The sequence below is a fragment of the Siniperca chuatsi genome, linkage group LG12 (assembly GCF_020085105.1).
Source record: "Siniperca chuatsi isolate FFG_IHB_CAS linkage group LG12, ASM2008510v1, whole genome shotgun sequence".
Classification (NCBI taxonomy): domain Eukaryota; kingdom Metazoa; phylum Chordata; class Actinopteri; order Centrarchiformes; family Sinipercidae; genus Siniperca; species Siniperca chuatsi.
Genome location: NC_058053.1, coordinates 20553019 through 20616681, shown reverse-complemented (window position 1 = coordinate 20616681; position 63663 = coordinate 20553019). Strand labels below are relative to the sequence as shown.

The window sequence follows — 63663 nt, the reverse complement described above, 5'->3', positions numbered from 1 at the left end:
CTGAGCTGTGATGTGTTATGATGGCTCCGTCACTCTGGGAGGCAGGGCCACAGACACCTGTGGAGGCACTGGGTAAAGTTGATGGAATTGGACAGGACTTAATCTCTGACTGTGCCTAGAGAGGAGTGTTGAGGACTGCAGGTGTTGAAGAATTGTGGCAGTTTCTGAATGTCTGGAGTTTAGTGATTATTAAGTAGTTATTTTGCTGGATTTGATCATTTTAACAATAACAGGAATTCTTTCTGATTATTAGTTAATGATGTAGTGACGTAGGTATGTTTGAAAGATTCTGGTGCCTGCCAGTACAGTACCTGAGCTTCAGTACTGATACCAATTTCATACCTTACTTTGCCAAGTAAAATTTCCACACTCTTTTCCACACTACTCAATGTTACCTTTATTAACAATGAATCAAATGACTACATGTACAGTATGGAATGTAAAAGGGGTCACTCACGGTGTTGAACCCACAGATAATTTATATCCAACTCTGCAGCTCTACTGCTTTTAAGACTCTTTTATCTAATTGCTTTTTTTTTTTTTTTTTTTTTACAGCATATTGGTTCAGGCTCGGGGTGCACGGTGGCAGAGCGGCTAAAGCTCCTGCCTCCCAATAAGGAGATCGTGGGTTCGTGGGATCGATTCCCGGACCAGACCAACATCACACAATCTCTCTGGGTGGAGTCTGCATGTCCTCCCCGTGTTACCGTGGGTTCTCTCCGGGTTCTCCGGCTTCCTCCCACCGTCCAAAGACATGCATGTGTAGGTTAATTGATAACTCTAAATTGCCCGTATTGAATGAATGTGAGAGTGAATGGTTGTCTGTCCTTGTCTGTGTCTGTGTTAGCCCTGCGACGAGTTGGCCACTGTCCAGGGTGTACCCTGCCTAAGGCCCAAAGTCACTGGGATAGGCTCCAGTCACCCGCGACCCCTAACGGGACCAAGCGGTAGAAAATGGATGGATGGATGGATGGTTCAGGCTCACTGCTGACATCAGCCCCATTTTCAGCAACAGCTTTTTGTTTTTTGTCCAAAAAGCTCTGATAAACACTCTGCCCACTGCCTGCACTGAATGTCTGACAGACAGTGAGCAACCAGTATTTTTTTCTTGGGTGTTGATTGAGACCAAGAAAGAGTTTGCCAGACACACGACCCAGTGTAATATTTGCTAATGTTAGAGTTATTCTGTCCAGAAGTGGACAAATCAATTAATGCAGCTTCTCAAACTTCTAAAATTCATTATTGTTTAATTTTGTCACAAGACAAACACATTCACTACCTGACACAACTTTACATCTAGTAGACTCATACATGCCACAAGCTTCTGATAAAAAAAATCTCTATGGTTTCTAAACCAGTGGCATTAAAGTAGCATGCATGATTGACAAACCTGTAAGCCACAAACATTCTTCTGACTGTAGAGATGGGCAGTTCATATATCTCATTTCTCCCATTAAAGATTGCAAACCAGTTTTAATCAAGTAACATTAATGTCCCATCATTGTCCTGCAACATCACTCTGCCATCATGTGTTTTAATGCAATCTATGCATTTTTTGCTTGGTATGTGTTCTCTTTTTAGTGGCTGGCTGGTAAAGGGCTCCACATAAATAAAATGTATCAGTATTAAAATGTTTTATTGTGTGTTTCTGTTCTCCTTGATGAGGATGAAGGATCCATGGCAGTTTTCCCTAAAGTCAAAGTCTTTCCTATACTTGAGAATGGAATAAATGAATCATTGAATGAATTAACAAATTAATTAAATGGCCCCATCAGGAGGGCTGCCAAAAAGTGAAACACTTACCACACAGTGGTAGTGCCCTTGGAGAAGACAAAAGAACAGCCATGCATGCTGTAGTTTTTTTTTTTTTAAACAAGCATCTTTGTTAGTAGAGCCTGATGGAGACAGCATGCGTTGTCCCCAAACAATATGGATGTGACATTTGTGGCATGTATACAGAGATATAGCACACACCACACAAGTAATCTGTGGAGGAGTATAGTCAGCACAAATGTGTGACTATGCCATCATAGCAAAATGTGAAAATGATAAGAACAAATCCCTGCCTGCAGAGGTTCTTCGTGGTGACTCTGTGATGGACGCCGGTCTCCTGGGTGCTCATCTTGATGTGAAAGCCCTTATCATAGAGGATCACCATTCCCACCTGGTTGTCCTTCGGCCTCATGTAGAGAACAAAAGAGTCCTTCACCAGCAGCCATCTACAAAGTGCACAGAACCACACTCACACACACAATGGTTGAATTCAGTGTGTAGAAAGCTGAATCTGTTTTAACCCAGATGTAAGGAATGACAGAGGCAATCATGAACAAGGGAGCTGCATGAGATATGGCTTTTATGCATATTTAGTGAGCTACAGGCTAATGTTAACACAGAATAGTGAAATCATCCTATTTTTTAGACTGGAAGTAACACACACCATTGGAATCAACAATAGTAACACACAGGAATTGTGTTTTTCCCCGTTTGCTTTACCCTTGACTTCATTAAACACACACACACACACACACACACGCACACACACACATGCATGCACACAAAAACTTCTCAGTGGTAAAGTAAGCATAATAATCAAATAAGACATCCACATATTGGCAATTTTCTAACCTTGTGCATTTATAATTCATCACATCCGATATAATCTGTGTCATGCTCAGCATACAGCAAGATGAAATGAAACATGCACGTTCTCACATTTCTTAACATTTCTTTAGATTTGACTGACATCTAAAAAGTCCAGGCAAAACGCAGAGACAGCAATGCTAAGAAGACCTTATGGAATTTATAAAGATTCATCTTATGTTCTTGCTGAAAGGAAACAGTTTAGAATAAAAGAAACTGCAATGACCAATTTCTCCTCCAGTCTTTGAAAAGAATTAAGTTATCTGTGCCATTGGCAGCCTAATGAAGCTGCAAACTTTTCAGAAGAAAACAATACTTCACTTCCAGTTTGTCGCACATATTCTTTAAGAACAAATTTACTTAGTTTTGCTGTAAGATGCTTACTTTGCACTTATGCATCATTATTATAATGTGTCATCTCATCACTTTTTTTCTGTAGGCAATGGATATTAGCAGCCATCTTAGCTCTTTAAGTGATAGTTTCTTTGCTCCTGCCTGCTGTGTTTCGCCTCATTAATGCAAGCTATTCTCCATCACTATCCTGTGTGAAGGGACTCTCCTCATGCAGGCCACAGAACTCTGACAAGGATGAAATTACTGTTAGCTTTCACACCTAATTAAAGTGTAGATGGCTCACCTTCAATGGAGTTGACTGTATTGATGTCATTCTTTTACAAGACAAGGCTTTGACTGTAAGTTGCTGTACTTGTGGTCGCTGGATGGATCTCATACATGGTGCTTTTGAGGATGTTTCTCAGGTTGTCCTCCAGCTGCATCTGTCAGACAGATTCCAGCTGTTTTCCACTCAGCTGTAGAGTGCATACATAGCCTAATGACAGTTCCCAGACACAACCGGAATTACAGCACTAATATTATTATTACTACTGTATATGGTGGTTGTAATCAGGATTGTGATTCTATATTACATTCATTACATGATTTCTTCAGAAGCATTTAAGAAAAAAGACATAATAAGATTATACTTATGTTTGATACCAGCTCTCAATTTTCAACATCATGTTGGCTTTATAAGATTTTTGGGTTGAAACATTGAAACGTTGCATCATTAAACTTTGGGGAGCTTGCATTATTCAATGTGCGGACTACCTCTCCTTTTCCTTTGTAGACTGGGGTTGGATGTGCACACAACCTTCTTGAACATAAATAAACAGATAACAGCAACAGTGGTAGAATTAAGACTGAGAGTAGCAACTGATTATTTAAAATACAGAATGAGTCATTCTCTCCAAATCCCAATATCCCAATGTATGCTTAACTGGACTCTGCAAGCTTTCATTTGGCTGGTTGTTTTTGGAAATCCTTCAGTGGGCTTGTTATATAAATTAATTTTCACTGTTTGTGAGAACATGCGGTATTTTTACAAGCTGCCGAACAGAAGGAAATGAGAGTGAGCTGAGGAGAAACGGAGTACTCTCAGCTGAGAAATGAACACTCGGCGGGTATAAATAGGCTTATTGCTTAAAGTCAGTTTTGTGCATGTATCTGTGTCTATGTCTTGTGTGATTCTGCACATGCTTATGTGTGCATGGGTTTTGTGTGCTGCATATGTAAGTGAGTGAGAAAAGGTGAGCAAATTAGCAGTTCTTACATGCAGGTTGGCAGGGGGAGATTTAGAAGAGCCTTGAACATCAGCAGCTCCTGATGAAGAGCTTGGAAGTGCTTGAAACAGCGTTTGATTTTCCACGTGAAGTCCCCGTGGCTCAGCTCAATCGTGTAGAGATTTGGATTCAGCACCTTTGAGGTGAACATTTCAAAAGGAGACGGTTCAGTTTCACCGCATCAATAGTCGCTTACAAGAACTTTAGAGGAGATGAAACACGTATAACGATACAATACTGTCTTTAAGGATAAGTTTGGGGATTGTGATATAAAGAAACTTTTTATCAGAAAAGGTGAGGTTTACAGCTTTATCAAAATAATGAGTGAAGAGCGCCCTTTAAAGAGGTTCAGACTGGGTGTGTGACAAGCGATGACTCAGTACCTGGTTTACAGTCAATTATATCTCACTCACCTTTGTTGTAGATGTCTGTTCCACCTCTGTTACCCAGACAAAAATAGGAATGTTTTCCAAGAACACTTCTGAGTCCAGTGACTTTAATGGGGGGAAGTTTTAGATAGTCAGAAAAGAAATGGTTCTTGCTTCTAGAAAAAAAAAAAAGACAACTAAGGTTTTAGCAAACAGAATAAGGAATACGTTTTACCTTCTTTACTGGGTTGTGACAGACTTATGCCCATTGCAAATATGCACCACCATCACCACTTTAAAATAAAAGAAGGAAGCCTTTGAGAAACACTGGTCCTTGCTATCTTTGTTCTCTGTATTTAAGGTCTGGTCCAGGACTGACTATGTTTGTTTGACCTTGTGGTTTGCCATCACAGCAATTTCCATGGCAGCAGAGCACCGCGTCCGAGCATCGGGTACATCGCACAAGTCCAGATTGCTAGAGAAAGGGCTCATGGCAGAGTTTGTGTGCTGCAGGGCACGGGTACTCTGCTTGACTCTCACATATATCATATCCATGTTCCAACACACCATGCCTGGGAAACATCATAGATCTACATACAAGAGATATCGTGAACAGCTCCCATTAAAGGCAATAGTTGACACCACAAAACATGACACCTTTACACCTGAATTTTACCACTCACAAGATTTTTTGACAAGTTTATTTACTGCCCTTCTCTCATGTGTGAATGAGGCTAAATATTCTTTTTAATGCCAAATAATTTCTTTATTACGTCCACCAACTAATGTTTTGTATTACAGTTTGATCCACTTGTACTCAATTTTTGGAAGTTTTGTCATTTATTACAAGCTCAAGAACCTCTGCAGCTGTCTTAAAGTAAAATATTATGGAATTGACTTGATAACTTCAATACTGACGTGATGAGATCTAAAATTTCTATTTAATGTAAAAGAAACGCTTTATAATTTAAATGATTGTCCTAACCTCATTTACCATGAGAATAACAATGTTATAAGCCTCCTGAATATGTTATTCTAGACCTGATGTCCATTGGGACATCCTGTGTTCTTCACATTGAAAGAAATCTTCAAAGTAATTGGATAGTGTAAGTGTGTCAATATTACACCTAGTTCAAGAAAGTGAGGTTTGCATACAAATTGGTATGTAAAACTTTCTCGCTCCACTCCATCTGCCATGCTGGTCTTGTGTCATTCCATTCTCCCTGCTACTTATTCTTTAGATATAGTTTGACTCTACTTAATAATGAGGCAGAAGTCGAATTTTAAATCAGTTCATTTTCATGGACTGAAACCAAAACACATTTGATGTTTGAGGTCTGATGGGGATAAACACACATTAGCCCAAGAGATTTTTTTTTTCCCAGGTGCAAAAGTAGTTCTAGTGCATCTATTTTTTGCCAGATAAGTAATCTTTAAAAAATGTAAAATATTTCACCACCAAGCATGTTTTACAAATATAAACTTTGCCTGTCATTAGTAAACATTTTCTTTAATAAACAAGGCTTTGGAGAATATCACTGCATATCACCCACTGTGATCAGAGAAAAGAAAACTGTGCCAACGGTGATTAACGGCTAATGATGAAAAACGCATGCCGGCTGCATCGTTCATCTCAGGACATTGCGTGATGTTTAGCCATTTCTTCACTTTCACGCCATTTGACCCTGACCTTTCCTTTCTTCTGTGATTCTATGTCAGACTGCACACAATCAATGTCTGTCACCTTCTGCGTGATCACAAAAACAGTGGACCCTCCTTGACAGGGTCTCCACTGGCTGCCCTGTCTCCCTGCATTTGAGCCACTAGATCTTCTATTGGTGGTACTGGGACATCCTTCCTCATTATGTCCTCCACCCCACCCTGGCCAGCCCACTGGAAGTGATGCTAATAACATGAATTCCAACTGACTGACATGGGTGAAGAACCAGGAGATGAAATCCATACTTCATGCATTTTGCATGGGGTGGTAATTAGGCAATTTTGGGGGTACTAAATGCTTCTGCCGAAATATCCATATTCCTGGTGAGACAGGAAAAAATCTGCTGAAAGCTTGTAATATCAAGCCCAGATTTAAAAACTGAGTAAATTAAGAATTGTGTGTGCTCTGAAGCGATTTGACCATTTTTAGTAGAGAACCAGCGGCACCAATTCTGGTGTATTCTTCAAACCTTGAAGCTTCACCAAACTGGTAGCACCCATAAAAATTGGATTTGACTGTGCAGATACCAAGGGTGATGTTGTGAAGCATGGCCTTAATTATGTGTGCTTTCTTGCTGAATAAGTGTCTGCTTCTCTAACCGACCCTGAGACTCATTTTAAAGGTCTGAGAATGTGCCCTTGACAATCTTTCCCCCCTCTCGTCGCCCTGGGCCCCTGGCTCTGGCCATTAAGGAGATTCCTTGTCTTCCCTATGCAATGACAGGTGAAGTGGAGCACAAAATCCCAAAGCATGCCATGGGCCTCTCCACAGCCTCAGTACCTCTAATTCTTACAGACACTCATCTTTCTATTAACACTTCTTTCTACCAACATATCTTATGACAGACAACAGATTACCAGTGTTTGAGACGACAGCTGCACAGTCTATGACAGACAAATATATGCACCATGCTATTACTCCATGCACTGACAAAGGCAAGACACCGCCCTACCAGATAGAAACACTTTGAGTTCAGGCCTTGCCAGTCCAAGATGAAAGATGGTGAATGCACATCAAGGTTTTAAATATTCTGACATTAAAGGAAAAGCTTGATCATCAGTTTCCTTATTTAATGGATAATTACGAAACTGAGATTGAGCTTCAAAAAGATCTCTCTGCTCTGGCCACAAAATACTTCTGATGTGTTTGGTACCTCACAATATAAGGTGGTTACATTTAAGATGAGAGGATGGAGAAACAAATTAAATGAGAAAGACAGATTGTAACTTAACTTTGTTTCATGCAATACTAGAATGCTGCACTCACCCAATGTTTGTGTGTCTGTGTGTGTGTGTGTGTGTGTGTGTGTGTGTGTGTGTGTGCGTTTATGTGTGTTCACATACTGTAGGCTGGCTGGCCTGATTGGCAGTGTTTTGCACTGGTCTCTGATCTGATGCATCAGCAGTACTACAAAAGGGAAACAAGGATGGACAATCAATGACAGGATAAGAACATTATATCAGAAGCTGAGCCAGAAATAAGTAGATAAATACGGAGAGAAGAAGAGAGTAAAAAGGGGTGGAGGAAGAGATATATTTTAAAGCAAACAGTTGTATTGCAAAACTACACTATTCAACCTTTACAAAATTAGAAAGTATCAATAAATAGCATTATCAGCAAAAACTTCTCAGAAACTATACAGAGTTATCAGAGTATGAGGCTTCAAAATCAGGTGTAAATTATTCCAGGGGAAAGGAGTAGTATAAAACAGAGTTTCTGAGCTATGCATTAACTATAGGAACCTATTGCTAAACCCAGTCTGCAGAATGAGTTTAATAATCTCCAGTTTTCCCTTAGAGAAGAAGGGATTGGAGAGCTTTTAACTGCTTTTCACCTTTACTCAATAACTGTCAGTCAGTATCATGTGTGTTTCTCTTAACCTTCCTCTTGTGTTCGCTTTCTGTTACCATCTCTTATGTTAACGGGTCGGTTTTGACCCGTGTCTTAAATCAGCTGTAAAATACACTAAAAACAATTAGCTATCATCCAATTTGTTTCTCATCTCTTGGTTACCTTGTTAGGCTTCCATATCCATGAAAATATTGGTTTTAATATTTTTGGTGTGGGCCTCTGGGCCTTTTTTTTTTTTTGTCAGTATACCCCTCGATTTCAATTAAAAAAATGGTAAAATGAACCTCAACAGAATCATATAAATAAATAAAAGGTTGTTGTGTTACCTGACTATTACTAAGCACTATTAGAACACATCTCTTAAATAAATTTGTTTTATTTATTTTTAATTTTAATATTATTAACTATAGTAACATCTATGGTGTTACGGGTCAGTTTCGACCCATATATATTTACTTCAAGAAAAAGGCAAAAAAGTATTTTTTTCAGCAATAGAACTTTAATATAAACACAAAATGAAAAGCAGAACAGGTCATAACACAAAATATAGATTTGCAAGGTCAAACAAACAACAACCAATCCAGCAAATCAAACCAAAATACCAAATCAGAGTAAAAGTCTCTGTGTGCAAGAACATGCATGTGTATGTGTGTGTGTTTAGATGCATGTGTGGCAAAAAGTGACACTTTTAGTGTGTTCTTTGCAGAGATATTTCTTGCACTTGAAGCACAATACATTTGTCTTTCTGTCCTTACTGCTTGGGCAGACTTGACACCTCTTTCTTTTAGAATCAGGTGGCCTGAGTGGGGTTGTGGCTGTGGCTGTTCTGGTTGGTGTTGAGGCAGGGCTGACTGAGGAAGAAGCTGTTGTGGATGCTCTTTGTGTTGCTGAGGGCGTGGACGGAGTGCAAGGTGAGCTCTGCAGCTGTCTGACCAAGGCGGCAGCGTCTGGGTCTCTGGGCAACTGTTCCCTTCGCTCAATGTGTGGCTTGACAAGTGAATTTCCCAGCTCCTCAAGAAACATTCTCCGCTTGGCTTTTTTGGTTGAGTTCCACCCTTGGTGGATGTGGGTCCACAACACAAATGCGTTACATGCAGACACATCAAGGATGTTGTAAAACACAACCATTGGCCATCTCCTGGTCATTCGCTGGCAAGTGTAGGTGGCAGTCAGCTTGTCCAGGTTGTCCACTCCTCCTTTGTTTTTGTTATAGTCGAGGATGATTGTGGGCTTTTTGTCACTTCCTGATGACACAGCTGCATCTTTGTGAAGAGTCGACATAAGTATCACATTCCGTTTTCTTTTTGGACAATATGAGACAACAGTGGTGGTGTCTGTAAAAGCAAACTTTGAGGAAAGTGGAGCCCTGTCCTTCACCTGCAAGATTTCAGCAGGTAGCTCAGGTTTCCAGGGGTCATTTTGATGACATTTGCAGCAGCTGCCCTGCCATGTTCATCATGAGGTACTGAGCTCCAAAAGATCTTACCATTTTTGGACTTGAATCTTTCAGCAGGAGCAGCTTCACCACCGGTGACCTCCTCATCAGATGTGTCTGTGTCTTCTGGATGATACTCCACATTGTCTTCCTCCTCAGAAACGCTATGCTGCTCTGTGTCCTCTCCCTCATTTTCACCAAAAAGGCTATCCAGAACTTGGGTCACTGTAAATCCTCATTTTCGCATGCTGCAAATTGGAGATGTGCACTCTGCAAGTCAAATGACCACTCAAATGAGTGGAATTGACGTAACATGTCTGGACATGCCTGTCTTTGTTTGTTTTGTTTTTGTGCAGGAATACTGGAAAACAAGGCAAAATGACCATCCCCTAAAGCTCACATGATTGGGAGAGGAGCTGTCTGTCAGTGTTTTGGCTGACAGTTCACTTATGATTTAAGTTTTGGTTCTAATTATTGCTTTATAATCTGACTTTTATAACCGGGTCGAAACTGACCCGAACAACACAAAGGTCATAATTTCAACCAGAGCATTTTATAATTTAGTGAAAAAAAATGTTTTTGTTTTATTTTGTTGATATAGAGGTTCTTGACAAAGTCAAAAAGCCTTGACGCAATAAACTAATTTACGTGTTTTTTAATGCATTTAAAACTTGGAAACGGGTCGGTGCCGACCCGAACACCAGAGGAAGGTTAACATGTGAGCGCTTTCATAATATGCTTTATGTGTGAATGTGAAACTTTGAATGAGAGCATATTGTAACCAACTTGCCATTAACTCCACTTTAGCAATATCGCTGTACACCATTTCAACGATTGGCTGAAAATGAACACGTGACAGTAACGCTGAACAGGAAGTGTTGGAGGCTGAGCGTGTATATTTGTTTACAGCCGCGAGTTTTCCGCCTGCATGTCGCTGGGGCTGTCTTATGTGACTGAAAATCTTCACAGTTTTCGGCTAAATATTTAAAGTAGATAGCGTCTAATACCGATATAGCAACTACCGTGCGTCTGTCATATTTCTGCAGTATAAATGGGAATAGTACCCGCTAACAAGACATGCTAAAATTACGCTTTATTAGCCTGCTAACTTCCAAGGTACCCTTCACGTTACACCGTCATGTGTCAGTGATAGCGTAGTTATTTCACCTCTCTCTTACGAAGTGCAAAGCTAATGACCACATTTGTGTGCAGATGCGATAGTTTGTGCCTTCAGCGAGCTAACGTTTCCGTTTGCAAGTTAGCTAGCTGGCAAAGAAGCTAACATGGGAGTTACACAAGACAGGGTGACCTCTGACAACACGCCTCTCAAAAGATAAGGTATGAATCAGTTTATAAAGAATGTTGTCAGTTTTCACAACCCATGATTTGGATAGCATTTGTAGCAGCTGACACAGTATTACGCTGTCTGCCTGCACTCATCCTCTTCCCCTCAGGGACCAGATGATGATACAGAATGACCAAAGACCCGATGCATCATGGCATTATCTGAAGTTTATTGGGATCACCAAATACCCCTGCCGAAGCTTGCTCCAGTCCAGGCCAAGGTCACTGTCGCCTTGGTGGCACTCCTGTGCTTCATTAACAGTTACGACGGGGAGTTTGTATTTGATGATTCTGAAGCAATTGTCAACAACAAGGTATTTGTCTCTTTGCAGTAGTATAATACCCACATATACATATTTGCAAAACCATTAATGTACCTCTTGTATTGTAGATATCGATTTTATGACATTGCCTCTACAGCATCAACAGAGTGATGTATCAGTTTTATGTTTCTATTCCAGGACTTGAAACCAACAACACCCCTGAACAACATCTGGAGCAATGACTTCTGGGGAAGCAACCTGAGTAGCAACTCTAGTCACAAATCCTACCGACCTCTTACTGTCCTTACATTTAGGTAAGGGCACATATCTATGATGTTATACCATGGTTACAAAAAAGTGTTGTTTCTGATTGGCTGGCAGGTGTTAACATCTTTAACAGGACACCACAACATAGTTTCTGTCAAGTATTAAACATTAGGGTGCATGGTATATTAAAGGAAAATTCCGGTTTATTTCAACCTGCGTATTTCCCATAAATGCGGCTATTGTGGCTCTATGGGTTGGTCTAACTTTGCACTCGCCACCTCCGTTGTAGAGATTCAGGGGAAAAGAGGACTCATGCAGAAAAACGTATATCGGGGTAAGTTGCGCAAGCCTCCTACAGCTTTCCAAATGAACATGATTTTTACATGAATCATTTCAAATGCTTTTCTCTGAGTTTGACTGAAAGTAGAAAGTAGCCACCTGGAACAGCCATTATGGCTAACTGCATAGGGATCTACATAAGACACTTACAAATGGTCCCCAACATCTTGTCACAGCGTTGTCCTATTTTGATTTGGAAAGGCCCAAAGCCGTCCATGCAGGTGCTATAGAAAGGAGGTTTTGTAGAGCCTCAGGCAGGCGGTGGGCTGGTCTGCCATTTTTGAGCTTTCCATTTATGGCAGTCTGAGCAGCTGTACTTGTGCTTGCGTCGTGGTGATGCCACAGAAGAAACCCTTCTGTCTCTCGGCCTTGTCATCCAGGGCACTGGCTGGGACCATAACAGGCCATTCTGTCTCTGGCTGGAGGAGAAATAATGGGCCTTGGCTCCACTGGTGCGGCTAGGTCAGTTCTGCTCATTTTCTGCCCAGGTGAAGTTGTATGCACAGTGGTTGAGTCACACCATAGGACGACACTGTTGATGCCAATTGAGCACCATTTAGGGCGGCATTTAACTCAAGGCATTGTGAATGGTGTGTCGCTGTTTAGGGGCTACTCGTGACCTTGCCACTATAAAGGAGACTTGGATGCAGCCCTCCTAATCCTCTGTGTGTAGGTATGAGACAGACCCGTACGCTTGCTCAGAGGCATCACAGAAAATGTGGATCTGTCGAACACTGCGCTGGTCTGAGTCTAGTGCTGCATAGCACCGTGGCAGGGTGACACTTGGCAAGGTCGTGAGTTCTCCTTCCCATTCACTCCAGGCTCTTACTGCTGGAGCTTGATGCAGTCTTACCGTGGTGCAGACTTCAATGAAGCGCAGTTAAGAGTACTTTCTAATCTGCTGCCACCGCCTCAAACAACAAAGTCACTCACTGGCGTTGCCTTCCTAAGTTACTATCTTACACAATGACTGATACACTTTTTTTCATACTGCCCTAATGTTATCAGGTCACATTAAGCTTTACAATAGCTTGTACCTCCCCCCACACACACACACACACACACACACACACACACACACACACACACACACACACACACACATATCTGTACTTTCCTACATCTGCCATATGTTTAGCATTAGTTATTTTCCCCCTCTTGTTCCCCCTATTGCAGGCTGAACTACCTCTTGGCGGGAGGCTTGCACCCTGTTGGCTTCCACGTGCTGAACATCATCCTCCATGCTGTCATATCTGCCCTTATGATTGACGTGTTTGCTATACTGATTGGTGGACTGGCCTATGATGAAAAGGGTAGGACGCTGAACCACGCTCCCAAGACCTCTCTGCTTGCTGCCCTCTTCTTTGCTGCACACCCAGTTCACACAGAAAGTGTAAGTAGAGTTCAAGTTCAAAAGTGTTTTATTTTTAATTTCTATTAAGTACATTGGAATTCTTACATGCTTGGCTTTCATAGTAGCATTAAATAAAGCAAGCAGTGCAGTCAGATGCACTATATTGTTAGTACACAGAACAGTAGATGCAATGCTGACAATAAACATTAATGTCAGTAAAGCATAACATACTGTATATATCCTATAAGTGCTGAACAGTGTATTAACCATACACAGAGCTGGGGACTATGATAGTTATTTGTGTGGTACATACTGATTCACATTATTCCAGATTTGAGAGTGCACAAACACCAAAACTGTTTTGCGGTTTGCACAACAGCAAATGCATGCTCCAAATTGTGTTGTGTTCTCAAAACTTTTCAAACAACTAATAAAATTACATAATGGTGTCTAAAAAGAAAATGCTGCAAGAGAACACTAATCACCAAATACTGCAAAAATAAAAACAACCTTCTTTTTTAAACACAGTACATCAGATCATAAGTTCACACCAGCAATTTTTAGTGGTGATAACAGAAACCTTTGGATAAAAAAGTGACAAATCTAAACTTGGCCTGACTGCATTGAGTGTGACCTTGCTGAAAATGAATCCCTTCATTGTGTAATGACAAGTATGGTGGAAGATAGAACTTGGATAGTTTTAGATGGGCTGGGAAGCTGTATTGAAACCCTTCCTTTCCATGTAGTACAGTAAGACAAAACCTCACATTGTCAAATATGACACTGTAACAAAAGTGCTGCCCCTCAATAGATTTTTCCTCCATCTGCTCACACATTCCTTTTTCTCAGAGTTGCATTTCCTACTCTCACTGCTTCCATTTTTTTGACACAGTAAGTGACCAACCTGAAGTGTTTACATGTAACTTCATACAGATTATGAAATCAAACGTTTTGTACCTTTGCATATTCACACACTGAATGAGACAACACAGCAGAAACAAATTTGTCTTCTTTGGTAAAACACTTAAGCATATTATAAGCACAAGTTTTAGGTGCAGTATGCACTCAGTACCTATTACCAGTGATACCAGCTTATGTGATATTTTTGTGAAAAGTAAGAAGAGAACAGAAAATTATTTAGTGAATGCATTTGAAGTTGTGATCCCTGCATTTGTAGTCTTAGACCACAGTTGACTGCAATGCATCTGAACAATGAAGAAAAACTAATTACTCTGACAATTTTCATCCAACTCTTGGTACGGCAAAATTATTTGTTGAAATATAATTAATACTCACAGTGTTTAACTCATGACATATGATGTCATTTACATATTTAGATCTGCTTTTTTTCCAGTTGTGCCCAGTTATCCTGTTCTTGCTTTGAACTTGGGCTGGATCAGGAACAGTTGCTGTTGTGGGCCTGTACAGCCCCTTGAGACATTGTACTGGTTGTGATTTTGGGCTTCAAATAAACTTTTATTAACAACATGGATTCCCTACAGCGCATCAAGGCATCTTGACATACTAGTCCAGCGGTTTGAATGCTAAGCATGCAGTGGTTCCATGCCAAGAACAAAAGCCCCGTCTCAGCTGTGAGTGCAGGGCCAAGGTGCGTGTGGTAGCACGGCCAGACTATTAGCTGTGTTGGGATGTTTATTGACCAGCCAGGATATCTATGTATGCTGTAAAGCCTGGCTAGAAGGCAGCAATTCCCCCTTTCCATTCTCTTTTAATCATGCAGGTCAAGGACTGGGTTAGACCTGAGGGGGTGGTTGGCAGGCAGACTATTGGCTTAGGTCTGCTGTATGTATTAAAGCAGGCAACCCCGGGATGCCAACCATACTGTACCCACACATTGTATATGCTGTAAGACACACACCAACAAACTGATAATGAGAGATTTTTCCTACCTCTGTTAATAAGTCTCCTTCGTAACTGGATGCACCATGCAGAACAGAATGTAATATGGAAGGGTGTAATACAAAATGCAATAATTTATGAAAGGATACACATGATAATGCTTTTTCTTAATGTATACTGTAGTAATTCTTTCTGCCTTGCATATCACATCTTTCATTCTCTTGCTCTTTCTCTCCCTTTTCCCTCTCAATAAGGTGGCTGGTATAGTGGGTCGAGCAGATCTTTTGTGCGCTCTGTTCTTCCAGCTGTCTTTCCTCACCTACTGCAAAGCTTTCAACATAGGTACGTATCTAACATGAGTATTATTCTTACTCCTTATGTGCAGATTAAATATAGTGCCAGCAACGTTCTGGAGCAGCTTGTTTTGAACTGCATCTGTTTGAGCACCTACATTTTAATGCTTAACTGTCCATAACTGGCTTGGTCTTGGCTTTGTGTTCCCAGGGAGTGACAGAGATGACAGGTTTTCTGTCCAGTGGGTTGTGGTCAGCCTCTTGCTGTGTGCTGCAGCGATGCTCTGTAAAGAACAAGGCATCACAGTCTTGGTACAAAGTCTTTTTTGTAAAACCATTTTGTTGCGAGTTGATGTTTTCATCACATTCAGTAAGAACAGTGTTAAAAGAGAGACCTCATCAGTGATACACAATAAATACTCATATGTTAACACTTTATGAAGACATACCAATTGATGTGATCTCTTCTTGTTCTTGCTTACTTGAAAAACCTGAACGTCTCTTGTTTTTCAAATGTATGATAGGCGCTAAAGATCCATTTTGTTGCTGACCTATATACATTTTAAATGCCATTTCTCCTTCCTTCACTATGTATTTTCCTTCAGGGTGTGAATGCAGCCTTTGATGTCCTCCTGATCTGTAATGTTAATGTGTATGAACTCAGCCAGAGGCTACTCCTTAGGAAGAATCCACTCGATGTGAGTTACAGTTTATATACCCTCCCCTCCTTTTCTGTCATAAATTATGCACTCCCTTGTATGATTAATGTCACATCACATACATTGTATATGTAAAGCAATATGAATTTTAGTTCATTGTTCTCATGAAACAGTGCTTGCAAGTAACTAACAAATGTGAATTTTCATTTGTCAGTGACAAGTGGTAATATTTTTCTGACAGGTAAGTGAGATATTGCGCACGGGATTGCTTACACGATTGACTCTCATGGTTCTTGGAGGACTCTCAATGCTCTATGCGCGCTGGAGGATCATGGGAACAGGGCCACCGGCATTCACAGAAGTAGACAACCCTGCCTCTTTTGCAGAGAGTATATTTCTTAGAGTGAGTAAGATTTTTTTGTGGGGGTTATTTAATATGAGATGCTAATCCCACACTAAAGCTAGACACAATTACATCCTGAAATGATTTCTGTTTTCTTGAAACATTAAAAATATATGTTAGGATCTATGCATTGATGAATTGACTCTAATGAAGCATATTTCATGTGGTCATAGTTTTTCCCCAAGTAATCTTAATCATTTTCAAACACAGTGATTGACTTTGATTCTGAATTTGAAATGCTTCTCTTCCTTCATCTTTCCTTACTCTCTCCCATTCTGCACCCCCCCTGTTCCTCTTTGATTGGCAGATAGTGAACTATAATTACTACTACTCTCTGAATGCCTGGCTGCTGCTGTGTCCCTGGTGGTTGTGTTTTGATTGGTCCATGGGCTGTGTGCCTCTCATTAAGTCAGCCACTGATTGGAGGATGGTGTGGCTGCTGCTGCTCTGGTGCATCCTGATAGGCTTGATAAGCCAAGCCTTATGCTCGCAGGACAGCCAGAGAAGGAGGTAAGCGAGCACAGCCATCTCACACTCGCTGTAGATGAAGTTGGCCTCTCTCGACTTACACTTATGAAAATTGTGTCATATCCACTGCGGTGTGACCAGAGCACCACGTCCCGATTGAATTTTAAAATTCTGTGTTGGTTTAGAGAGAGAGACTGTGTATTTCACAGGCAACATTTACTGTATTTAGGATGGATTTTGCAGTGGTTTATTGAGCCTACATTTCTTAGCCTAAATTTCTTCACCATACAGTGCCAGACTTCCGTTTTTGAGTGTCATGTACATGTATATAATCCTTTGGCATTCTGTGGCCTCTTTCTCTCCCTGCCAGGACACTGACCTTGGGTCTGGTGCTGCTGGTGGTCCCTTTTCTGCCGGCCTGTAACATTTTCTTCAGGGTGGGCTTCGTCATTGCTGAGAGAGTGCTCTACCTGTCTTCAGCTGGCTACTGCCTACTGTTGGCCTACTCCCTGGGACACTGCTGCTGCTGGTCCAAATACAGGGTAGGGCTAAATCATACCAAAAAGATCACAAAAAAGTAGAGTATATCACACCCTTTTGAACCCTCAGTTTCCAGCAAAGATTCAACCCAGTGACCTTTCTATTTCTATAAGCCACCAGGTTACACTGTGCTGGTTTTAAACTATTTTATTTAACCACCTGTTTTTGCAGCTTTGATGATTCACTAACTCAGTGATGCAGAGCAGGGACAGACATGAGAAATGACTAATGACTCACCTAAAAAGGGATGATAACTGCATGTGTTGTCCACATGTTACATAGATATATTTGCAGGCCAATAACTCTTGAGTCACAGATAATGTATTTATTAAGCTTAAGGGTTATAATGACTTACAGTACATGGTTGTTAAAAGTCTTCTTTTTCCTTTTTCTGTTTTTTTCCTTCCCCATTCCAGAAGCTACTGTGTGTGTCGGTGCTTGCGCTTTTGTGTGTGTATGTAGCTCGCTGTGCTCTCCGCAGTCACCAGTGGCGGTCAGAGCAAAGCCTCTTTGCCAGTGCCCTGTCTGTCTGTCCGCTCAATGCCAAGGTAAATATCTGTGTTTTGTGTGTTTGCCTGTCTCTTTACAGCATGCATCAATAAATTGTTAGTCCACACGTGGAAATAAATTGCAGCCAAGCAATTGAAGTCACACTCTGATGCCTTTTGTGTTGATGACTGGTTCCTCAGGTCCATTATAATGTAGGTAAGAACCTGGCTGACAGAGGGAACACTACCGCTGCTATCAGATATTACAGAGAGGCAGTCAGGTATGTATTTTATTTGTAATCCAATCAGCTACTTGCTTGTTAAATTATGGTAGTATACGTGCGAGAGGGCTGAGTCTTGTTAACTGCAGTTTTCTGTGACTTTCAGACTACATCCTACTTATGTCCATGCTATGAACAACCTGGGGAATATCCTGAAGGAGAGGAATGAACTGATCGAGGCAGAAAAGCTGTTGTCTAAAGCTGTTTCTATTCAGTACGTCGCCCAACACATACACCAATCATTACACACCGACGACCCTTTCATTTCACTGATCCCAACACACAACATCTTGAAAAAGCTCCCTACTGATAGCTTTGTACTTTTTTTGTCTGTGCAGGTCTGACTTTGCTGCAGCTTGGATGAATCTGGGTATAGTTCAGAACAGCCTGCAGAAGTTTGAGGAAGCAGAGCAGAGCTATTGGAATGCCATCCGCTTCCGGAAAAAATACCCAGACTGCTACTACAACCTAGGGCGCTTGGTGAGACTCTAAGATGTAAACACTATTTAGCAGGTGCTGCTTTTAAAAAACAGAGAGGCAGTATGCTTTAACAAACAGATATAAGTTATAGTTAGTTTTGGATGGTACTCCTCTACAACCTGGATCCTAAAATTTAAACCAAATTAAAAATGGGAAAACGAGTGTAACACTATTTCCCTCTTGTCATGACAGTATGCTGACCAGAACAGACATGTAGATGCCCTGAACGCGTGGAGGAACGCAACTGTGCTAAAACCTGACCACAGTCTGGCTTGGAACAACATGGTCATTCTGCTGGACAACACTGGTATCAACAACATGCGCACGCACGCACGCACGCACGCACACACACACACACACACACACACACACACACACACACACACACACACACACACACACACACACAGGGGACACGCAGATTTTACAATTTTCTTGCACATGGCTTGCTGATTAAAAGTGATGAGTTGATTCTCAGTGAAATTGTCATACTCTTCACAACTTCTTGTGAACATTCTTTCATTGTTTGAGTCATCACATGCAAAATGATCCATTCAATTATCAAAATCTGTCAGACACACATGTATATTTCATAAATATCTATGACATGGAATATTTGTGATGTCTGCTAAATTGACAAATTACCTGCCAGGTGACAGTATCTGACTTTACATGAAAGATCAATTTTTTGAAAGATCAGAATTTTCTGTTTACAGTACATGTAACACATTGCTACACAAATAAATGTACTGTATACATACAAATGTGCATATCCTTTTTCTGTGTACTGCAGTATTGCACAGTATTGACTTTTCCCAGTAAACTATTACCTACTGTTCTGAATCTAAAAATCTCAGTGTGATACACAATAGCATTCAGCTAGACAAAAGTGACATGTTTGTATAGTACAGTAAGCAGTCAGTGGCAACAAAAAAGTAGAACAAAATAGAGATTTGTATATGAGAAACATGTCCAGGGTTGACTGTCATGGTGAAAAAACATCTAAACATTTTGACCAGTATGGCTCACACAATGACAAAACTAACAACTTTTCATTTTGGTGGCTTTGGCCAATTTACTGACACAATAACTAAGCTTTGAAGCATGAATGAAATATTTTGGGTGAGTAAGTAACTTTTTCAGACATGCAATAGAGTTGTGGGGTCCCATGAAACAGTTGTGAGAATTGCACTTACAGTTTAGAGAATGTTAAGACTGCTCAAAAAATGAGATTTGAAATCTGTAATACACAGAGAAAACACTAGACAACAACCTTTTTTTTTTTCATGCTGGATAAAGGTTTGTCAGAAATATTGTAATTTGTGTAATGCCATATAAATAAAATATGTAATGACATGTAGTAGTAGTAATAAAAATAAAAATAATAATAATAATAATAATAATAATAATAATAATAATAAGCTTTACCCATTTGTGAATCTATGTTAATTTATCACTTTATTTTCAAAGAACTCTCTGTTCTGGGTGCAGCTTTTTCCAGCATTAACAGCCAAGAAACACAACGTTGTTATTTTGGAAAGGCAGGAAATCTAAATGGCCAACAAGATTAGACCGGAAGAGCAGGAATCAGTAATGCTTGAAATTTATGTATTAAAGCTTTGTGTTGTGAGTTTTGAAGGCACTCTTCCCTGCCGTGTGGAGAATGCTCTGATTTCCAAACGCTCGAGCCGTTTTGTCAGAAGCTGCTCCCGTGGGGGCGGAGTCTCCCAGGAGGGCACTGGAACTGTCCAATCAGGGCCCAGTATGTTCCTGATCAAACATGGGCAAGCACAGCCAGAACAGCGCCCCCTCAGAGTCCCCCCACCGCATTTGTTCCCCAAATCTGACAGAAATAATTCTACCCCTCTCCCCAGCTCCCCACCAAACAAAAAAAGAGAGAAAAGAAGAACAATAGGTGTCATTTTCAAATAGCAAGGAATTGGGAATATTCTTTTCTCTTTGATGTCCCCCCCCCTTGTTTTGATCACACACAAACAAAAGGCAGAATCAGTGTAGATTCAGGCAGATGCGCTCAGTCACACATGTAGTCACATGTTGGCAAGCTGTGTCTGAAGGGCACAGGCCATGACTCAGGACATGGCGGTCATTGTCTCTCTGTCTGTCTCTCTGACTGACTGTCTGTCTGTCTCTCTTTCTCCTTTTCTGGCCAGACATCAGACGGGTCTGTGACAGAGATCAATAACCCAGTGGGCCTTGTGTTCAACCTTAATTAGGAGACTAAACCGCTCCTCCATGTGTGGAGAGGGAAAAACTCTGCTTTAGACACTGCTGACAAATAAAGCCAGCAGTCAGATCCTCTCTTTACCAGCTGTTATTACAGTTGTATCTCTGGATTTGTGTTGTTAACTGTGTAGGAATGGTAACACACAGTTTTAGTAGCATATATGTTGGCTACCATATTGTGTAGATTACACTAAAAATACATATGAGCATGTATCTGTCGAGCTGTATGTGTGGTGTGTGTATCACTAAAAATGAATGTCTACTTGTCTGTTTTGTCTTCGAGGTAACTTGGGTCAAGCAGAGCTGATCGGCCGAGAGGCTCTGAAGCTCCTCCCTAACGACCACACTATCATGTTTTCATTGGCTAACGTCCTGGGGAAATTACAGAAATACAAGGTCAGCTAGTGTAGTATAAACATTTCAACTCAGAATATTATTTTTCATGCATGTTGATGATTTTATTCCTTTCAGAGTCCTCCATGTCTGCTATAAGTCAGGAGTGGTACATTTCTCTACATAGTAAAGACAACCCAGTTTATTTATTTATTTATTTATTTTTGTCCTCAGGAGTCAGAGGGCTTCTTCCTTCACGCTCTTCGGATCAACCCAAATGCTGCTAGTTGCCATGGCAATTTAGGTAAGCTACTGCAACTTTGGTTATATCACATATTTTACAGAGTTGATAAGAGATTCTAGGCACTCAAAAACCTTAAAGAATAATTGTGCATGCTAGTAGAAGCAATTCTGGGCAGGCTACATGACCTGTATTGAATGCACTAAACGAATAGTATTAGAATGGTCGCTGCTTCTCAGCTTGAATAGCGTTTATGTTTTTCCTCAGCTGTGCTGTATCATCGCTGGGGAAAGCTGGAGCTGGCAAAAAAACACTATGAACTGTCTCTAAAGTTGGACCCTGAGGCTCCTGGGACCAAAGACAACTATAACATGCTGCGACGCAAACTGGACCAGCTTAAACGCCACACACCCTGAGGGGTACTACTAGGACCCCTGCCTGCCGTAAAACTAATTTTTCCATTGTTCCACTTGGTATTGTTTTATCTCGCTAATTCTGGCTTTGTACCATTTGGAAATAAAGACCATGATCTGTGTATCAGGCTCTAGTTTTGTTCTTTGGGGGGAAAAACTCTTAAAAGGGAAAACAAAAGGAAAAAGTGTATGTTGTACAGTTGCAAGTTGCCAATTTTTAGCTTTAACTATTATTAGTGACTTTTTCATGTATGAGACAGCTTGTGTACCAAGTATCTAATTTGATTTCATGGGTGTGAGATGTGTCGAGGGCAGGTGTGCTGGATGCCTGTGCTGGTTACATGGTCGTCTGTACTGTGCTGTTTTGCTGCTTCATTTGAAGGCCATGTGGAACTGATCCATGGTGAACCCCATCCTCTTTTCATCTCTGACCCTGTGTTGTGTCAGCTGGACAGAGCACCATGCATGTGTGGATCCAGAGAATCTGTTGTAAAATTTCTTTGATTTGGCCCTTTTTCAGGAGTTCTGAATGTTTCTGTACTCAAAAGCTACTATAGCTTGGACCAAGATTGCTAGTCTGCATACGGCCACAACGTAGTCTTTATTCAAGCAGGAAAAACACAGCACGCTGACTGTCCGTGAGAGGTATCAGCTTGTTCCTGCTGACCACTCGTGGGCTAATGTGGTTATCATGTTTGTTTTTTAATGCCCTGCTCTTTTGTTCCTGAGTGGGATGACACTCTGAGGTTCAAAACCCCCTTTGCCTCCCCGTTCCTCCTGAAGCCTCTGTAGTTAATGGGAGAAAGGTGTTTGTGCTGGGAAGTTTTTCTGAAGTGTCCACGAGGAGACAAGGGGTCAGCTGAGACAGGAAACCCATGGCCAGTGCTGTATGAAAACAGCTCAATAGCACAGAGCCTTCAAAGGGAGATAGGGATGATCTCCCCGGGGACTATGCATGCACGCACACACATACATACCCTGCTCCTTTTGAAGAACGCTGCTGAGTGAAAAGGCGACCCCAGTGTGAAACATCAGTCAACAAGTGTGCACCCGAGGTCAAAGTTCAACACACTTCTATTTTTTCACCTGCTTCCTACAGCTTGCAGGGAACTTTTGAAGCTCTGGCGGGCTGGTATGGCTTTGCTTTAGGGGCCGCTAAGTTTGTTTGCACATACAGTACAATACACCAGTTGATGCTTTGATGCTTGGAAGATGTTACTGATATGCACATCAGGGGGTTCCACAGCACACACGACCATTGGCGTCCTCCGTATATGACCTAAATATGCAACTAATATTACATGATGAAATTTCCTTGTTATTCAACTTTGTTTTTATTTTTGCTGCTTTGATGTAAAGAGTCAGTGGTAGATATATCTGAAACCACAATAAATAGCCTATATACACAGCACACTCAAAGTATTGTTTAGATAAAGATGAAGCCTGTTTCAACAAGGCTCATGTAAAGGTCAGTATGGTGAAAGGGCTTCATGCTATGGCACGAATGCAGACAGAATATGATCAAATGGTTTAGATAGTAACAATCAAAACTGAAAGCTTTTCCCTCATATTTTTTTATCATGCAGTGTAACATGCAGTGCTGCTGATGTACGGTTGGCTACAAAACCATCAGCTATTTGCTTTATCTACTTATGGATCCTTTCTTTACTTTCTGTGTGATCCTTTCATTGGGTGCCTGCAGCTGACTGTCTAGCTGCACAGCTGTGCTGGCACATCAGTGGGGGAGCCCACTTTTATCATAATCATTCTTTGAATACCTTTCATTATCATAAAATATGTGAGTATTAAAGGGATGGATTCACCAGCCCCGCCAACATCTTCATTATCCATTCTGACTGACAAAAACCTGCTGTCCTAGGGAGTGACATTAATAAAAGATGGGATACTACAGCCTTATGAAGTCCTGTCCTTGTTCTCTGGGTTTTCACTGTACACCTTTTACCTGCCTGGATGCTCCATCACAATGATATAATGAAATCAAGTCCCAGGAAGGCTACTTTATTGTGTTTCATTAATCCCACTGATCATTGGGATTGATCAGTTTTGATCATTGTAATCAATGGATTCAGGAGAATCATGTCTGATTGTTCACAGTCAAAACCACTCAAAAATCTCTAACACTAAATTTAGCAAACTAGTTATAAAAAAAAAAAACATTGTCATCCTTTTGTTGCAGCAGCATATTCAACAGAAAAACAAGAAGCAGGGGAGCACTAATTTGAACCCACTGAGGGTGTTTTGGAACAGCAGGTGTGCTATTTTGCATCTGATAAGCACCAACAGCCACCTCGACAACAACATAAAGAAACACAGGGCTTATCAAAACTGCTAAAATGAAATGTCCTGAGACATTAAATGGAGCAGCAGTGGGAAGACGTGTGATGGTCACCCTGAAATTGAATTACTGGGAGTGGAAGAACAGGGCCTTTTGATTTTATGATCTTGGATGTATGGTTGAGAAAACCTAGAAATGTTGGGAGGTAAATACTATACTGCAGCTAACTTGTTTTATTATATTTTGTGGTATTTACAGACTGGAAGCGGGCATGGCAGCTTGAAGTACACACAGACACACAGAGTCACAGTCATATCATATATCTGTAAGAGTGGCTTTGACAGAGTTCTCATCAATGTGACAAGATGTGATCAAGGGCAGTCCTGTGATGTGTCCGCTGGGCCTCTGTAAGGCCCTTACTGTCCCTCCCCCCCACTCCCCCCCAACCACAACAATCCTAATGGGCTCTGATGGGCACCTCCATCTTGCCTGTCTAATTGATGTAAATACTGCACATTTGAACTCGCAGTCCTTCCCACCATCCCAGCCTGCCCCTCCCTGTTTCTTATAACAGTAGGGGTCAGAGGTTAGGCTGACTGAGTGATCATTAGAATGGCAGCCCTTATTAGAGGAGCAGCTTGTCTGACACCCCATCTACATCCCAGAGACGGACCCACCCTGTCCGCTTCATCTAGATCATATTACATGACGCAACCTCAGAACAGATACTACCAGTGCACTACAACACTGTAGACCACTAGGGCACAGTGGCATTTTCAGAGGGGTCCCCTCGCCTGTCACAGCGCTTCCCTGACACCACTCTGTCCGTCTGGCTTGAATGCACTCTGTCATTTTAAGGAGGGCTACTGTCAGTGGGTATTGGGACCATTGTGTCTACATGCCTTGGCATTTTCAGTGTTGTTCCCTGTAACAGAGCATCTAGCCACCCTCTTGAGAGTTTGTGATGTCGCGGCCAATGATTAATAGTTAGAGATGGGCTATAAAACGTCCAGTGTGGCCAGATGCTAGCCAGGGCTTTGCTGAACTGATATAATGGACGTAGTCTGCCAATTTGGCTCCCTTACAAAGCCTGGAAGTTCCCCAAGATTGATTCTGTTTCTATGTAGCGGTGCCCTGGGGGCTGAATGTTGAGGATGCACTCTTGTGAAAAATGTTGTGGTGTATTATCTTCAGTTGAGAAAAGCACTAAATGATCATGGATGTAACAAAATGGCTAATATACTCACTGACATTTGCATGCAACAGTGAAAATTTAAGCCGATTTATGATTTTATTATTTCTTAAGTCATGGAAAGGCTCTCTGGCTGTGGATGAAGGGGGGGCTGGGATAATTTGCAGCAGGAGCCTTCTGAGCCTGTTTTGCAAAACAAAATGAAGCAGCTAGACCCTTATTGAAAAATACAGTGCAGTGAGACGGAAATTTATTAACTGGCACCAGTTAATGTGTGCATTATTCATTTCGGGTGAGCATGAAAAATGATCTAAAGAGGTTTGAAATTGCAGACGCGCAGGCTGACTGCACAGTGGCTGGGCTTGCTGGTTCGTTTCATCCTCTTGCAGGGGTGTTTGGGCAGAGAGGTGGAGGGCTGGAGGGACAGAGGGATGGAGGATGGAGGGGAGGAGTGCGAGCCCCTTTCTGGACAGTAGGGCTTTCCAGTAACAGCTGTGCTTCTCTCACGAGGGGGCGGCAGCAGCACTGGGAGAGAGGCTGCTTGGGACAGATGGACCAGCCCAGCACCACCTCCCCTCTCACCTCCCACCACCGCTTCTCTTATTAAAAATACATCTCTACCACTATTAATGTGTGTAGCTGAGTGTATGTATATGTGCACTCATGTTGCATGTGAGTGGTAAAGTCGTTGTGAAGGCTCTTCCTCTGTTTTACTAAACTGTATTTAAAGTTTTGCCCATGTAAGTACAGTACCACAGCTGCTCTTTCAGGTGGCGAGTTCAGGGCAAGACTAGTGTGTAATAGTTATTTTAATTTGTTCTCTTTCTATGCTTATTTTCCTTTATCTTGTCCTCTTGCTTTTGAACCCAATCTCTCTCATCCTGCCATTCTCTCTGACTTTCTTCTATTCCTTCTTCTCTCCACTACTGCTACAGTAGAAGGTGGTGGGCAGGAATCGGTGCCAATGGCATATGGCTTTCCACTGTGCTAAACATTCATACAAAAGACAGGCCCATCAGTCATGGCTGTGGCCGGATGAGGGGAGAGAGCAGGCCTCTGATGAATGTTGTTTAGGACTTACCTGCTGTTAAAACATTACCTCCCAAACACCAGCTCCCTGAAGCACACACAACATTAAGAACTGTATAATATCATGAAATACAGCCCTTGTGTGCACACATCATGTACGCCAGGTTATAGCAAATAATAAATATGCTTCTTAAACCCCTTGCACAAACCCCAGGTCAGGCCTTCATAGACCAATTAATGTAGAGCATCTGCTGTATAGAGGGAGCATGCTAAAGAACTTCTGAGCCATTTTAGGCAGTTTAATAAGGAGAGCTGCTTCCTGCTTGCTCCAATAGCTCTCATTGCTAGAGTAAGCATGGGTCTCCTCGATTAGACCAAATTAATCCATTCTTCAGGGATTCTTTTTCTGGTTCTATGGTGAAACTGGTGCGCCTTTGTTCTTCCTTGAGCCCTGGTGTTTTTTCTGCCAAATTTAACAGAAGGCTCGGAGGGTAACAGGGGTCCAACCCAGTATCACCTTCTGGAGCAGAGCAACTAGCAGAGAAAGACAATCAGCCTGAACCCTGCTGTCTCCAGCACAAAGTGAAAAGACTCTAATTGGGCTTTTTTACGCTGCATTTTCCTGCAGGATTGCTGGATCATGAAAAAGCAATTAAACCTCAGAGCTGCAATTCATTCATTCTCATTTCTATCCTTTCTATCCTTTGGAAAGAGACAAATTTGAAATCACTTATGTGAGTCAAGACTTATGCTTATTGTGATTTTTTTGTTTTTAATATGAGTGATCAGCTGTCAGCTTAAAGGATCCTATCACATATTTAGACAATTGGAAATATAGTCAAATTACAAGACAATGAAAGTTAAGGTCTTCAGTAAATTACCTCAAAGGTACCCATGCAAATTCAAAGATCTTTAAACTGCAATCATTTTTAACAAAAAGCCTCACCTTTAATAACTGTAATACAATTTCTGACAGGACTGTAGTTCTCAATGTTACATCTAGAGGCAGTGCTGCCCACAAAACCTCAGGACTGCAGTGAAAGTCAGAAAACATTCAAAATGTATAATCTTTATAAAATATTTTGCCTGTAAAGGAAATTATATGTACCAGTCAAAGAACAGGTTAGGGGTGAAAGATAAAAGCATGTCATATGGATTTTATGAAATTACAGCATCTTTAATTAACATTTCATTTTTGACAGACATGGTGTGTGAGTAAATGAGCCATTACTGTAGTTCAGTTTTAAGACCTGACATGTGTATGAGTAATACATGTGTTCATCGTGATTACTGATTTTTTAGTTTGAAAAACCTGAAATAAAAACCTTAAAATTCAAAGAATTTAGATAATAGATTATATTGTTTATATGAACAAATGCAATATTGCAGGGTGCTATTTGACTTATAGCAGCATGAATTTTTTTTTTCTTCAAAATAATAATGGCGTGATCACCACTTGGAAATTATTTCCTAAAAACACTATTTGAGTAAATATTTTGTAGAACCTATAATCCAGGGGAGCCTTAATTAAAGTTTCACTTGCTGTGTTGTAATTGGTAAAACAGCTAATCACAGAAATCCTATGTGCTTTTGGATCAGAATCTCATTTATTAGGGGCAAGTTGATTTTTTAACAGATTTCAGGAAAACAAAAAAGGAAACAACAAACAATCTGAGGAGTAAAAATAGAAAAAGTTCTAACAAATAAATGAATAAATGTATAAATAAAGAGAGGTTAAGTATATTAAAACAACAAATAATATAACATTATGTCACATTAAAGTATTTAAAATTACATTATGTGCATACTAATAATTACACCTCACTAACTTAACTAAAACTAATCAATTTCTTACAAAAAATTTTTTAGGCCACATAGGCATTTTTCTCACTGTTGACTATAAAATCTCCAAAGCAACAACTCATAATTAAAAACACACAAAATAACCACCAGCCACGGCCCCATTTTCAATCCAAGCATTGTTAACCAAGCGCTTAACTATCTCATAACTCCAAATGTTCCAGTCTGCGGAGTCCATACATTGTAAATTAGGTTTGTTAATGTACTCTACTCTGCTCCGAGACACAGAGAGGGACAGTGGTGGGTGTAACCACACACACACACACACACACACACACACACACACACACACACACACACCGACTATGCAGTAGGCTTTGCATGCACTTTTGTTTTTTCCCACCATGCACAAAGTGATCAACTATCACACCCCAGACGGTGAGACGTCAACATGAAATACCTTCATTTGCATCAGCTTTAAAAACTGCCTGACTTCTTGGTATGCCAGCGACCCACCAGTGTCTCCATAAAATTCACTTTAGCCACGGGGGTCCTGAGACCTTGCTAAATACTGCCCCAATACTGCTGTCAACAGTCCGTCAATCACATGACAAATCCTTCTGATTAAACAGAGCATCACTGGCTGCTTCACAATGGACTGGAATCAACTGAATGTCTGGACATGTCTGTGTTGCAGAATTATTTCATTATGTTATTTCTAAAGACATTTCTACGTTGGTACATTTTACATTATGCAAGTTAAAGATCAAACTTTAAAATATTAATTTAAAGCATTTAAAATGTTATTTATTAATCTATGTGTGAATTAGTATGTTTATCATCTTTTTCAGATAAGAGTATTTCATATTTGGATATTTAAATTGTTTGAATTGTACAAAATGTACCATTTCACAGAACAAGAGTTGCCTTGTGAGTATAAACATTAAAACAATAAAATACATGAATTAACTATAGTCAAATTAATTTGTTGATGCATTTGTACCAAATTTAAATAAATAAAAATAATACATTTTAATAAAGTAGCAGATATTACTAAAAAAAAATTGTGACCACTTTCACAACTTCTTGGTTTGTTTTTACAGTTGATTTAATAAGTAACCAGCAAAAAGGGGCACCAAATCATTCTTTAAGGAAGCAATGAGTGGACGCATGATGCAAATCAAGCTGCCTTGCAAAGAGAATCTAAGCAGCCTGCAAAAGCCTCAGACAGACAGCTGAATAAAAGGCGGCTCAAAAGACAGGCTGTGGTAAGATAAGAGGCAACATCTAATCTGACTCGGATAGCTGATACAGCCCTGCCACATCTAAATCCTAGAGGTTTGGTCTGAAGAGGAAGGATTTAACTTAAACCCCTTTCAACGTGCTAAATGTGTTTTTGTAATTAAACCCATACAATTAACACTGACAAGCACAGGTCAAAGAGAGCACAGCTCCTCTGTTTAAATGGACCTCTGCAAGTGAAAAGGAACAGAGAAAGAGGACAAGAGAAAGACAGATGAAGAGGGAAAGATAGAGGGAGAGATGCTGCCGCACTACACAAAGTTACAAAAGCTGCTCGAGTGAGAGAGAGAGAGAAAAGCAGTGAATGAATGAAAAGTGAGGTGGGGAGAAGAGTGAGAGAGGCACCGTCATTGAAGCCGTATGGATTTCAGCATTCAGGCTATATAGTGCTCTGCGAGTTAACCTCCAGACCACAGTGTTTATTCTGGGACTGTGTTCCAGATCTGGGGGGATATCCAGTTCCCTGACATCAAAGACACGGAGCTGTTGAAGCAAAGCTTTTAGCTGCTCCTTAAAGCCCGACATTAAGTGAATTGGAGCAGCTGTGGCAATGTGTGACAATATTTTTACTTTAAATACAGCTCCACATGGCTGTGGGTAATGGATTACCAAAGCAGGATTACTGTAATTTTAACACAAAAACTATCTGCAACAACAACAAAAATGTAATCCAAATTAATAACTTGACAAAGAAAAAATGTGTAAATGCACAGTGACACGCAACAGTAACTATGAAATCATGGAAACAAACTTACATCCTTTTAAAATTTAAAATAAAGATTTAAAATAAATGCAATAGTTGTATGAATTATCACCTTTTTGTTGCATCTTTGAATGATTCAGGAGGCCAAAAGTAATCCAAAAGTATCTGAAATATTGTGTTTCTAATTTAATCCACTACATTAATCACTGATTACATGTTCAAGCAGATAAACTGCAATCTGTGACAACCTTCTTTGTAAAAGTATGTTTTTACGCCCTACAGTGACTACTACACCACAGTTTTAAAGGGCATTGTGGTACTGTTATACAGTTACACTGTTAATTCAGAAAGGTTTTTTATTTTTTACACATATCGGGTAACTTTTTTACTGCTTTAGTGAAAGATGACTTTGCTTGCAACTTACACTAGTTTATAAAAGAAGAACTTTGTATAAGTGCATTCCAAATAGAATTTAAATCAAATCAGTGGCACAGTACATTCTGTTTTTGAATTTTATTTTAGATAAGACATGAGTTATGCTTTGTTCTTCCTATTTCCTTTTTCTTTTATTTTTTTGTAAAACATCAGAATCAGAAATACTTTATTGAACCTGCATCTTTATTTACACGTTTATTAACGTGCCATAATGAAATATTCTGTTTTTCCTGCCAGAGCTTTTCTGTCATCTTTGAAGTCCAGTTATTTAATACCAGTTTGACTTGCATCAGTAAGATGTAAAAAATATTTTATCTTGAAAAAAACAGTTGGATGTGACATTCAGTGAGTGATTTATCTTTTCTGCCATTTCTATACGCCATGTGTAACATAAAATAAAAGATTAAGGTCATTTTAAGTGAAGCTGACAACACCTTTTAAAGAGCATGCAGTTAAAACTCTGCCCAACCAGCCATGAAATCATAATGGATCTCATTGAGAGGCCACTATGATGGTCCACTCATTATTGTGGAACCATTCAAAACATTGGTACTTCTATTGCTGCCAGCACCACATGAAAGGATTTAATAGAGTGAAGTGAGGCCTGCAAAATGTAAATAAATGAAAGAAATTCTTTCTTCAGTCTTTGTGCTGACTGAACTATCTATCTAATCATAATAATAGTTCACTGATGCTCTACATTTTAATTCCCAAACATTTTTTAACCAATCTCCCTCTTTTCAAATTAATACATTATGCACAGTGTCAATCACAATAAGGGGCTCCTGGACTTCCTCAATAATGGCAAGTCATGCATCTGTTTTTTTCTTTACACATTCACATTCACATTCTTTACACAACCAAAATATGTTTGATAAAGTACAAAATATGGCATCAATATATACAATCAAAATGAATGTTGACCATTGTGAATAGTTGAACTATACGACAAATGATAAGAGTTAGAAAGAGTGTATTTTTCTTTTCTTTTTAAAATCACTGAGAAAAACGGATTGTTCACTGTTTGTATGAGGGTCATGAGGGAGCCTCTGCACATCTCCTCTCTGCACAAACAGCTAGAAGAGCTGCTCTGCTGTCATGATCTTAGTGGGTTCTTAGCATGTTACCGATGTCACGGGCCTCACGGCCTGATGGACACAGCTGTCTTGCCGCAGGCAAAAAGGAGGAAGGAGGAATGGTAAGAAAAGATACAGACAGGAAAAGGGAGAAAGAAAGAGAGGGAGGGCAAGAGATTTTGTGTGTGTGTGTGTGTGTGTGTGTTTGGCTGCAGTGTTGATTGTCCTCTGACACTTTCTGGGGCATGTGCCCACTCAGCGTGGCATCCCGCTTATTCAGCACCCCACGCCGACCCCACCAAAAACTCTACACAACAGACAGCAGAGCAACACACAAAGTAAAGTCACACAAACGCTTTTGACACAGAAGGAAACACCACCTCTCATGTTGCTGACCATCGCACCACAGACACACTCACATGAACACTTGGCAGGTAACACCAAGGCACACAAACACAGGTACTGGGCCTGGACACTGCACAGCAACATGATGAAACATAGTGGAGGTGGAGTTGCTGGACGCCATAAAGGAAGGCACACAAATATCCCACGAGACATCCTTGTACTGAACAATGGAATGAACACAAATGCCACAGGACTTGGCTGAGAAAGTCTGGGAATCAAGGTAATGGTACTCACTGTAGAGTAGAATTTTCTATTGAACCAATTTCAAATGAGAGCAGACAAGAACATTTTATTTACAATGTAGGAGTCAGTGTCTGCAAATGCTTTAGTAAAAGAGAGCTGGAGGGATGGTTATGGAAATTAACAAAACAGGTTTAGCTGTATTTATTATGCTTGTATGTTACATTTAAGGCTGAGGAATATGTCTGATGTTCATTTCAATATTATTCTGATATGGATATATATCATGATGTGGCAAATACATGAAAAATCACGTATAAAACAATCAAATTGATGTTCTGTTGAAAAAAAAAAGTTTTCCACTGTTTGTTAGTTTTTAATTACAATTAAAATCATTAATTTGGACTACAGAATTTTGCAAAACAATAACATGATGTGTCATATCCTGGCAATACTTTCTTGCTGAAAGTCAATAAATTATAATATTGAATCACTGCCCAGCTCTGGTTGTAGGTCTTTAGAATCTTATGTACTCTCTTCAGCTACAGTAAATGGATGGCTCCTTGGTGAGGCCCTGTCTGTGGCGGACAGGGCCTCGCAGAGCCAAGCAGGGCTGGACAGGGATGGGGAGGCACAGAGCGCATGTTAGGAACAGAGGAAAGAGCCACTCTGACTGGTGGAGAGCCACATGTGCCGGGCCGTGGAGAGAGACTCCGACACTGCTCACGCTGTCAACATGCTGACATATACATACACAAACATTTGGGTGGAGGTACAGACACACACACAGACACACACCAGTGCACATACACACTGCAGGGCCAAGCCAATTAACACCCTGCCACAGCACAGATCATTTTCAGAGCAGTAGTGGAACAGGAGGGCATATGTGGATAATCATACATGCAAATTAGATTAACAAGAAAGGCATCTAAATTCTGGCAACAACTCGTGACAACACCTTAAAGTAGAGCCTTGAGTCACCTATCAAAAATGTATATTCTTGCATAACACAATTAGCATAATTTCATAATCTCATTAATAACATTTATTTATGATTCGTTGATATATTTAGACAAAAGTCAAATAAAAGTAATGAAGACACTTGGTGAAAGTTAACCCTGACTGAACCAAACAAGTGGTGGCCAGTGACTAGTTTGTAAATACATTTTCATGTGAAATCAAGAAATATAACAATGCCACTGATACTTTAAAGAATAATTTGGGTGCTACAGTGCTGCCAGTGAAGAGACAAATTTTACTTACATTTAAGTCACAAATATGAAAGAAGGTCTCAGGGCAAAATTGTTTCTTTCCCTGAAGTTTGACTCCAAAACCAGAAGATGGCAACATACCTCTGGCTGAGACACCAGCCTGCCTCCCTGCTCCTTTAGTTATTTATGCATTCACATGTTCACCTAGTGCTTCGTTTATTTATTTATTAATTTACTTGTGCTGCAATACAAACATTATAAGTCTTGAAGAGAGGAGCAGGTAAATATAGTGAATTATTCACTAGGTTACTGACTTGACTACTGGTGGTTAGGCAAGATAAACTCCAGAAACACAAACCCGTAAAGTTGGGTTTGAGTGTGTGGTGTACATGCATGTGTGTATGCACATGTGTGTATATTCATACCCTGTGGGTAAAGGGAGATGTATTGCTGATGGATGGATGGTGTGGTAGCTGTACAATTTTCATCTTTTTTTCTTTTACATCTTTTAACATTCTTCACTCTGAAGAACAGTTTACTATCCCTAACTGTTCCTCACTGATTTTCTTTTGCTCTTCCTTTCCTCCTCCTCCTCCTCCTCCTCCTCCTCCTCCTCCTCCTCCTCCTCCTCCTCCTCTTCAGTGTATGACGTTTGTTACATAAGCAAACGGACAGAGACCACTACAGGGTTCCAACGTTAACACCCAAAAGCAAAGATATCAGCGTCAGTCCTGACTAATGCAGAGCGAGTGCCTTTCCAACATGAGTGTGTGAAGAAGTGACACAACAGAGTGAATGGTAAATGAGTCTCTTAGTTACAGTAGTACCCACTATACGACAAAGGCTGATCCACTTTACCCACTACAAGCAGCAATGACTGTCATTTCAAACAGACTGGGCTAAGATGAGTCTATTTGTCATCGTAAACAATTTAATATTTGATGTACAGTACAGTGAGCAACCCTCCCCTCATCTTTTTCTCCCCTCTCCTCTGTTTGTTTACTTGTGTGTGGGTGCTGGTGTAGTCAGCGAGGCTACATGAGGCAACGAGAGCATTTGAGTGCATGCATAATCTCACAGAGAGATGATGAAGAAGAAAACACGCTGGCTGCCATATGTACACTTAGATAGTGATGTAGATATTTACGTATAATGGCTGCCACCATATTTAAAAAAAATAATAAATTTGGCTTTTTTTCCCCATTTCATAAAAATATCACTACATGAAAAATGAAAAATAGGGTCAGTTCACTCTAATCCCACATGCAAACCATACATATGGTCCAAATTTCCTCTTGTTTCTAGCCATTTTGGTTTTATTTGCCCAGGTTTTATCCAATGCATAGACTTCTACCGTCAACAGCTTCCACTGAAACAATTTCTTATGTAAAAAAAGAGGACAGATTTATTTATAGGAGACATTTATTTTCCCTATTTTTAATTTTGACCACCATAAACAAAATTCTGTTCACCTCCATTGTATTGGTGTACCAGCAGAAGTCTTACTCTGTGTGGCTATATACCACTAGAGGTTCAGTGGAAAATTTGTTTTTTTCAGACAAATTTTGGCAATGCAAAAATATTAAATCTATTTACAGTATCAATCACATCAGCAAATTTATTTATTTATTTTGAATGCTTCTTGATAGTATCGATACCAGGATGAAAGTTCTGTAAGTGCTATATTTGTCAATGGGCATTCATCTGAAAGAAATTCCACATCGACATCAAACTGTACAATTGTATTAAATCTCTGTGGTGGGGGGCTGTGGGTCCATGCCAAGACGGCCCATGAGGGCAATGTGGCACGACCAGGAGGAAGGAGCCAGTTGGTTGGCTGAAGTGTTCGAGCTGGGAGCAGAACAATTACAGCAGTCACTTACCATCACAGTGTCTGGTTGAGGCAATGGCACAGCAGGACGCCGCAGGGCAAGAATGAAGCTTTCATCCAGCTGGTATCACAAGATCAAGCTGGTCATGCCAGAAATGACAAAACAATATGCTGAGCCCAGTAAAAGGTTTTAAACACGTTTTTTTTAAGTAATTGAAACTTACAAATTAGAGATGTAATGGACTCACCTGTTGTTACCAGTTAGACATGGTTACCAGTTATGCGAAAGGAGATTAAGGATCTAATGTCAAAATCTGATATATCGGGTCTGAAATTTCTTCCACTTCTGTTCATTAACTCATCTCTTTTCAACTTGATTTGGTATGCTCAACCTCAACATGTGTCATTTGGCATCTGTCACAGTTTTGGGAAGGTCCAATATTAGATATTTTGTCAGCTTTCAAAATAAAATTCAACATCCTACAGCTAATGAAATACTTCAGGTCCAGATGGAGAATGAGACTGGAGTGAAAAACTTAAAAAAACAAACAAAACTTAACCATCCACAGACATGGGCATTCAAACGCATGCATTTACATAGACACTAACACATATGCATGCAAACAATCACACACAAGTGCACACACACACACACACACACACACACACACACACACACACACACACACACACACACACACACACACAGAGCAGAGCCAGCTGACCACATCTGCCCCTCGTCCTCAGGTTCAGTGGTGGCCACTCCTGCAGCATCACCTCTCCCTGTCGTATCTGATTCTCCTGGTAGGATCCATCATCTGGTTGGCAGTCTGGGTGCCAGTCAGTTGCTTCCCAGGGGACTCGCAAGCGATGGGAGCCGGGAGTCACTGGGCTGAAGCCTCCCCAGCCTCGGCAGCAGCTGTGTGGGAGACAGAGAGAGGTGCGGCACAGATGTGGGAGTCTGGAGCCAACAGAAGGTATGGCTGATTTCAACGTCGGCCATGTTTGTTATTCCACCTTTTCCTGGGAGGAAGAAGCCGGCCCTTGATCTGGCTCACAGCTAAACACTTAGCTTTTGTTCCCGAGATGAATAACTGCAAAGAGAACGAAGCGTGAGGGGAAATGAGAGAGAAAAGGAAAAAAGACTTGGGGCCAGAAGAGAAATCCGTTGACCAAGTGCAGAGTGAGGCTGGTCATTCTACACCCCGCTAAAGCTGAGCCCCTATTACAGAACAAGGGGCTCTGAGCCGTGACACACCTTTCCTTTTGCTGCAATTCCTTGAAGCTACTGACAAACTTAAACTCACACTATATCACAATGTCTGTACACCAGCCATGTTATGTCAAAACATAACAGAGCAATTATGCACATTTTGCCCCTAAGGTAAACTATATATCTTAAATTATGAACATAAATCTGTTGATGAAAACACATTCTAGTGTTCATTCTGTACATTCACAGCAAAAAAAGATGTCTACATTAAATTAAATTCAATTATTAAATCTTTCTTTTTAAATTATCATTAAATTCAATTTTGTATACGTTTTTTTTTAAGTCTTTTCAATTTTCTACCTCTCCTGTTCTAAGGGTGGGATGAGATTCAGCCCACCATAAACAAACTTGCTCTGCTGACTCTCAGTGGACCCATGTGATGAATACTACCAGTCAAAATCATAGCTAATGCTCATAACCAGATTTTCACAGAGAATTTTGCACAACTTCATTTTGTAGTAACACTATCCACCTTGTAAAAATGAACACCCTCTTCTAACGGCACAAGTGAGAAATGGGATAGTTTTCCCACTGAGTTCCCAGATGTAGGATTGCCATTGTATTCACACACCCGGTGTTAGCCCAAGACAGCACCCTCAAACACAGCTCTGTCTTGGCTTTGCAGAAAAAACAAGACTGTGATATGGAAGAGGTGGCAGTGTGAAGCTGTCAATACAAAATGTTTGTTTATACTAGAGTAACCCCAAAAGCAAAATTCGATTTGAAATTTGACAGTCTCTCCTCATATTGCATCTAAAAACCATTGTCCTAATAAATATTTGAGTTCCCATGATGTGCCTAACGCGAGAAAATGTTGTGCTTGTATCTGTGCGTGTGTGTGTGTGCGTGTGTGTGTGTGTGCAGTACAGCGGAGCAGAGTACATCTGCAGTGGTAAGGAAACAGGCTGTTAGCATACAGCTTTGACAACTCCATCAGGCCAGTCTCAAGGTAGCTGTCAATCACAACAAATCATCTCATCCCTCAGCGCTGCGAGGACCTCTCTCCACTACTACACACATGACAGGCCCCTACAGCTCTATTTACCCATGCACACCCTCCCCGTGCCAATGGGTTTGTAATTAGAAAACAGAAAAAGAGATGGGGGTAGGTGGTAAAAGTAAGTCAGTAACAAGTTTGGATACAAAGCAAATGAATGGTGCCTTTTCACCAACGACGTTGGCATTTGAAGAGTGGGTTGGCACTTGCATGGTGGCAGTGCATTGAAAAGCAAAGGCATTCTCATTCACTCTCCTATTTAGGGGACAATGTGAGCATGTGTCTGTTTTGTGTGTGTGGGGGGGTGTGGGGGGGGGGTGGGGTGTCACACAAGACTCATTTTCAGCTATCTATAATTAGATTAATGTGGTGATGGCATAGCACAAAGCCAAGCCTACTCCACTTCCATCCCAGAGCATGTGAATTAGGGACTAAACACGTCTCTCTATTCCAGGCAGAGAAAGTGGTGGTGTGAGTGTTTAGCATACCTTTTATGATGGGGAAAGATGTTAATTGTGTGCCATTACCTCTAAACTGTTTGCTTGTTGTATTAATCACTGTGCTAATTGATGCAGAAATAAAATTGTTGCCACAGGCGAGGAAGGGAATGAACCAGAGTCAGGGATGGCGGATAAAAGATTATCGTAGTGAACATATGGAGATGGCACTGCTTTGAAAGTCTGTTCTATATGCCCACCAGCGCCACATGGGATGATGAGTGGAGTGCCAACAGCAGCACCATCTTCTAATGTAAGGTTTGTGCAGAATGAAACAAAGCATGTCGGTAGGTTTGTGTGCATATTTAGCAGCAGACAATAAATAACTGAAGACAGAGCGACTTTTATAATATGATAATCTGGACCTTGTCTTTGCTGAATGAATAAAACATATGCAAGATCTCGATCACATTAAATACTGTATGATTCAGAAAGACTGTGCTCAGTTTCAGTTACATTACAGGAGTCCTGGAATTATTGACACTTATCAGTGCCTTGCTCATGTGCTCACTTTTGAATAGGTGAGTTTAATACATATAATTACCATCCTGCTGAATTTTTACACAATATTCGGCATTAAAATGGTTTAAGTCGGGTAAACACCTCTGTTCGATGACTGACAGCAAAATGTATCCTGCGTTTTTTTCCCTTTTCAAAGATGAAGAGTGAGTTTGTGTTTGTAATTCAGCATGATTTTTAGGAATTAAAACAAGAGCAGACAATAAAAAATTAATAGAAAAGTAATTAAAAGGTAACTTGTGTGGGCAAAATGCCCAGGACAGTTAGAGGCCTGGAATTAAAAGCCCGGGCCTCTTTGGGACTCTCAGTGGCTTTTCCCCTCTAAATGTTACACATGGTTTAGTCAACTTGAGCAATAGAATCAGATAGTTCATCTCCAAATGCAGTAAATGTGCTTATGCTGAGGTTGGGGACTCCATGAGAACTTCCAGGTAATCATGTCTTCATCATGCCCATAAAAGTTAGTCTACCAAAACAGAGGAGAAAAACAAGAGCAATAATGTCAGCAATCAACCAATTGTATGTAAATTGAATCTAGCTACAGTAGCAAACATTGTAATACTTAACTTACTGATAAATTAAGCGACTTTTCCCTCATTTTCAGAAATAGCTACAGAGAGTGGATCAGAAGCAGGTCTATCACCATTAAGCTAATAATAAGGCATAATAAAAACCTAAATAACAATGAGGGAAATAATGTTCTATTATGTTCCCTAATGTTCACAGTAATTGTGTTGCACTGTAATTATGCAGTATGTTTAGAAAAGAGGACACAAATATGGTAAGATTTCAGATTGTGCAGACTAAAGCTAAGACATACAGTACATACAGTATCTGTGATACATATATACTCTATGGTTTTTAAGAAATATTTGCTTAAATGTTTTATAAATAGTTAATTACTAATTAACCTAATAACCACTACAGATGCATGTGTTAAGCTGGTGATTTTGTTATTTGTACATTCAGAGGGTCCACTGTTACTGCATATACACAGAGCCTAGATTTTTGTGCTGTGTCCCCACTTGGAGCTATCAGACACTTTTTACTTACAAAGTCATGAATACCACATTGGTGCGTCAATCAAGTAGACCCACAGATGTGGTATTCACGACTATGTAAGTACATCTGTACTGCAACCTTTTCAGAACATCTTCAAAATTCAAGAATTTTCTAAGTTTCTGTGTGAGATGTAGCCGGAAAAAGGATGTGCAGGTGCCAGCCAGAAGCACAGAGGATTTAATGTGTGGCTGTATGCCTCACTGCCTCACTAGTCTCCAATGTGAAAAAGGGATAAACAGAGGCGGCCATTTAAAGAACCATAAGTCCACAAGGAGCAGGCAGTGAATGAAGAGATTCAGAGAGAGCTTCAGAGGCCCTCACCAGTGGACCAGCCGCTGCCTCTAAACCCGCTGTGTTTTTGTATGCAGATTCCCCTTGTCAGAATTCATTTATTCAAAGGGAGTTATCTGAGAGAGCGGGTTATGAGACAAAAATAGTCGCATTCACATTTGTCTTGAAAAACATTTGGAATGCTAATGCCATGAGAACATGCCGTTGATGTGCTTGTGTTTGCGTAAGAATCTGATCCAGCGCTCCCTTGGCTTGCTGGCCAAGAGGCGTAGTTCACATAGACAGGAGAGCACTGATACCGCTTACAGGGTTCAATAGTCTAAATCTGCTCTTGGGGAACACTTTTTATATTGCCAGGAACATTTACCATTGGCACTCACCGTATGCAGCGATTTGATCCTCTAGCAAAAGCCAAAAAATCTATATTTTTTTAAAGGGTCATTAGATCATTCTGTTCACAGCCAATGTTCATACAATTGCACCTTTGTTTATCAAAATAGATGTCCTCGGTGATGATGACAAAATTGCCTGCCCTAAACTAAGAAACGATAAATCTCCAGCGTTTGAACCATGCCGTCACAATCTTGTTCTCTCTGTCTGTTTGTCTCTGTGTTTCTCTCCCTCTCCCCCACTTTCTCTTGCTCTGCACAGGTGGTAGGAGCTTCCTGGTAGAGTCTTTCTCATTCCTTTTTGTTCCCCTCCAATTGCTCTGATCGGGAGCTGTTGATGATGATGACAGTGCTGGCTGTCCATTGATTTGCTGTGGCCCCTAGTTGTGAGTTCACAGCAGATGACACTCTTCCTTTGGCTTTATTTAGAGCTGCCCCCATCTTCTCTTCTTTCCTGCCCTGGATGTGGTTCGACTCATGAACACAAAAAGCTCCTACACAAAACTCCCTGCTAGGAAATAGCCAACACTTGCCTATTTCAGCTAGTATTTAGTACCTTGGCTATAAACCTGCATGGTCAAGACAAAGGTTTTATTTCTTGTACTATAAATAAGAAAGACCATACTGTGAGCAGATGCACTACATTGTATTCCAGCAAATAAACATAATGTAGACCCATTTATGCACATGTGCATATACACAACTGCAGTACCCAAAATGCATGAACATATACAGACACGTATGGTATGTGCCTGATTATTATCCTGATCCACAGGAGTCTAATCATAAGAAAACAGCAGTTTACCAGTACAGATTTTGTTCTTCCTTATATCACCCATGAGGCATTGTCCTTCCCCCTGCTCTGCCAGGAGATGCAGGGGCCTCATCTTACCATCTGTCCCAGACATGAGCCACTCCAAACCTGGGTGGGAGTGGAGGAGAGAGTGGACAGAGAGAATCCATGGGCTATTATCTCAGTGGTCATGGGTCCTTGCACATATTTCATGGTTGCTCCCAGGGTGTATTCTCACTGCTACTAGCAGACAGTATTCATTTAAAGCACTTGTGGGTCACTTGTGGCCTGCACAGCACTCTTTCACTGTTGAAAAACAAATGAGATGAGATCTGATGGGCCATCATAATACACAGAACATTCAATTACATTTGGTACAACTCTGGCTCTCCCAGAATTTATCACGGTCATCTCCCTCTTTTTTGTCCCTTTTTTTCTGGGGGGGGTAGTGGCAGTTCCTTAGCCACTGACATGGAGTCACAAGTCCACTGAGACACTGGCAGACAAGCCGACAGTTGTCTGTTAGGTGCTGTTAGCCTGGCATTGAGTGTCTATGGCAGATTGCTCGTAGTTTTTGCAGTGTGTCCTCCACCTTTGGCACTAGTCAGATGTTCTTCTGTTTAGTTGATTTGTGATGGACGCTGGTTGGTGAGAAAGCTTTCTGACCTCCAATTTTTTCCAAGCTCCAATTTTTTTTGCCTCAAAATTTCTTTTTTACTTGCACAAGCAACAGACAATAAGCTGACAACACCAGTGCAAACTGAAGCAAAGCAAAGCAAAACGTTGCAGTTCAAGTTGCAACTTTTAAGCAGTCATGTTCTTAATTTGTATTCTAGGCATGACGATACTGTTAATAAGGTTCACAGCAGCATACAAATGGTTGGATAGTATACTTTCTTTGTCTTTCTATGACATTTTCGGTTCAAAAATACATACTATTAACTAATTATTTCCACACATGCTGGTATATGATGATTTTTGGTGTGCTCCAGTACAACTTTTGATACAAAACATGAGGCATCAGTCTGCCTTTGTTGGCACTAGTTCTTTGACCAGGGCCAATAATGATTCTGCTGGCTGAAGATACTCCGTACTGTAAGTGAAAACCTAATGCTAAAGCTAACAGCAAAAACAAGAGCTCCCTTACCTCCTCATGATGATGTCAAGCCTGTCAAATGTTGGCATGGGCATGTAAGTACAGTACAACACACACACAGATCTCAAAACATGTGCCCACATAGAGTATGTGCAGATGCTAAAATGCACATGCAGACAAGCACATAATCAATGCAGTCTTACAGCAGGGTTGTGTGTGTGTGTGTGGGGGGGACCTACCAGGTGACCCATATATGTCTCCACTATTGCCAGTGCATGCCTGTGAGTGTGTATGTGTCTCTTAGAGTAAAAGTCAGCTGTTCATCCATGCAAGCATAGTATATTTCAGTTTACAAGTTTAAAGGGGTATGGTGCACCACTACATAATGTAGCAGCAACATGTGCACAGTGCTACAGACACTGACAATGTACAGCATCCACTGCTTACTTATTCCTAAACCATTCTGTTTCCCCACTAATTAACCTTCGCAGCAACTCAACTCTAGTGATCCTATACTTCTATCAAACCACTCTCTGAGCATTACACCCTCCAGAGCAGTCTAAGTTTAGCGTTGAGGACCCCCAAATGACAGCAGTAGAAAACAGAGTGGAAGTCCTGTCATAAAGCCAATCAAGGGAGTCCTCATTGGGCCTCGTAAATCTCCCACTTTGTAGGGTTACTGGGAGGTCTGGGAAGTGAAGATTTCCCCCTTATTTTTCTCAGGAAACCCCAGACAACCTCCCCCTGAACTCAGGTCAGGCAAGGTTATGACCTTGGGATGATCATCATTGTTGTTTCAGTAACTATGGCAATCAGGCGCCTCAGTGATGTGAGATTCCCACCCTATGTGTATAGTAGAGGGTGTGAATCTCTATATAGACCTTAATATATACGTATATGCTATGGCTATGTAGATTTACACACATTGGATATTTGCTATGCAATGATTAATTTCCCTTTGTGAATATAATGTGTTTGAGCTGGCAAAATATAACAAAGTACCTCATCACCACAGATGATGCAGCCTTAGTTAAAAGTGTTTTGTGGAAATATGTGATTATTTGATGTGATGTGTACATCTTTAGCCCCTTTTATACAGCCTGTCCAAGGCAAGAATGTTGCACCGTTATTCCGCCTCACTGTTCTGTATAAAACGTACGAACACAGAAAGGGGGGTGCATTGTTGTTCCACAGTTAAGCCGGCAGTGGAGGTAGTAACAGAGCCAAATCGACGTCTGTGTAAAATGGTAAAATGGGGGGCCCGGCAAGACAGGACAGGGGTGTGACATTTTGATGACGTGTTATGTGTGTGACCCACCACCAGGGGATTTAAAAAGCAGCTAGCAGCAGTTAGCATCAAATCAATCACACAAACACATTGCTTGCACGAATCCGTCATTGTTCACATTATGTTGTTTACAATGCACAGCAACTTTGCTTGCATTTGCAGAGTGGCATAAACGTGCACAGCTAGCAAAGTCACCTCAACACTCAGTTCACCTGCCATTATTATTGTTTAGAAGCAATGTCGCTGCCCGACACGAATGTCATATGTCACACTAAACACTGATGCTGTTGTGTTACACGTCACGCCTCTTTTGCTTCCCTAATGCCGGCATGCTATCTAAAATCACACACAGGGGCAGCATTATGCCGGCATTGTTTGGTTCATTGTAAAAAAGCAAAGCCGACATAATGACTGGTCTTCTTTACGGCAGTTTTGCAGGATCGAAAAAATGGCTTTTGTTTGTGTGCGTGTAATTGTGTTCTGTTCTGTGGGGTTTTCATTGCAAAGCCCTCAAAAAGCTTTGTGCCAATGTTCCTGCAGACACCTTAACATGCATGAGACACATTTCCAGTGGGACACCAACCATCTCTTTCTGTCTCAGCAGAGAGCAGTGCTCCAGTGCCAGCCTAGTGCCATCAGCGCTAGGGATAAGCTTTCTGGCAGAACAGGCTTTCAGATTCTCCTGAGGCCATTCCAGACCCCAAGAGGATCAGCAGGCTACCAACAAGTGGTCTTCAGGGCAGAACAGGCTTTCATACTGTGAGGGTCTCTGACAACTGAACCACAAGAAAGTAAGTCACAGGAGCTGAGAACAAAGTACTGCATGATGCTGCAATAAACACAGTGACAAGAAAGCAGGACACATACCTTAATTTGCTGAAGAATATATCATTCATATTCTGATGGTTACATATGTTTAAGAGAGAGAAACCATCATTTCACATTGTTATTATCATGTGAAACAACCTGCCAATTTTCCACATTTACCACAAAATCTAAAGCAAAAAATAGATAAAGCACACCTTTCACCTCTAGCACTTAAAAAGTTTCCCTTAAAATATCAAAACGTCTTTTTATGACTTCTGTTCCACTTCTAGTTCTTGTAACAGCCATGTAGGCCATGCCAAATGTGCCCAGAAATAAGCTGGGCCTCCCCACTGTCTCTGAGATTGCCCACCCAGGAGTCTGGCACACGCCACAGCGAGCAGGAGGCCCTCTGGATTACAGTAATACACACTATCTTATAATGGAAAGCTGCCTTGCACATTTCCCTCTCTCTGCCCTCATTGTCCACACTACCAACTGCACAATCAGGATATGAGACTGTGATTGCACCAGTTAGCATGTGTGAGTTTGTCGGTGTGCTGCTCCCCCCGCTCTTCTGGGCTGGGCACTGCTTGGCTCCTATGAGGTAAAAAATTAGTAAAAAAACTAGGTACCGTATACTGCTAATAACTATGTCATGACATGTAAATTTAATTATCACACCACAAACCCTAAACTAAAACTAGCTAAAAAAGGTACTTGATATGAAAAATACCTTGACGTGGATGGCTTGATTAATTTCTGGCAGCAGAGGTCAGGGGTCACAAGGAAACAATGGCATGAACATACTTAACCTGAGAAACTAACATGGTTAAATAAACAGTCAAAGCTGCCCTGTTTGGACCCGCCACACGCTAGGCAAACTCCGCCACTTTCCCTCTCACCCCGTAATCACCAGAAGCTGTAATTAATGGGGAGGCTGACCTACGGTTCAGGGCAGTGGAGAGGAAAGCCAAACAAAGTTGAAAGCCATTAAGAAAGGGAGGTTGAGGGGAAGAGAGAGATGCAAGCATGGAGAACTATGGACTTTGTTAGCCACCTAGTCTTCCCTGGGTGGCTAACAAAGGGGCAGGTGGGCCAGAGATAGCAGAGGTGCACTCTGGCTGGAGTTTAGACCACCAGGTTACCACAGACTGTACGTAATTACACCACAGAGGTCATTTACTCCACTAAGTGGCTTGCCTACCAACCCTGTTGGTGAGTGCACGCTAATCAGGCTTGGTGCTCCAAACAATGGACCATGTGTGCCTCTGAGTTTGTGGGAGGAGCAGAGGTAACCAGCAAACCACCACTGATCAACATGGACGAGATGTTTCAAAAGGACACAAAAGCTCTAAAAGGGGGAGAGCATGAGGAGGGGCCAGCAGCAGACAGACAGGCGTGGGGTCCACTAAAGTTGCAGACTAGCACGTCTTCAAACCTGTATTTATCCTGAAGGTTCTAGAGGATAAAGGCGGATACAGTGACACTTAGGACAAGCGTAGAACAGATGCTTCCTCACACAAGGACAAAGCGGATTTGGAGACATTAACACACCACAAGTCTCAGATATCCACTTTATTAAAATGTTATTGGCCTTTCACTTTCATTTGCTGTTACTGCTAAGATCATATGGACTAAAACTGAATAGTAAATCAAGGCTACAATACAAATTTGCCCCTTGAGGAAAATTGTGATTTTTGATATTGAGCTATATAAATAAAATTGACTTGACTTGACAAACAAATGAAGAAAAAGGCTATGAAGGACTTGACCATAGGTAGACCTACACCATGGTGAGCAGTGCACTGCCATAATGTTTAGTCCTCTGTAGTTTGTCCCTAGTTATGCAGAAGTAGCACCAGGACTGACAATATTTGATGAACAGCCTTGAAAAGCATTCTCTTTGTCACTAAAGATGAAGTTTATGACTGCACTGCTAACTGCTAACATGTAGATCGTATAAAGTAATATCATGTTGTTGTTATTGGCTCTTGACCTCTTGGCTTGTGGTAATATAAGCCTGTTGATCAGTAGCATATTTTTAGTCTTGAAAATGATGCATTGCTAGACTGTATAACTTTGGCCATCATTAAAGCTAACACAACATAGCATAATAAGATGACCTGTCCTAATTAGAGCCACGCTGACCCTACTACACCACTGTGAGTTACACAGGAGTTTGGCAGCTCTCTAGTATGATATATGTGTACATCGCTAACAAGCCAATCAGTCCTGCCAACAGAAGCAGTGGAAGCACAGAGAGCCATTAAAGGCCTGGCCACAGCTACAAAAACAAAACCTATCCACCTGAGACCACAGAGGGACAGGATGCAGGCTACTTATAGCAACCCAAAACCAACCCACAAGAATAGCAGGAAAAACGGCTCGGTACGGGAGCCGCACCAAGCCTTTTGAAGTGCGCCACCTCTAAACTATTCTGATACGCCACCCCAGCATCTTTGAAGGCAGGTTATCCTCCAAAGCCGTGTGTCCTGTTGTGGACGAATTGTTTCCTCTTTCACTTTGTCTCATTTTCCTGTAGAAACTGACACTGTTTTATTGTTCTCCTGGGCCAAACTGTTGTCTAGTGGCGCATAGGGGACGGGACCTCTTGCTGTTCTTATGTTGGTAAAGGAGGACCAGGGGAGGCCGTGCCTGGTAGATGGACAGTAAATTGGTCACAGGTGACACAGGAGCGGTTTTCCAAAAGAATCAGCAGACGGATGACCCCCTGCTTATTGCAACCATTTCCTCTATCCTCAAGGTTGTGACCTTACAATGCCCTCTTGCCTAAGAATGGACCATTGGAGCAATTAATCAGTCAGCGGTCAGTGATGTCATTGCACAAACATGGCACAAGAATAAGGAGAACAGTGACATATTTTGTTGTTTTTGGTGTGGTGCTGACAGTTCTGCTTGTAAACGGTACAGATTTATGGTGAGAGAACATGCACCTGCCACTGTACAAAGAAAAACAAACAGGTAAAGGCAAAAAACAAGCACCCACTGTATCACTTCCAGACTTTTAGAACTAATCATAAAGTAAAAATCTCATGCCAGAATTTGAACAATAATTTATAGATTATTCATGGCTCTGAGGCAACATGTTGGATTTACTGCAGACATAATATGCCCTAATATATTAAAATATAAGTAAAGTGTTTCTTTTATTACACTTCAATAAAATATGTCATACTCCCAGGGAAGGTAATAGAGGTGATGTTGCATGCTTCACAAAAAATATGGATATATATGAAGAAAAATGTTTTCACCTCTGCTGCCTATAGTATTGTAACCAAGTATTATCTGTGTAATCTGAGTTAGAGGTACAGTACATGTGCTTCCCTTGAATCCTGTGGAGAAGGAGAGCTCACTTTAACACTCAACATCAGGGAATCTAATTGCACTTACAAATTGTTCCTTTTGGCTTGCTTGCTTGCTCTGGAATAAGTCTATGGCAAATGGTGTCATATCACAGCCCTATCAGGCTTATTACAGGCACCATTTCTGTGGCTCTGAAATACATCATTGACAATGTGAACTATAATCTGATTTACTGTCTGTAAGAGGTTAATTCAGGACATATAGCATAATCTAGAAATAGAATATTTTAGATAATTTTACATCTAAAAACAGTAATTAAATCAATATAATTACATTTCAATCAACATTTTCTTTTATTTATGTTTCTCTCAATTCCCAGTGTTGACCACTATTCTTTGTTTTATTTTAATATTCTTTTATTTTAATAATTTACATTGGCACATTTAACAATCAGGCTGTGTTCATCAGTCACATGCTGTTTTAGATGTTATCCAATCTAATTATGCTGGTTAGTTTTCCCTTCCTCCTGGTTTTGATTTTATTGTGCTGACATCATAATGACAATGCTCTGGCTTAGAAAATAGGTTAGTCTGTCACTTTGTGATCATTAGCTGACACTGTGATGCCATGCCTGCAGCAAGATCCCAATCTGCAACCAAGGACTTGTGAGTGACATTGAGCAAGGAAAGGGAAAACAAGCAAAGGAAAAGCCACATTTCAAGAGCTCTAAAAAAAAAAAATTGTGAAATTCTACAAGACTGAAATACAAACATCTGTGTTCCCAGTACAAATACTTTTCCCACCATGCACAGTGCAGCCCGCATAAAAATGATCCACTACACTGGGCATTGCCCTCACCCTCTCCCCTCTCTTAAACTTCTACATTTATTGTATTGCGCACTATGGCTCTGGTATTTCCTTTGAGGAGCCGGCCAACGTGCAGATCAGCACTGATTTTCTCTGTGCGCGGGCACTGGATCAAAGTACAGTCTGAAAGCTCACTAGAGCTAAAAATATCATATTTGATTCAGGGTAGAGGTTACTGTAATATGTCTCACCTCTGGCAACTACATTGTTTACATTCATCAAAGACACTGATTGGTCTATTTGATTAGTTTCCCTTGCCTTATCTGTGAAGCCACTTCCACTCATATACACTAATACAGTTTTTCTCCATTGTTCATGTGCACTTCTACTACAATGATCAAAACATCAAATGCATTCTGTTTTTAATGATTTCTGATTCTTTTTACACAACTATCACATGGAAACATAGTTTGAAGAACATTTAACACAAGTGCAGACAATTTTTTCAGTCTTGTTCCTAATGAAGAAAAATCTGGCTCTACTGTTTTGGCTCATTCACTGTGTGAGAATATACAAATGTAAAGACCTTTGACTCAGTATGAAGTCACATATAAAGGGAAACAACAGGCCAGTTTCCTTGTGCTTGTCCAAAATTGCGGCAGAGAGAATGTTAGGTGAGATGTGGAACAGTAAATGAACTGCCTAAAATTAGTTGTTAGTTTTAGCTTCAGAAATTATGATTTGATGCATTGTGTTGAAAATGTTTTTTAGTTTCCTTGAGTGAGGAGTTTATTTTATTGCAGCATTGTCTTCTTTAGACACCATTATGTGATTGTGTTGATTGTATGAGGAAGTTTGAGAACTTATCACAATTTGGAGCATGCATTGCTGTTTTGCAAACTGAAACACAGTTTTGGTGTTTGTGTCAAAACTTTTTGACAATAGGAGACAACATCGGACAATGCATCTGAACAATGGAGAAAATCTGTTATCACATGACTCACAGCCTTTGTGTAGGTACATTTTGTGTCAATACTTGTTGGACAGCACATTGTCATTCATGTAAATTAAGAGAACTAAACAAGAGAACTTAAACTAATGGAGTATTGCTTGCAGTAATGACCAGAGATGAGAATAATGGATTGTTAGTTCGCTTCATAATGATGTTAGATATCCGGGGACGTGTAGATAGGCACATTAGAAGTCAATACTGTTCCAGAATAATAGGAAGGCTCAGAGATAATGTACTCTCACACGGGGGCCTCGACATTAGCAACAGCCCAGCAGGACTCGGCTTGCACGTGTGCCAATGACGCATTAAATCCTTCAATGACAAAAGATAAAGGAAAGGTAAATCTGTAGGCACATTGTTTTGCCACCATCATACACCAGACACCATACTGTACACACGCCACACAGAGGGATGTTGAGGTGGTTAGCAGTAGTTAGTAATTGTATAGAGCAGGGAAGAGCAATGAAGACACATTAAGTGGAAAATTTTGTGTGAATGTTCATCATTTAAAAGCAGGCCTTGGGATCACCCAGATTAGTACCAGGCAGTCTGAAAGACAAAACACAACCAAAAAAGTAATAGAAATCATTGCTCACTATTTTAAAACAATTATTTTTGAAAAGAAGACTTCTTACGATAGTCAAAAATCATTAATCAGCCCACACTGTGATGAAAGCACAGTTCCAGCGTGAACCTCACTAGATGAAAACAAAAATAAGACAAAAGAACAAAAGTACAGATGACATTAACCTCTGCTCAAATGAGCACAGTAGGAGAGCACACAAAGTATTTAGCACCGCTCTTTCTGTCTTTTGATGTTGTTTGTCAATTCACAGCATTCACTGCAGTATTTGGTGTCTTCAACCTCTATCTTCCCTGATGGCTTGAGTGCAGAGTGAGTGTAATAGTGGCCCTTGCCTTCATTAGATATTAATTTATTCATTACATGTTAACTCTGCGAGACCTTGGAAGAAGACACCAGGTGACTCTTCTTCATTTGGTCCCCACTGCTCTCCACTGGGCCCAGGAAAACCACAGTAATTCCACGCAGTTGGGGAAGTGGAGAGCATATTATTCAGCTCCATAGAGAGGGACTTTTTGTGGTAAACACACAGCGGGATGCTTGTGCTGTCATAATTAAATCTGCAAATCCATATGAGCAGGGTGCTTCCATTTTAGTACACAAACACGTGGTGTGGTAAACACAATCAAGCAAAAGCTCATAACAAGTACAGTACATACATTTTAATCCACACACAAATTTCAGTATAAATAACATATTGAATATTACATATAAGTACACACATGCATAGATGCTGTATACACATGCAAAAATATTACGTCATCTAAAACATTGTTTTAAACATAAGAATCAATTTTTGCATTCTGAGTTTTTTAGTTGAAATTTGGTTTTATTAGTTACACAATTTAAAAAAACATATAACATAAATAATAATTCTTTGAGACAGAAATACAGAAAAAGAGTGACAGAAATATAGGAATAGGGAAAGAAAGGGAGGGACGAGCGATAGGGAGAGTCAGTCAGGAGCAGGTGAAGGGGGACTTTGTAGCTTCCTTATATGAGAGCGAAAGAGCTCTCAATCTTCAACCAAGCCGTGGCAGATCAGAGAGCAAGACGCCAGAGAGCATCAATCCCAGCTTCTCTCAGTGGCCCATCAATAGGGGAAAATCCCCAATGAACAGGCAGCCTGGCTAATCCACAGCTAAATGACACCTTCAGACGCTAATGCCCAGACTGACCACAGAAGCAATCCACAGCGACTCCTCCACACATGTACCCACTGATGCTTTTCAGCCGAGGGAACTTGAAAGGGCCGGGGCCGTCTCTGTCTCTCTGTGTGCCACCTGCTTAGCATCCCTGCGCTGCAAGCTGCTATAGAAAGACATCTCCGGCAGAGGAGAAAGGCCCATTGTGTCCAGACGCCTTTGAGGGCATTGTTCTGCTTCACTGAGGCCAGGCCGACATCTGCACCATTCACACTGAAGGAAGTTGTAATCACTCCCCTGCTCTTAGCTCTGTGGCTCCAACTTTATACCAAGAGGGCTTGTGAAGTTGGGCCTGTGGTAAACAACAAGGCGAGGGGAGGGGGAGTGGGTGCATAGGATTTGGAAGGGTGGCTGTTTTTCTTGAGAGGCATCAGTTTAAACAGAAACTCTTACATACCCCCATACAGGCCCCCCAGATCCCCACTCTCCCTTCCAACCCCCAACTCACCCAAGTGCACTCACTCTCTACAATACAAAGCTGGCAACTGATTTACAAAGTTACCTCTCCATCAAAAGCAGTGATTAATTGCTTGTCTTTCACGAGTAGGGCAAAAGATTTCAAATGTGTCCATGTAAAGTATAAAAACGTCTGGCTGCTGCGTTTTCAAAATGCTCTTTCGCTCTCTTTTCATCAGTAATAATAGAGAAGAAAAAAAGTAACTGAAAACCTGGATTGTTTCAGTGGTCAACTTGAGAAGGGGTTTTATGTAGTTTTCATTTACATATAATTACACTTTAATGGAAGTCTGACTGGTGTGGGGTAAGAGGCTGGCCATGCAGGCTGCTGAGGAGACCCCCTATGATACAGGATGACAGGCTGTAGCGCTAGCTCCATCTCCGCCTAATTAAACGAATCAATTAAGAGACTATTGTTGTAACTGTGTAACTGATATTCTGTAGTGGCAAAAATGGTCCCTTGGGGAGACCTTCCAACCATATTAAAACCCCTATCCTCTACATCTCCATCTGATACCAATATAGACACTTATTTGCGCCTTGCTGTCATGTCATTGGAGGCGGGCACATTATGGAAATTGAAATGGAGGGGTTGCGGGGAGCAGGGCTGAGCTCAGTGTGAAGCGGCGGGGTTCACTTCCCATCACCCTCCAAGGAGAACTCGCTTCAGCAAACTCCAAAGTCCCTCAAAGTTCCCTAATAGCAGAGCTAGAGCCAGCACACCCAGCTGTGTGCATCCAGTCACTAGGTAAGGGTCGCACAATTAGCATACTCCTCCCTGCCAGGCGAGTCACGTTGATGCAGATAAATTATCATATTAGATTTACCCTCCTCAGTTCAACTGATTGGCTCCCAAATTGTTTTAGATGGCCGTCATTAATCCTTAGCATAGGCTAAGTGCTTTGGCTTCAGATCTGATTGCATAGAGGCGTCTTGGGTCAAATTAACAGAATACTAATGTCTGAACTCTATCTCATTTGCAGTGTCAGGATGCTGCTTCTATTATAGGAAACAGAAAGAAGTCAATTGCCATTTATCTAATGTAAGATTTAGAAACTCTCAAGATGATAATTGAGGTCCAGGGTAAGAGCAGAGACGACGTTATCGAGTGAGCTCTTTCTCAGTAATTGTTTTTTTTATATGTATATTTATGAGAGGCTATCAGATAAGAAATTATCAAAGAATGCCAATTGTAATTTCAAAGACAGCCAGTAAAAGTAAGTAGGATGCTTCAAATGCAGCAACATCTTTTCAATATAGTACTAACAAGAAGTGATCATCAGGGCCACTTTTAAGTTGTAAAAAGCAAACAAAGCAGTGTTACTGCTTAGATAAATCGAATATATTACATATCTCTGCTTGGAGAATGACCCCTCCCAGCTGCTGTGAATATGCCTGTGTGCAGGGAGACTGACAGATTTATGAATAGAGCAAATCTGAAGACTTAGATTCCAGTGGATCCATGTCACTCCTTTGTCTTTGTGAGCTGACCCTGTTTGTTTAAGGCCCACAGTGTTGGCACCGCATGAGTAGAACAGGGCTGCCTTGGCGCCTGGGCTGTCCTGGCTCCTGTGTCCAAAATCAGCATTGGCATGTCGATGGGACCTTCTGATGGAGATCAAGGGATTATCCCCACCTCACACACACACACACACACACACACACACACACACACACACACACACACACACACACACACACACACACACACACACAATGCATATTTAGTAGTTTTAAACACATATATAGTTCCAGTAAACCTGTTAAATAAAACTTACAGCACAGCACAAACACCGTATAACCTGAATGTCAGTCGTTAGATCCCCAGAAACCAGACAAGGGTCTGGGAAGGCTGACTGTTCTGGGACGTGCACAAAAGCACATACATACTGCACACAAGAGTTGTGTTATGTGACTCTTTATGACGAAGATGAATTAAAATGCATTCATTACATTGTTATCCTCACATCAGTGTTGCTGCAAAAATGACCATAGACTTACCTCCAGTGGTATCTTCCATGAAAATGTGGCAAGGTTTTGCTGCTATCACAATATACAGACAATATCAGTATCAGGTCATTACATTGTGGGAAACTTACAATAAAACACAACATGTGTATTAAGTTTCTACTGTATAAACAGCAAAAGCAATTTGCTGAATTTACTGAATACACTGGAATATAGAGAAGAAGAGATGGTTAGGGCATGACCAAAAACAGCCATCATGGCTGAACAAACAAGGGCCACCCACAAAGACTCACAAATCATCAACACAATATCTAAAGAAAAATATATGACAGTGTTGGATCTCTAAGTAGTGCATCAAATAATAACAACAGCAATAATTGCTTGAGACAGAAATTCGCAAAAACCTGAAATAATGAGAAACTTGCAGATTATAGTGTTAGCTGGTGTTACAGGAGGCAGAGAGAGAATTTACAAAAGTAAAACTTGTTCTTAAAATGGTTTACACTTTGTACAGTGCTTTTACTCTCTGATTAAAACATTACTCTCTTGAGGGCATATATTCCCAGCTGTGTTGCTGAGGTCTGGAACCCTATTCATTGTCCTTCAACTGGCCATGTATGTGTGAGCATGTCTATGTGTGTGTTTAGGTGTGTCGATGAAGCCAGCCCTGTGTTTCTTTCTTTTTGCCTCCCTAGTCTCTCTCTCCGCCTCCCTCATACCTGTCATCTGGCAAGGCTAACCCCTGGTAGCTCCCCGCCAAATGTACACACATACACACTCACACACACACACACACACACACACACACACTCATGTTGTAAATCCCCGCCAAATGCCCGCCCTTCCAGCCCCCGCACACTCCAGCCGGTGTCAGCGAATCAGCTGAACCGTCTCCGCCCTGAGAATAACCCCATGACAGACAGCCCTAGTGGCCTCCCCTTGTCAACGCAGCCTGCCTGGAAAGCTGACAGCCAGGGCACAGGGTGGACAGGCTACTGTAGGCAAGAGTTTGCACTGGGCTGGGCCTGGAAAGGATGGTCTTTGGGGTAAGGATAGGAGAGGGAATGGTGATATCTGTAGAGATTTGGAGTGGGATATAGCTTTGGATGTGGATATGGGTTATATGAGTACAAAGGTAGGACGTGAATAGAAGATAAGGCTTATCATAAAGCTAAGGATAGGAGCAGGGTGGTTGGTGGATGGGAATAGGAAGTGTGAGGCCTGGTGTTGAAACTTATTAAAGCTGGGTTAGTTTTTCACTCTAGAGCATGGAATAAGCCAAAAAAAGAGCACGATCAGAAAATAGGGATTATAATTGCAGAGGTCAGCTCCTGTCAAGGTTACTGCGGCATTCGGTGTACAGTACTTGGCTGGCAGAGTTGAGTGGTCAGTCCCTGCAGAGCAAAGATTGAAAGGTTCGGTTTGGCCCGTGGCCGGGAGACTGTTATTCTTCTATCCTCTCTACAGCAATTCAGATAAGAGACACACTCTGCCAACTTCTCCTCTGACTAGCCTTCATAAGGAACCCTTACTCATATATTCAACAAAGCAAAATTTCATGTTGTATGATGTTTTTGTTGTGTTTTGACAGATAGTTGACATCCCATTTATATTTAATAATTTGGGCATAGAACATTATGATACATTTGTTTCAAAAGTGGAACATGGGTGACATGCAACAAGACAAAAATAAAGAACAAAGGATCGCATCTTCCCAAGTCATGTGGATGATGTTTCCCTTTCTAGCTGTCGGCCTTTGAACCAAGCACATATGTGCACACAAAACACACGCGCACACACAAAATTATGAATTTTAATTCTTCTTTTCCCTCCAATTTGAAAATGTCTCACCTTTTGCTGGGTTGCATATTGCTTTAGAATCATACTATGAAACAACTTGCACCTTAGAGGGAAATAAGCAGCATATCTACAATCTGCATATGGGATTCTTTTACAAAAGAACAAGAAGATCTATCAATATTCTGTAATAATATTATTATTTTAAATTAGCTATCTAACTCTGAATAGATAGTTGCATAGAAATGATGAAGCCATCTTGGTGCCCTGTGAGCTTTCTCTTACTAACAATGCACTTTTCCTTTAAGAATGACAACAGCAAAGCTTCCTATTTGATCAAGGCCTAAAGCTATGTTTTTGTAGGCAGGCATTAATACTTGTTTGTTGGGGGATCTTGACAATATCTGAGAATTGTCAGAGAACATAAGCACTTGCACTATCTGAACCTAATAATAGTGTTGTAAGAAAAAAGGCCCGGAACGTCACAAGCATAAATAAAGGCAAGGAAGGAATGGGCAGCACAAGGCTTGACAATATAGAGCTTCTGATTAAGACAGTGCTTCAAATACAGTTGTAAAATCAAAGAGAAAATCAGTTATTGTGATGACTGAAATGTTTTTTGACTGCAGAATATGGATATGCACGTCCTCACTAAGCTGACTGCAAATGGGCGACCTGGGAAACACAAACATAGAGGAATGGGAGAGAGATGGTGATTCAGTGCTTGATATGAGGCTACCACATACACACAAGCACAGAAACACACATACACGCGCACACATACACAAACACTTACTCACACTTACACACACTCACACCAACTGTGTAGATAAAAAAAAGGGACTGTCACATGACAGATTCCCAGCAGATTGTACATGCAGAGATCTTAGATCTTAGTTTCTGTGCCTTTTGACTTGAAGGGCATACAGAAGAGAGTGCACCCTCAGAAAACACTGGCTAAATCAGCCTAAATCAAAATTCAGGATCAGGATTATGTGCTCAGTCGGACATATCTCAATTTTCATCGTGTAAAAATCTATTTCAGGGATGATTTAAGTTATATTTAAGGACTTATTCCACTGGGATTGGTTTGAAGGATCCCTTGCTAGTGAGCTTTGAAAATGAATCAGTCTAGTGCTAATGAAGCCATCGTGGACGACTGGCACAGATAGATAGATGTGTGTGTGATATGTGTTGCTTCACTGCCAAGGAAATGGTGCAGCCAGTGGTGAGACCTACTTGAGTGTTTCACTGTGTTCTTTATTTGGCAGAATTTGTTGTTACAACAATGGCATTTATCTGGATTTTATCTTTGCAAACCTGAATCACCCTTCTGCTAGTGTTAAATCCCCCTGTAGTGGTAAGCTGTAACAGAAAAACTTGCATCAATCATCAGCTTTTTATGCCCCAGGAAGTTGCATCTCCAACTTATGAAGGACTGACGAGTGAGAGGAGCATAAGGTTTGGGGGTGCAAGGCAGAGCAGAGAGCAGTGGGACTACACAGCTTAAGCCAAATACATATTTATGAGTAGCATCCACCCACAAGCCTGACTTTTCAAACCTAGCCAAGCTCAGGCAGGCACACAACAGGGCAGGCTGATTGGGCCAGAATCGGCAGGGGTTTGGGTCTCCACTCAACTTTGTTTACATACTATTGTGTCCTCTCATTTCATTGTTGGTTCAATTATTTGGCTAACTTCAGAAATATGCAAAGTTTGAATATTAATATCTTAGATGGAGATGAAAGATGAAATCTTGCAACCTTTATGTAATGGTGTAAGGTGGGAGGACAGGAAGATGAAAGAAGCTTTGGTGGAGACTCTCCAATGAACTTCTTCCAACGAAGAATTTTGAAGGTGTTCATCCTTTGAATAATTTCACTGCTAAGTATTTTACCCTTCCTGTTGGTGTGCCTCCTGTGCTCCTTCCTGTGCTCTCATGACCCTTTCCTCTTCAAGGTCATTGTGTGAGTCATTAAGATCTGGCAGCCCAAGAAGGGAAAAAGGAGCTACAGTATGTGCTCAGATAGCAGCGACTTGGAGAAGCAGTGCAGTGGGTTGACTATCGACTGGCCCATCCAGCATGGCTACAACCACCACAGTTTGGTCTCCTTCACCCACTTCTTCAAGGCTGCCTTTAATCTCTCCCTGTGCCTCCCAATCCATGCCTTTGATGTGGTGATGCCCTTCCTTCACTTACTCAATATTTGATCTATCTCACTTCATACAGCTAAATCCAGTTGAAGTGGATTCACATACACAGAGTACTCCCTCTTTTCTTCTACTTCTTCCTCCTCTTTCCCTTTCTTGCGCTCTCTCATGTTCAGCAAAATGACCACCTAACCGACTACAGAGAATCACTTTTTTGTTGTCATGTAACATGGAGCTGAAGTTAGTGTTAATTGATAGACCAGTCAATTGCGTCTGCCTCAACACACAGTACAAAGACTCATACACTGAGATGGACATGTAAACAGGTTGAAAAGCATGCTGTGCTTCTGCACACACGCTCACACACACACACACACACACACTGCAATGTCTTAATAAAAGTCAACCAGCTGCTGTGCTCCCACCCACCATGTTAAGCCAGAGGTGTAAGTATCAACGCTCATCTCCTCCCTGCCTGCACCCACAGACGAGCCTATGAAGTAGAAACAAGATACAGAATTACTGCCTCTTTACTTCAACTGGAGACCTAACACATGTTGTGTAGGAAGATAGACTTTATTGTCAGCATGAAAAAAAGCTGTGGCTGTATTTCCATAAACACAACAGATGTTTCACAGTACAACAGACCGAACACTGAAAGCGTACAGTCCTATCATGCAGTTCGCAGGCTACTGTTGACTGGCTGTGTGTATATAATTGCTGTCTCTTTATGGTGCACGGTAGTTGGTGTCAAAGAGTGACCCCACGGCCCATTCCCAAGTCTTCTCTTCGTCAGGATGGCGATGAGACATCTACCATATGGCCTAGCCTTCTGCATCCTTGTCCCTGCATAATCACAAGACCAATACTGTATGCAGGGCAGCAATTCAACTGAAACAAAAAAACAATAGAACCTCTAAAAGTACATATCCTATACTGAGAAAGGTGAGTGAGCTTTCCATTATGTTTTGATAATTTGAACAGACCTGTTATGTGCCCATCAAGTTGACGAAAAGCCAAAACACAAACAGACAACCATAAAACAAACAAACAAGCCCCAGATTTGTTTCAAATATGACTAGGCACTTTCCCTACTGAACAGCAATCAGAGATTAGTTATTTGTTAGTAGGGTTTGTGTAACACTGAACGCAAACCCTCTACAATTCTGTCCCATATTAGTTCCACTTAGTTGGGTCCCAATGACCTATTCAATGTAAATGTACTCAGCAATAATGAGTGGCAGACTGCAGCAGCTCTTTAATGGGTGAGTACATTCAGGGAGAGTAAAATGACAAGGCAGAAAGAGAGAGAGCGAGGTTCAAGGCCTTTCAGGATGAGGGTGTTTTAGTGGGGTAATGATGGGAAAGTAAATGACTTAAAAATATTAATCAGGCCAAGATAGGAAGAAAGCCAACCATGTCTCAACAGATACACCTTTGGATTCATTAAATAAATTAACAGTGTCAAGCTACCATAGGAGCACTTGCTTGACTGGTGTTTTTCTAAACTGTGATTTCAACAAAGGAAACAGAGAAAAAATGCATCTGTGATACTGTAATGATGACAAGATGTCCTCAAAGGTAAAAGACCTGCAAATCAGTCCGAGTCACACCTCAAAGCTATCCACACTGTTTTGATTTGAATGCCATTTAAGCCAGAAAAGACTCAAACTAATGAGTGAGGTGAACAAATGAGTGCATCAGAGACATATTAATGACTTATGTGTTAAGAGGAGTGCAACAGTCTCTTCTTCTCTTCTTCATCTCAATTTGGCAGGAGGAGGTGTTGAGGGAAATAGGCTTTTAACATAGCGCCGTGTCGGCAGCCAGAGAGTGTTAGAAGAACTTGACTCAATCTGTCACGCTCTGGGACCGCCTCTCTTAATACTGCTTTAGCTTAATGGCTCGAGGTGTTTGTGTGTCTACACTGTGTGTTGGAGAGTCTGTATGTCTATTTTTTCCTGTGTGTGTATATGTATGTGTATGTGCATGTTTGCTGTGCATGTGTGACTGTATATGGTGATGAGGGTGTACCTGTAGGTCCTCAGGGTGCTGTTTGATGCTAGGTAGCGCATGCAGATGCCAAGTTCAACTCACTGGACTCCCTCTTTTTCTCACTCTTTTTCTCCCTCCTCCCGTCTCTCTCCCCGTCAGAATCCCCTTGTAGAAGCCAGGAGACAGGACTGTTACCTCTGAGACAGACACCAAGCAGATCTCAGGTTGAGCTCCCTGTTACCATGCGGCAGCCATTGGAAACAGATGGTCTCCAAACAGCCTGTCATGTTTACTGCTGCTGCCATAAAAGACAAGAGTCCAACAACACACTCCCTCAGGAGCCCCACGGGATCGCACAGGGGCCTGCAAGCAGCTGCCTGGGGGGGCCCATTGGCCCTGCACACTCACTCACACACACACACACACACTCACACCTTGAACTGACTCCTACCTTAACTACCATCCAAATGCCTCTATTACCAAACACACACACACACACACCGACTGTACATACCAACACAAAAACGACCAGGCACGCACTCCAAATGTCCTCCGCCAACCTGTCCGGACATGCTACATTTACTGCAATTAAACAAGCATGCCATTTGAATATCTGATGACACCTTGCAACCTGCTCCATGGGCTCTGAATATAATGGTGTCCCTGCGGAGCCCGGGAGAAATTGTCCATGTCACAGTTAATGAAGGGAATTTGCATTGTTATCTCAATTAAGGGCAGTGGAATAATGAAGCTCACTTCTGAATTAGTTAATCGACAAAAACTTGTACAAATGTGTTTGCATGGCCCATAGGTATGGTCCGTGGCTAATGTATATTCTTCAGGGTTAGCAGGGTTGCGTCAGACAGAGGGGGCAGACGGTAATGAGGCAGGTGCTACCGGACACTTCTCCCACTCACCTAGGGAGTCGAGATGCTACTCTGACCTCCCAACGCCTCATCCTCCATCTCTTCCTCCCTGTCTCGCTCACGCCATGTCTCCCTCACCTCTCTCGATTAGCTCTCTCCCCAGTGTCCCATTCTTTCACCCTCACACCAAATCAAATATGTGAACTGGAGGCAGACAGCAGATTGGAGCTAAAAAATCCAGGTGCTTTGCACCCACCCCACATCACCCTCCTCCTCCTTCAGGACATCAATGCTGACCATAGCTGGAGTTCCTGGATACAGATACCAGTACAAGGTAGGTGATAAAAGACTGCACAGGAAAAAGAAAACATGTATTTGCTCTCAGTATTGTCAAGTGGAAAACAAATCTCAGCTTTGGTATGAGACGATAATGTTGAGTTTGGGCTTCCCATTGATCTGCTGTGACAGTTTAAGTGGCTGCTTTGGTGTGGTTTGAGAGGAGTGTATTCTTGTGTGTGAGGACTGTTTAAGTGGATGTTTGTAAGAAGTGACTAAAGGCCATCACTAAAGGCTCGCACAAGTGCTCTTTTGCTCCGGGGGCCTCAAATGGACAATGAATTATTTATAACATCCAGGACATGAGTTGATGTTAGGGTAGAGGAGGGGTGGCACACACACACACTCACTCACTCACAAACAAACACAGTCTGACACACACGCACACACACGCAATGTGGCTTCTTAAGGGGGTCAGTGTGCCAGACAGCCACAGGCTAAGCACACAGCTCATAGTCAAAGAGCACTGTGGGACAGTAGAGAGAACATGACTGGTCAAAGGGGAAATGGAGGGTTTCATTGCTGTTTTTCTGCTCAATTTACTAACTACTGGAGCTCAAGGTAATGGAAAAAAGAAACCTAAGTACCACTGAAATAAAGAGCAAAAGCACACTCACAGTTGTTATTGTATGGTGCACAGACAAGTATCATTGTACCTACCAAATCAGTTTATCCACCAACTGAGGACAGATAAACCTCTGAGAAATGAAAGACAACAGGATATGTTTGATAAAATATATTATATTTTATTATGTTTACTTGATGTTAACATTGAGAATCCTGCACATACGCTGAGACATAACAAACAGAGGTTAACGTAGCACATGCAGTTGGTCCTCAACGAAAGTTGTTCGGCACTAATAGATTCACAATAAGAGCATCATTACTGTGAAAACTATTTGGTATAAATAGTAGGCTTTCTGTAAGATCGATGATGCATGCCTTGTTATTTACTTATGTTTGGTTGAGGATTTTAATTAGTAAAATATTGCCTCTCAGACTCTTTTTTCATAGTGTAGAGGGAGCATTAAAACAAATGCATGATTAACACTGTCTCTTAGCTCTAAATAGCAAGCACTAAAGGTGTGTATGGATAATGAAGATTGGGATGTGAAGAAGAAAAAAAAACTTTGACACAATTACTGCTGTATTACAGCAGATTGAGATATTCTCAACATATTACTGTTGTACTAAATCCTTCGGCCTCAGCTCAAGTCTATAATATGTGAATATGACTATAGAGGGATTAAACTAAACTCTTTGAAAGACACCTTAGGTTGTAGGCACACACATACACAGAATTATAATAATAATCTAATCACGTGATCGCTAAACCCAGGGTTGGGAGCTGCAAATGATGACTTGTGCAAACATGGACTTTTTTTTTCTTTAATGAAAATCTTCTGTTTGCCAACATATAAAATTGACCATCTGATCACAGGGGTAACAACACCTAGCTCTTTCAAATCAGTGGCTGCATTTATCTGTATCAGTGTCAAATATAACTACACTTTCTTGCCCCTTAAATCCATGTTAAAGGGACATTTTGGTCTAATGCTGCTCAAAGTTTAAGTTCTTCTGTAGGTCTTGGAGACAGGCATGATGAAGAAGATGGTGCTTTTTTTTATTTCTCTGTGCCCATTCTCAACTTCATATTTTTCTGCTGTTGGCTGTAAAGGTACCAATAGTTTGCACTGCTTCTGGCTGCCTTCTTGACATAATGTGATCAGTAACTTCCCCATTTCCTCACATGGGAAATAATCTCTTCGTCACAGGCTCCCATGAATTACCTACAGTGGCCCACAGATGACAATAATGAAATTCTTATGGAAATATTTGGCAGCTTAATATATTAAATAACATGAACAGATTTAAACACAAATATATTTGGTTTAGAGTGTCAGAGAGACATGTTACCTATTTTTGTCATGTTACAGCTGTACCATTCCTAGTGTCTCTGTTTGTCCCCTGTTGGTTCCCCTCCTGTGTTTGTCTGTGTGTGTGCGTGTGTGTGTGTGTGTGTGTGTGCGCTGACAGGGCGCAGCATCCGGTGAACTGCCAATCAGAGACTGACACACCTGCTACTCATCTGCTGCTGCTCACCTGCTCTCCATCCACCAATCAACACCTTGCACTATATCTACCTGGCTATTCTCACTAGTCTTCGCCAGATCATCTGTTTACCCAAGTGGTACTACACCTCGGCCTCTGACTTACATCTTTGAAAGATTTGCATGCCTGTTATCTGAACCTCTGACTAACTCTCTGACTCCCTGTGTTCAGGTTTATTCCTCTCACCTGCCTCCAAGTTACTCACCGGCTTTCCAGAAAGATCACACCACGGATCCTCCGCTGCTCCACCTCAGCCCGCTGTCCTCGCTCCGCCTGCCTGCTCTCACCAGTCTCTTGTCAGCCCGCTGCCTTCACCCAGTCCACCGGCTCAAAGCGATTACCTCCACATTCCTGGTTACGCCTTGTGTTTTTACAATAAACTGAAACTACTACTTCAATTCCCTCTGTCCTAGTCGTGCTTTTGGGTCCAGCTTCTGTGTACCATGACAATTTTATGCTGCCATGTTGGCCAGGTCTCTGTTGAGACAATATATCTCAAGATAAATAAAGAATAATACAAATATTTATTTTTGGATTTTTTTTCTCAATTAAATATGAGGACATTGTTAACATTATTGCCCCGACTCCTGCTAATTTCTGACTCTGGTCTGCAGTTTGGGATTCATGCTCTATGGTTGGTGAGACCAGAACTTGGACCAAACAAAAAAATCAT

The 63663-nt window shown here is 41.2% G+C and overlaps 1 protein-coding gene and 2 long non-coding RNA genes across 5 annotated transcripts; 2 read left to right on the top strand and 1 right to left on the bottom strand.

Moving 5' to 3' along the window:
- Positions 1–3283: 3283 nt before the first annotated feature.
- On the bottom strand, positions 3284–5220 carry LOC122885911. Its single transcript, XR_006380217.1, has 3 exons — positions 4673–5220; positions 4250–4395; positions 3284–3416 (listed from the first exon to the last, which is right to left on the bottom strand). It is a non-coding gene; the product is annotated as an uncharacterized LOC122885911 (long non-coding RNA).
- Positions 5221–10495: 5275 nt separating this feature from the next.
- Positions 10496–22025, top strand: tmtc4 (transmembrane O-mannosyltransferase targeting cadherins 4). Of its 3 annotated transcripts, XM_044217325.1 has the most exons (19): positions 10497–10971; positions 11088–11291; positions 11439–11554; positions 11797–11841; positions 13023–13239; positions 15315–15402; positions 15565–15665; positions 15959–16051; positions 16254–16415; positions 16723–16925; positions 17254–17425; positions 17840–17971; positions 18113–18192; positions 18299–18406; positions 18531–18672; positions 18865–18979; positions 21200–21312; positions 21484–21553; positions 21758–22025. In XM_044217325.1, the coding sequence occupies exons 2-19, from the start codon at positions 11130–11132 to the stop codon at positions 21904–21906; spliced, it is 2268 nt and encodes a 755-aa protein (XP_044073260.1). In that variant the 5' UTR covers positions 10497–10971; positions 11088–11129; the 3' UTR covers positions 21907–22025. The 3 variants fall into 3 exon arrangements, with proteins under 3 accessions (XP_044073262.1, XP_044073260.1, XP_044073261.1); XM_044217327.1 differs by lacking the exon at positions 17840–17971 and having other exon boundaries at positions 10496–10971; XM_044217326.1 differs by lacking the exon at positions 11797–11841.
- A 9922-nt stretch (positions 22026–31947) lies between these two features.
- On the top strand, positions 31948–37438 carry LOC122885116. Its single transcript, XR_006380048.1, has 2 exons — positions 31948–32361; positions 36114–37438. It is a non-coding gene; the product is annotated as an uncharacterized LOC122885116 (long non-coding RNA).
- Positions 37439–63663: the final 26225 nt, after the last annotated feature.

Bases quoted from the DNA above. Each gene is read 5' to 3' on its own strand.
- tmtc4 (XM_044217325.1), top strand. From the start codon at position 11,130: ATGGCATTATCTGAAGTTTATTGGGATCACCAAATACCCCTGCCGAAG. The intron at 15,403-15,564 runs GTACGTATCTAA...TTGTGTTCCCAG, and splicing joins CTGCAAAGCTTTCAACATAG to GGAGTGACAGAGATGACAGG. The intron at 21,313-21,483 runs GTCAGCTAGTGT...TTTTGTCCTCAG, and splicing joins GGAAATTACAGAAATACAAG to GAGTCAGAGGGCTTCTTCCT.